Source organism: Salvelinus sp. IW2-2015, linkage group LG33 (genome assembly GCF_002910315.2).
Source record: "Salvelinus sp. IW2-2015 linkage group LG33, ASM291031v2, whole genome shotgun sequence".
Taxonomy (NCBI): domain Eukaryota; kingdom Metazoa; phylum Chordata; class Actinopteri; order Salmoniformes; family Salmonidae; genus Salvelinus; species Salvelinus sp. IW2-2015.
In genome coordinates this window covers 8,969,835-9,036,610 of record NC_036872.1, presented here as the reverse complement: position 1 = coordinate 9,036,610, position 66,776 = coordinate 8,969,835, and the positions used below count along the sequence as shown (strand labels likewise).

The window sequence follows — 66,776 nt, the reverse complement described above, 5'->3', positions numbered from 1 at the left end:
TTTATAGTTGATAACATAATGTGTCAGCATACCTTCAAAATTATTCGGCAGTCATATTTATTCGAAGAGCACAGTTTCCATCATCAGTAGCTACTGTGTGTTTCCATTAACTTGTCCAGTGTATTTTTGTAGACATTTAGAAAGTTCGCATAGAAAATAGATTGCCTACTACGGTGCACTTCCATTTAACTATCTTGTGTCGATAAAAACAGCTGGACATAATGATGTCACCCCCCCAGAAAAGAAACATTTTTAGAGTGGATTTTTTTTTATTTTGCTAGCAGTAGGCATTTAGAATGAAGTGTGGCGTGGAGCGTTATAGTTACGTGATAACATCACGTGCCCAGTTTACCTTCAAAATTATTCTGCAATCATCATTTATTAGAAAAACACCATTATTTGTTTCAATAAAGAAAGTTCGACAAAATAAAAATCCCCCCCTGTCGAACAGATAAAAATGTTGTTGATCTTTCATAAATGTATCATATATCTGCCGTTTGCATTACACATGTCGCAATCATTTTTGGGGGGTCATTGCTTTGTAGAACCTGGATCAATTGAATCCTATGACTGCATCTTGCCTACGTCACATTTAGCCTTTTGGCAGACATCCAGAGTGACTGAATAAAGTCAATAAGATAATCAATGTTTACATTTTTTTATTGAACCTTTATTTAACTCGGCAAGCCAGTTAAGAACAAATTACAAACCCGGACGACACTGGGCCAATTGTGCGCCGCCCTATGGGACTCCCAATCACGGTCGGATGTGATGCAGTCTGGATTCATTACGCTAAAATGCTGAACGCAGTTAGAAATAACATCAACCAACTAACAATGCTTTCTCGTACTGAAATCATTCTGCTGGCAGGAAGCACAATCTTGACTAACAGGACATTTTCACACAGATGAATGGGAGACCTGTGCCACAGTGAGCATTTGACCAGCCCACTGAGGTGCGCAGATGGATGCAAGCGTTGCGGCCCACATCAAGGTGTGTGTACCAGTTTTCGTAGTAGAATCCTACACGGTCGATCCACAGCCACCTGTCCTGGAGATAGAATCCACCGATCCACGCGCTGTGCCGGTTGGCCATTGTCGTTAACTGCTGCAGGAAGCGATACTGTCGGGGGTTCTGAACGGAGGCCAGGTTTGCATGCAGAGTGTTGCAGTGTTCCTCTGCGTTGTGCCACGACAAGTATGAGTTCACAAAGAGGAAACAGCGTGACTGATGTAGGTACCAACCATCAGGGCAGTGCAAAAACCTTATCTCTGGTGCTTGGACCAGCGCAAGAGAATGAGCCTCAGCTTCCCCTTCTTCAAGTAGAGCAAGCTCTACTTTGTTGTCTACCAGTTCTACTATGGTCTCCATTGGAGCGTCACCCAGCGGCTTCAGTGGCCCAGTCTCTTTAGCCTCCTCTAGAACTGGAACAATGCTCAGTTGTTCCACTGCCACAGCCTGCTGCTGCCCTGCTGCTTCCCTTAGAGTTAAGGCCACACAGAGTAATACAGAGATGCTCAGGACCTTCATGGTGATTTTGCTGGTTAACTGTAGCCGTAGGTAAGTCACAGGTAGTCTTTTCTCAGGTAGGCCAGTGATGGAGTGATGAGTGGAGTAGCGGTTGCTCCGCTCTTTATATACTGTCCCGTCCTGTATGCTCTCACCAAAGAACGTTACGTGACACAGAGCAATGATAAGTGGAATTTTTATGGTAGTTATGAACGAAGCTGTAAATTGTGATTGGCACTGGAAATTCATTTCCTGAAACCTTGGGTGTTTACGGTCTTTAGCCCGCCGTGTGCCAGTAAATTATGGTAATAAGGGTGTGTTACACTGAAAATAAACCCAGGTGACAGGAATCAGTTCCAGTAAAGACCTGTTCCAGTGCTAGCATACCTGATTCAGCTAGGTCTTGGTGAGCAGTTTAGGTCTATAAATACAATCTGGGGTGTAATCATTAGTCCAAACTGTATAGCAAACAGAAAACGTTTTGCAACAAAAAGAAGCGTTTCTATTGGGCAAATTCAGGTGGGTCGTACTGTTTGCTTCTGTTTGGTTCCAAGTGAATACACCCAGACAGGTGTGCTAATTTAAGGTTAGACTGAACCCACAGGAAAAGGGTTGCTGGGCAGCCCTGCAGTAAATGATAGTAAAACAATCTAGGCTAGGGGTTAGGGTTAAATTTAGGGTTAGGGGAATGGTTAGCTAAAAGGGTTAGGGGACGGGTTAGCTAACATGCTAAGTAACGTTAGTTACAAAGTAGCAAAACAAGTAGTTAAAGTTGCTAATTATCTAAAATGCTAAAGTTTTCTGTGATGAGTTTCGAACTCGCAACTTGGGTTAATATACATATGTGTTATAAACCCACCCTTGATTTACGTAATCAGCTGTTTTATGTAACCATACTAAATGTAATTTGAGTGTCCCGGATTTACATTTACGATGAGACCAGGCTGTTTAGTTGGCTTGTACCCAGTAAGCAAAATGGCTTTGAAAGTCTTTTAGACATTGAAAGTATTTTAGACGTCTTTTCCATTTTAGGAGCTGAATGAAAGGTGAAAATGCATATTTTCCGGACGTCAAAAAAATGTTTCTTCTTTATGTCATAAATACATCTTATATGGATGGATATTGAAAATATGTATTTTCCAGACGTTGAAAAGTCATATTTTACGGATGTTGAAAATACATATTTTCCAGACGTTAAAAATACGTATTTTCAGGACATTTAAAATCAGGTTTGTTTCGCTTCTGAACTAAAGTTGATAGGATGTATTTTCTGGATGTTGATATCAGTAAAAAAAAGAAAATCCGAATGAATGTTTAAAATACTTAATTTACAGACTTTAAAAAAAATTTGGTCATTGATTCTATGTTCAAATTTCAACTGCACCTACTGTACATTCTCAATTAAGTAATCATATCACAATATCAATTTCTCTGAAGATTGCAACACAGAATATTTAATGTTGCTCCCATCTGTCACATGCACTTATGCTAGCATTTTCAAACTGGCAGCTATGATTTAAGTAGCCCAACCTACAGTATAAACCTTCAGACCACAGTTTAGTTCAGTAGAGTACATTAGAGTAAAGTAGGCTACAATACAGTACACTATACTCTACTGTACTCTACTGAACTATACTTTTCTTTACTGTACTTTACCATAGTGTACTGTGCTCTACTGTACTGTGCAGTACTGTCCAAACTTGTGAACCATAGATGTCTATGATTGGTTCAGATTTGATCTGGTCTGGACCAAATTTGAACCAATCACAGACAGCTATGTTTCGGGTCAAATCTGAACCAATCATAGACGTCTATGTTTGGGCCAAATATAGGCCAGTCTGGACCGGACGTCTGTGGACGTTGAAATCAAAGCCAGTTCAGACCGGACCAAAGCAGAACTCAACTTAGACTAGCTAGCTACTTTTGAAGTGAAGCTAGCTAGCAGCTAAAAGAGTCTATAAGAAACATTTGTCTCTGGGTGCTCTGGAGCCAAAAGGTGTCCCCCAATGGACAGAAATATTGTCCAGAAAGTATCTAATTGGACAGAAAGCTACACATCTGAACTCCCTACACTCATTACCAGCAGTCAAGGCAAACCTGAGTCAAGGGATGCTTGACTTCAACGGCGATTGGCTGAAACGGACAAATCTCTGACCGTCAATTAACAGCTACACCATTTCACAGTCAGCAGCAGCTACCAAAACAGACTCGGTGTCGGAGAGCCAGGTAAGCATCAAGTAGGCTAACCAACTTAAAACTTTAAGTAGGAGCCCCTTGCTTCATACCCTGTCCTAATTCCTTGTGCGATCTCTGTCTGGAAAATGAATGACTACCTTTATCTCTCTACCCATCTCAGAAAGGTACATGTTGGACTATAGGAAGAAGATTCTAGCCATCCGCTCCAAGGAGAATACTGTAAGGTATCCTGAGAGTGTCTGACAGCTTAACAAAACCTCAATACCCTCCAACTGCGTGGTCTTCCATTGAGAGAGATAGACTTTCTCACTCTCACCAAGGTAGCAAGTTGCAGATGCACATTCACCTGAACCAACCTAAGGTGCCGCAGTGCACCCACTAACACTCCTTTGTTGTTACTCACCAGGGTTTAGCCAAAAGTGTCTCTTTGGAAAATATCTACTTGGCTCACTGTGTTAAGGCTACATCAACATGTTTACATGATCTGTTTGTGTTCTCTCTAATTTGTGTTTTCTAATGTTCAGCTATCTGCCAGAGCTCTGTTTCCCTCTAATGGTGATGGCGAGTATGACATACTCAGAGAAGATCTGTATTGAAGTCATTACACATTCAACAATTGCATGGGCAGAATCATGCATCCTTATTGTGTGGTATTTGGGGTTGTGTGTGTGAGCTCCCGTTGACTGACCTCTCCCCTGCACTGCAGCATCAAGCCATGCGTAGGCACAGTGCAGCCTAGGCCGCGTCTCGGAGGTACCGAAGGCCTGAATTTGAGGGCATGGGAGGCCTCCACTGGGTCACTCAACTGCAACACCCTGGTGGGAGACAAAGTGGCGGCCGGCCCTTGCACAGGAGCTTGCTGAGGACCTCTGGGTCAAAGGTTAGGGGACACATTCAGTCTCTCACTGACCCTCTTTCAAGTCAGTTATTCGGGATCTTTCCTTGAGCTTGAATCCAGGGTCTTGTTCATTAGGGCACACCGTATCAAAACTTATTTATTATTGGTGGTATTGACTAGTTTGGAATTGTTTTCCTAGACGTGGATCTGCAGAAGTGTGGGTTGTCCAACGAGAGGGCACTGTCTCTGCTGGAGGCTCTGAAGTCCAACTCCACTCTCTGTGTCCTTGACATCAGGTGGAACCGCTTAATGGGTAAGTTTCAACTTCCATTGCTCTGAGTGGAGGGGATTGTTTCACTCACGGCACCTGTCAAAACTTATCTTCTGGTAGTAGACATATCAGAATAATTATGTCTAATAGGCTTGCTGCAATGTTCTTTGATAGTTTGTATTAGGCCTAATATGAGGCCTTCTTCCCCATCTCCTCACACAGACAACGAGCTGGTGAAGATTGTGATCGAAAGAGTTCTCATAAACGCTAACGGTCAATCCTCTCAGGTAGGGGTGTGTCTGCTCCTGGCTATTAAAGGAAACATTGGGAACTGTGTCCATGATCAATTCAAAGTGGTATGACACGCATCGTATTGTGTGTGTGTGTGTAATTTCTCAGTCGTATATGCTCTGCGTTTTATTTTGTAGTACTCCTGGATCAAGCCCTCGGCCCTCAAAGACCAGAGTTCAGGTGTTTCTCAGCAGCCACGCCCCAGAGCCAGCAGGTGTATCCCGTTGCGCACTGCTAAACGCACTGGACGACAGAGGTGAGGGCAGTCGTCAAGGAGGAGCAGTAAAATGATCCCATTGAATTAATGGAAATCTCATGTCTTCCTACAGGACGAAACGTGTATCTTTATAACAATAATAAAGAATAAAGACTGAAGTCAACTTCCATTGTCCTCCATGAGTGCCTGAATATTCTCAAGTTTAATGTTTTATTAGAAGCATGTACAGGAGTCACATGGTATACACTGTCCAACAAAATGCTTACATGCAGTTTCCTTCTCAACAATGCAACAATAAGTTGCATAATAAAAGATAAGAATACAAGCATAAAGTAACCCTTAGTTCTCTTTAATGTCCTCCTGTCTTGACAGAGGGCTTCCTCCAGGCAATACAGTGGCAGAGCTTTGTGGTAAGCAATCCATTTCTCATATGATTAGAGACTAATTCTGACACAGTGCACATCCTTACAGTGTGGCGTTTTAAAACGTGACTACTTCAAACTGCAGTGCATCCCATGATTGGCTCATGTTTGTTTTTCCACAGAAAAAAAATGTATGCTCTCCAACAAATTAAAATAATACAAATGTTTGCATGTTATTTTGAAATTAATACGTGTCACATATCAGTTTGCAAAATGTTTTAAAAATAAATAAATAAATTTGTTAATAAAGCCGCATACAGTCTCTTTTTTTGATTTCTTGAGTAAGGCAGTTCCAAAATGCAGGTGTTTGAGTCTAGAACAGTGCTTTCTGTGGTGGTGGGGCAGCCAGCGGAAAATACGGAGTGTAGGGGTTGGTAACATTCTCTAGTTGTGCCGTGATTGGCTCAGTGTTCCGTCACTAATGGGGACACTACGTTACCGCAAAATCTACAGGGAGAGCATGAAAATTAAAGCCAAGGGGTACTGTCATAGATTTACATTAGAAGTGCCCATTTAAGAAGGCTGAAAGGTCATTGGCCACAGATAAAATGACGTCAAATCACGTTGGTTGAGAGAATGTCATCAAGGCAAAGGGTGGCCACTTTGAAGAATCTAAAAAATTAAATATTTTGATTTGTTTAACACTTTTTTGGGTTACTACATGATTCCATGTGTTATTTCATAGTTTTGATGTCTTCACTATTATTCTACGATGTAGAAAATAGTAAAAATAAAGAAAAACCCTTGGAGTATTGTGTCCAAACTTGACTGGTTACTATATATTACACACTACCGTTAAAAAGTTTGGGGTCACTTAGAAATGTCCTTGTTTTTGAATGAAATGCAATTTTTATTGTCCATTAAAATAACATAAAATTGATCAGAAATACAGTGTAGACATTGTTAATGTTGTATATGATTATTGTAGCTGGAAACAGCTGATTTTGTATGGAATATCGACATTTGAAGTCGGAAGTTTACATACACTTAGGTTGGAGTCATTAAAACTCGTTTTTCAACCACTCCACAAAATTCTTGTTAACAAACTATAGTTTGGCAAGTAAGTTAGCACATCTATTTGTGCATGACAAGTAATTTTCCAACAATTGCTTACAAACAGATATTTCACTTATAATTCACTGTATCACAATTCCAGTGGGTCAGAAGTTTACATACACTAAGTTGACTGTGCCTTTAAACAGCTTGAAAATTCCAGAAATTCATGCTTACTGATAAATGTATGAGTGTACGAATTCTGATAGCTAATTAGATCATAATTTTAGTCAATTGGAGGTGTACTTGTGGATGTATTTCAAGGTCTACCTTCAAACTCAGGCCTCTTTGCTTGACATCATGGGAAAATCACAAGAAATCAGCCAAGATTCTAAAAAAAAAAAAAATGTACCCCTCCACAAGTCTGGTTCATCCTTGGGAGCAATTTCCAAATGCCTGAAGGTACCACGTTCATCTGTACAACAATAGTACGCAAGTATAAAACACCATGGGACCACGCAGCCGTCATACCGCTCAGGAAGGAGACGCATTCTGTCTCCTAGAGATGAACGTGCTTTGGTGCGAAAAGTGAAAATCAATCCCAGAACAACAGCAAAGGACTTGTGAAGATGCTGAGGAAACAGGTACAAAAGTATCTATACCACAGTAAAACGAGTCCTATATCAACATAACCTGAAAGGACGCTCAGCAAGGAAGAAGCCACTGCTCCAAAACCGCCATAAAAAAGCCAGACTACTATTTGCAACTGCACATGGGACAAAGATCATACTTTTTGGAGAAATGTCTTCTGGTCTGATGAAACAAAAATAGAACTGCCATAATGACCATCGTTATGTTTGGAGGAAAAAGGGGGAAGCTTGCAAGCCGAAGAACACCATCCCAACCGTGAAGCACGGGGGTGGCAGCATCATGTTGTGGGGGTACTTTGCTGCAGGAGGGTCTGGTGCACTTCACAAAATAGATGTATCATGAGGAGGAACAATTATGTGGATATATTGAAGCAACATCTCAAGACATCAGTCAGGAAGTTAAAGCTTGGCGCAAATCGGTCTTCCAAATGGACAATGACCCCAAGCATACTTCCAAAGTTGTGGCAAAATGCCTTAAGCGACAGGACAACAAAGTCAAGGTATTGGAGTGGCCATCACAAAGCCCTGACCTCAATCCTATAGAAAGTTTGTGGGCAGAACTGAAAAAGAGTGTGCGAGTAAGGAGGCCTATAAACCTGACTCAGTTACACCAGCTCTGTCAGGGGGAATGGGCCAAAATTCACCCAACTTATTGTGGGAAGCTTGTGGAAGAATCCCTGAAACATTTAACCCAAGTTAAACAATTTAAAGGCAGTGCTACCAAATACTAATTGAGTGTATGTAAACTTCTGACCCACTGGGAATGTGATGAAAGAAATAAAAGCTGAAATAAATCATGCTCTCTATTATTCTGACATTTCAAATTCTTAAAATAAAGTGGTGATCCTAACTGACCCAAGGAAGGACATTTTTACCAGGATTAAATGTCAGGAATTGGGAAAAACTGAGTTTAAATGTATTTGGCTAAGGTGTATGTAAACTTACGACTTCAACTGTATATAGACGTACAGAGGCCCATTATCAGCAACCATCATTCCCATGTTCCAATGGCAAGTTGTGTTAGCTAATCCAAGTTGATCATTTTACAAGGCTAATTGATCATTAGAAAACCCTTTTGCAATTATGTTAGCAAAGCTGAAAAATGTTGTTCTGATTAAAAAAGCAATAAAACTGTCCTTCTTTAGACTAGTTGAGTATCTAGAGTATCAGCATTTGTGGGTTTGATTACAGGCTCAAAATGTCCAGAAACAAATAACTTTCTTCTGAAACTCGTCTGTCTATTCTTGTTCTGAGAAGGCTATTCTATGCGAGAAATTGCTAAGAAACTGAAGATCTCGTACAACGCTGTGTACTACTCCCTTTACAGAACAGTGCAAACTAGCTCTAACCAGAATAGAAAGAGGAATGGGAGACCCCGGTGCACAACTGAGCAAGAGGACAAATACATTCGAGTGTCTAGACCAAAAAAAGGATGTTATTACGATAATATTTTTTAAGTAAAACTTTTACTGTGGTCAAACAGCTTAAAACGGGGTGCCTGGACACTATATGATACAAATATAATTATAAATTATCCATTTTGTCTCCATAAAACCAGAGTCCAGTCTACTCACTAGAGTCCCTAGAAAACAAAAACAGGTGAGTTTGAACAAAAAGTTAGGTCATAGGAAGCTTTATGTTGACATTTGAACAGTGAGACACAGAACCATGGACAGTTAACCTTTTAGAATGTTATGTTGTCGGGCCTATATCCAAATATGTGGCCCAAAAGCATATTAATATGATGTTATATTTTAGTTATTGCAAGACCACACACTGGTAAAGAGAAAACATGACTTTCTGTCTTAAATAAACTGGGATGGAAAATAGTCAGTTGGGGTTCTATTAACCAAATATGTTCCGTTTTTTCAGGGGGGGCTGTGCTGGGCAGAGTAAAAGTCCAGCAACACTCCGTATTATTCACAGCCCCATGAAATGACACCATACATGGATTCTGCAGACCCTACTGAGTATTCCCTACAATACCTTTACTGCGGCACCTAGTATAGTTCTTGCTCTATAAGCCAATATGTATTCCATATACATTGCCTTGAGAAAGTACATTATACCCTTGACTTTTTCCACATTTTGTTGTGTTACAGCCTGAATATATTTATTTTATGCCACTTATCTACATACACACAATACCCCACAATGACAAAGTTGAACATTTATAAAAACTGTAACACTGAAATGTCTTGAGTCATTAAGTATTCAACCCCTTTGTTATGGCAAGCCTTAATACGTTCAGTTGTAAAAATGTGCTTCATAAGTCATAATAAGTTGCGTGGACTCACTATGTAAGGACTGTTCAATGCTGGTCTGACCAATCGGAATCCATGCTTCAAGAATGTTTTGATGATTTGGATGTTCTGGGATGCCTCTGCTCTGAGAATAACATTGACGTATACACTGACACAGTGACAGATTCCGCGTTCAAAACAACTGGGAACTCCCCCAAAAATATGAGGTCAAATCATGACGTCAGTGATCTTCAGGTAGGTAAAGCTCTAGAAAGAGTCCCGAGTTCCCGAGTTGGATGATCGTTCAAATAGATTTTGCCCATTCGGAGTGTATTTATTTTCCCCTGAGTTCCCAGTTGTTTTGAACGCACTGAAGTTGGAGATTTGAGTTTCCAGTTGTTTTGAACACGGCAAAAGTTCAATCAGGAGGTGTCTAGGGGACAATTAAAACCTATCCTAACCAAAAAACATTTGCGCAAAACTGAAAGTGCCAACCACCACATTTAACCACGGCAAGGTGACTAGGAATACGCTTGAGTACAAACAGTCCAGTTATGCCCTCCATAAGGAAATCAGACAGGCAAAAAGTCAACTGGAAAGTGGAGTCGGAATTCGCAATTCAACAGCTTCGATACGAGACGTATGTGGCAGGAACTCCAGACCATCACGGATTATAAAGGGGAAACCAGCCACGTCCTGGACACCAACATCTTGCTCCCGGACAAGCTAAACACATTCTTCAACCGCTTTGAGGGAAACACATTGCCCACAACGCGTGCCAGTGCCGCTCCCGAGGACTGTGAGCTCTCCTTCAATCTCCCTATCCCAGTCTGCTGTCCCCACTTGCTTCAAGGCGTCCACCATTGTTCCTGTAACATTTTTTTATTTATTTAACTGGCAAGTCAGTTAAGAACAAATTCTTATTTACAATGACGGCCTAGGAACAGTGCCTTGTTCAGGGGCAGAACGGGGATTCGATCYAGCAACCTTTTGGTTACTGGCCCAACGCACTAACCATTAGGCTACCTGCCGCCCTAAAGAAAGCAAAGGTAACTGAACTAAATGGCTATCACCCCGTAGCACTCACTTCTGTCATCATGAAGTGCTTTGAGAGGCTAGTTAAAGAGCATATCACCTCCACCTCCACCTTACCCAACACCCTAGAACCACTGCAATTTGCAAACTGCCCCAATAGATCCACGGGTGACGCAATCACACTGCACACTGCTCTATCCCATCTGGACAAGAGGAATACCTATGTAAGAATGCAGTTCATTGACTACATCTCAGCCGTCAACACCATAGTACCCTCCAAGCTCATCATTAAGCTCAGGGCCCTGGGTCTGAACCCGCCCTGTGCAACTGGGTCCTGGACTTTCTGACGGGCCGTCTCCAGGTGGTGAAGGTAGGAAACAACACCTCCACTACGGTGATCCTCAACACAAGGGCCCCACAAGGGTGCGTACTCAGCCCCATCCTGTATTCCCTGTTCACCCACGACTGCGTAGCCAACTCAATCAGATGACAACAGTGGTAGACCTGATTACCAACAACGACAAGACAGCCTACAAGGAGAAGGGGAGGGCCCTGGTGGAGTGGTACAAGGAAAATAACCACTCCCTCAACGTTAACATTACGAAGGAGCTGATCATGGGCTTTCAGGAGAAGCAGAAGGAGCACACCCCCATCCACAAAAGCTTCAAGTTCCTCGGTGTACACATCATTGACAATCTGAAATGGTCCAACCACACAGTGTGGTGATGAAGGCGCAACAGCGCCTCTTCAACGTCAGGAGGCTAAAGAAATTTGGCTTGGCCCCTAAGACCGTCATAAACTTTTACATGTGCACCATTGAGAGCATCCTGTCGGGCTGCATCACTGCCTGGTACTGCAACTGCACCGTCTGCAACCGCAGGACTCTCCAGAGAGGGTGGTGCGGTCTGCCCAACGCATTACTGGGGGCACATTGCCTACCCTCCAGGACACCTACAGCATCCGATGTCACAGGAAGGCCAAGAAGATCATCAAGGATCCCAGCAACCCGAGCCACGGCCTGTTTAACCTGTTACCATCCAGAAAGCGAGGTCAGTACGGGTGCATCAAAGCTGGGACCGAAAAAGAGCTTCCATCTCAAGGCCATCAGACTTACATTTTTGTCACCACTAGCAGGCCTCCGCCCAGTACCCTGCCCTGAACTTTAGTCACTGTCACTAGCCGGCTACCAGTCCAAGGCTGCTAGAGGCTGCTGCCCTGTACATAGACATGGAACACTAGCCACTTTAATAATGTTTACATACGGTTTTACCCACTTTATATGTATGTACTGTATTTCTTCATTCCATTCTTTAACTTTTTAGATTTGTGTGTATTGTTGTGTATTGTTAGATATTACTGCACCGTTAGTAACACAAGCATTTTGATACTCCCGCAATAACATCTGCTAAATATGTATACGCAACCAACATTTGATTTGATTTTGTGCGCAATTATAGTGGTTAACATTACTTTTTTAATGATTAACCCATCTCTGTACCCCACAGATACAATTATCTGTAAGGTCCCTCAGTCGAGTAGTGAATTTCAAGCACAGATTCAACCACGAAGACCAGGGAGGTTTTCCAATGCCTTGCAAAGAAGTACACCTATTGGTAGATGGTTAAAAAAGAAAGAAAAATAGTTTAATTTCATTCTGTACTCTGAAGTAACTCGCAATTTGGTAAATGGACTAAATGTAAACTAGAAAAATGTAATGAGGTTTTTGTTTTATCATTTGAAATGCTTGCAGGGATGATTCAAGCTTTGACCATGATGTGTCCTGCTCACAACATAACTATTTTGTAACTTATTGATATGGTTTCTTTTTCTGAATTATGATGATTAAAAAAGTCACCTCTGTGCATCCTTGGTGTACCTGGCAGACCCACTACTATAAATGTTTCAAATACAAACGTTTTGTATATTTTTTTTATATAGTTCAAATGGAAATTATGGTTGAACATATTTTGCTTGTGGATAGGTTTTTAATTTTGTACAATGGATTTTTGTTGCCGTTAGATTGTTACAATGGATTTGTTGCTTACTGAACAGTCAATGAACACATTTTCTGAACTGTTAAATAATAATAGGTTTTTATTGAGGAAGTGTATGACAGAGATTACAAAAAATAAATAATTGTAATACCATAGTCAAGTTTGTTTTGGGAATTGTGGAGGATGTAGTTCAGTCAGTCCTCTGCGACGTCTGGTATTTGTAGTCCTTTGTGGGTCAATGCCACAGAGGTAGAGGACTCTAGGGCCCAAAAGCCTGTTTTAGCAAGGGCAGTGCAACTGAGGACTTCCACCATTTTGAAGTAGTCAACTGGGTGAGACTTCATATGGGTTAAGGAAGGATCACATAATTCCATCCAGGTCATCAGGAGGGATCAGCCAATGAATTATACTAGTCAGAAAACATTCCATAACTGCAGGTGGCAGTAAATCTGGCTTTATACCCATTTAAACAACACACCATAGGTGGCAGTATGCAACCTTTAAGTTTGTTTACCAACTCATAGAAGGAGTAGAAGAAAATGGACTACTTCAAAATGGAGATGGCCATGATCTCAGGTGCCATAATGGGACATATATAACAATGTTGCTGTCTCTGTCCTACCAGAGTGACATAGAGTAACACAGATGGGAATATTGTTGAGTTGGTCTCTGTTTTGGGCTCACTTGGGTCAGGGAGGAGGGTACTGGGTTTGAGTTGTCATAGTAATGCAGGGCTTGGATTCAGATGATCCTGACCACAGGGAAGTACTTGTGAGCAGAGAAATCAAACTCTGGTAGTACCTAGAGATGGGGAGTACCATTTTTCTTATTACCAAACAACAATAATGACCCAGAAATGTTTAAATTCCCCAATTACTTTGTTTAAGTTTTGCTCATTGCATTATGATGTGTTGTTACCTTTGTCTCCTTGTGCCCCCCAGCAAGTAGCTTCATGACCACAATGTTGGGTTTGGCAACTTTTAGGATCCGATTCACCTGCAACAATCAGCAAATTAAAAGAGGCAATTCAGACCCACTAACAGGAGGCACAATCTATTTTACTACTGCTGGGTTTGCTGACCTCTGGGTCGGGGGTGGGGACGTTCTCCAGGATGAGTTTGGCTTGCTGGAAGTGTTTGCTGGCCGCCATGTAGAGGTCAGCTGACTTGGGAGGAGGACTGTACTTCTTCAGATCGGACATCTCCTACAGCCGATACACACGGAGAGAAACGGGTCACGTTACAGATTATATATATCTTTTTTTTTTTTTATATCTCCGCTATAACATGTAATTCCTGATATTCGTTGCAGCGTGTCTGCAATTATGTTGACCTGGAATGCACCACAGACACAGGAAAACGCAAGCGCACAATCCTAGCTAGCGACGGTTGGTGACCCACTACGTTACCTTGAACTGGATGTAATGGACTGGCGGCGGAGTGACCACGCTGTTGAAGGGGGCAAAGCGGTGCTCGTAGCGCACCTGCTCGCTGTCCAACTCAAACTGCGGCTTCCGCACCTTCCTGTCCATATCCAGGGCGATCATAGTCTGCACCAGAGACAGGAATTCAGTGTGTGTGTGTGTGTGTGTGTTTATGCTGTCTGGAATGAAAACGGCACTGCAACTGAGCCAGGGCAAAGGACCCATAACATGTGTAGGACAAGTTCGTGTGTGTGTGTGCACACTTACCTTGTACATGCCAGCACACATGTTTTGGTAGGCTTGGCTCATGGTGATTTCTCTGCTGAGGGGGCGAGCTGCAGGCGCAAACACATTCTTATTGAGGAACAAGTTATGGATGGGGGCGGGCGGTGTACTCCCAGATGTATTCAATGCAATGCAAATAATGTACGACTTGATCCTGACCCCCTTGGCCTTTCTTCTTCTTCTTGGTTTTCTTGCTGCTGCGCCCTTTCTGCTGCTCCTCCAGGAGGCGCTCCTCAGCCACCTGAGAGCTGTCCGCCCGACTCAGAGTGGACATGAGCCACGCGTACAGGAACTCTGACAGATACCTACACACAAACACACACCTCAGTCAAGTGTACACGTGGAACACGCACTTTGGAACACACGTGCGCGCGCACTCCTCACCAGTAGATGTAGTAGTACTCGTGCATGCTGTAGAGTTCCAGCTCGAAGCCGCTGAGCAGGTACTGGATCATGATGCGCAGGTTGTGGTAGAGGATCCAGGTGCCCAGGCAAGCCAGGTGCTGTCTCTGGGGCTCCAGCTTCATCAGCAGGCTGTGCAGCGCCGCGTCCACCTTCTCTGCCTGCAGGGGGTGCCGCCGCATCAGTCCCATAAGTCAACCGCAGGAGAACAGCGACATGCAGTCAAGCGCGCGCGCACTCACATACACATTTTAGATCACTTACGACACTAAACAGCAACGCGTACGCAAACACTGTCTCTCTCACACACACACACACACCTCATCCTGCAGTGTGGCAAACTCCTCCAGGATGTGGCCTAGTTTGTCTCTCTGCCGAGCGCGGTTGTGTCCGTGGATTTGGATGAGACTGCAAAAGGGCTGCAGAGAAAACGAACAAGGTCGTTTCAGTCCATTGTTTGGAGAGAAAAACAGTGTAAGCCTATAATAGCTTCAGAATATGTTTAAAACTATCACGTTGATAGTCAGAGCCACGGCTCCATCTATGAATTTTGAGTGGTTACATTTTCCCCTAGCTCCACCCCTCAACTTCATAGCTAACCAAGTGGCGGGGATGCCGTTCGGTCTGGGGGGAAAAACACACAAATGAAGGATTGTGGCATTAATATAGAGAAAATAGGTCTTGGAACGCAGCCAGGTGACTTACCCTTGAGCAGTGTGTGACAAAGGAGTCAATGTAGTCCTTGGCCTGGTGGTTATTATGCAGGCAGCACCTGCAGAGGCAACGCATGGATCAGTCAGTTCTAGAGATAGAGCTTGAACACAAACTCGTAGGCCCTGTTCGAATACCTCAGACATACATATCCTTCCTTCCTTTGTGGTGTTTTGATAGGTGAAAGCAACACTGCCACCATTTTAAACACCACTCCAACCAATTCAGATCTCTTATGACTTCAAGGACGGTAGGAAGGATGTATTTCTAAAGCATTTGAAGGTTGGGCCGTAGAAAGAAACACTCCAATCTTCAATGACTTACTTGGAGGAGAGCACCGGCGGGCTGACAAAGTACCTCAGAGCGTCTTTGATCAAGTCCTGCATTGGTTGGGTCCCAAACACTTTCTTATTATCTATCAGGAACGTTGTCTAGAGACAGGGAGGGGATTCATCAGAACAGGGCCAATCAGAGGAGAGAGTTGTCCAGACGCACCAATCACGAGGGAGAATGTTGCTTACCTGCAGCAGAGACCTGGAGAGGACGCAAGGGGACTGCTCACTGAACTCGCAGAAAAAGTCCTGAAAGCAGAACATTAAAACATTACTATAAACCTTTAGCAAATGCTCTAACAGGCAGACCATTACAGTATTGTCAGAATGTAGTATTCTAATTATTATTGTAGTATTTACAGACGTAGTACCAGAATTCCATGTAGGTTAGTTGTGTTGATGACCTCGCACACGGTCTTGATGCGGTCGATGAGCTTGCTGAAGTAGTTGACCATCTCCTCCCTCTTGAGGATCTTGGCATAGCGGGGGAAGGTGGGGGGCAGCAGTCTCTGGTTCACCAGCGGTTCAAACCCCATCATGATCGGTTGATCTGGAACGCGGGGGGGGGTCAGGGTTCAGAACTGTGAGTGGCTCAAATGCGGTCAGAGGTTCTCCAACGAGTGTAACATTGCCTCTTACGGTAGTGACGGACACATTGGGCCTAGGTGCCATAGTGTAGTGTGTGTGCGCGTGTTACCTCCTTTAGTAGTATCGTTCTGGTACTGAATGCCATGCTCAATGCTGGAGTGGAGGGCTGGGAGGAGATCTGCTGCCTGCTGCATGAGTTTCTGGGCTTCACTCACTGAGCTGGTCTGACAGAGCCAACATGACATTACGCATCAGTCAACCAATTACACGACCCAATCAAAAATCAAATCAGCATACCGGTATGCACATGATCCTCTTTCTTAGTGAAGCTAAGCTAAATGTGTGTGTTAGCTCTTTCTTAGTGAAGCTAAGCTAAATGTGTGTGTTACCTCTTTCTTAGTGAAGCTAAATGTGTGTGTTACCTCTTTCTTAGTGAAGCTAAGCTAAATGTGTGTGTTACCTATTTCTTAGTGAAGCTAAATGTGTGTGTTACCTCTTTCTTAGTGAAGCTAAATGTGTGTGTTACCTCTTTCTTAGTGAAGGCGATCAGCGCTGTCAGCAGAAGACGTGTAAACTTGATCCTACTGAAAAGTGCTATCCATTGCTGATGCTGAGAAAGGCATAGGAAAGGGTTAAGTCACACACGCACACACACAATCGCAAAAACACACAATATATCTTTGTAGACCCTAGGGACACACAGATTTAGCTCTGTCGTACAATGCTCATTCCTTTTATTTTGAGAAACGGCTGCAAATTCCAGACTTGTCTCACTGAAAGGCTGCCTCACTCTTAGCTCTGGTGGAGCATGGCAGAAGGCATGGGATATATGCCGAAGCCCAAATCGACCCCTAGAACGCTACACTACACCCTATGCACACTGAAATAATTTGATAGGTGTATAGATAAGGCTATAAGTGTTCCTCTGATAAGCAAGGTGGGATTTTGACCATATTGCTTAGACCTATCAAAGCCTCTTCGATCAGCAGTAGATAGGGCATGAGGGTTAGGGGTCGATTTAAGGCCATTAGATGGGAGAGACGATAAGGTGGACTGGTGGATATACCCATAGGGAGAGAGTGACAGTCTTACTTCCAACTCCACCTCTGGGTTCCGCTGCTCGCCCTGGCGACTGCGTGTGCTCTACCGGAGAGAAAAAGAGGGAATGAGAGGGAGAGGAAGAGGAGTTAACTTGTGATGGATGAGCTGTGCAGTTCTGTTGGTGGTACTGTACACACTTGCGGTCATTGAAAGTTAAGGATGAGCGATATTATTCAGTAATGCGTTTGGCCATTCTGCCAGAGTGTAGTCGTGTTGTTACTTCACGGGAAGAAAGTAGGGTGTAAGTACTGTACCTTAACTCTTCTCTGTAACTCTTCCTCCACATCCTTTAGCATACCTGTTGGTAGAAGGTTAATTTGGTACACACACACATTACTACATATATATTGTATACCGCCAATGCCATACATGAACCACAACACTGACTAAGCCCGTCACATGAACATCACCTGTAACCCGTAAATCTGTCACATTGTTGGCCATCTTGAAGCCATACGTCATGGCCTGGAAATCCTCCTGGAGACAGAACATAGAACAGGATCTTGAATATTACACCTAGAACCAAACAAAGCGTTGTTTCAGATCAAAAGATGTAGGAGGGTACAGCGGGTTGCAAAACTCAGGGAACTTCCAATAAATTCCCTTCTGATTCCGGGAAACCTCCAACCAGGACTTCTGGAAAACCAGGGAATTTATTGAAAGTTCCCGGGAATTTTGCAATCCTAACTGTGTCCCATAGACAGGATTATAGGAGATAGAGACAGTGTGCGTTATCCTGGTCCCAGATCTGTTGGTGCCGGTTTGCCAATTTTTATGGCCATTGGCGTGACTGTGTGTGTGCAAAAACCCAAAGGGATCAAGTGGCTTACCTCCTCGAACACCGCGGCTTTGTTGACTTTCTCACGGGCGATGTCACACACCTTGAGGATGCCCAGAGCGAAGGCCTTGAGGGCGGGGTCCTCGATGAGGTCGGGGTTGTGGACGTACAGACAGGTGAACACCGTCTGGGCTAGGGAGTGACCCTCCAGCCAGGTGATCTACACACACACACATTTGTTTTGATTGGTAATTAATTATGGATCGTTTGTTGATTCAGTTTGGTATTGATAAGGCAATAAAACTGACCAAGCAGCAGAAACAGGTGTCCATGATCCCAATCAGCTCAGGAAGACTGAGGTCGCTCACTCTGATGGAACCATCCTAGAGACAAGACAGGATGAGAGAGAGGATACGAAAGGGAGGGGGAAGAGTCTTTATGGACTATAATGCACCTCACTAAACATAACATAACACCATCGTTTTCATTTCACAGTCTGAAACTCTAGGAATCAGAGCCATACCTTGACTGCCTGTTCAAAGCTGAGTACTTTCCTGTTGACCTGGTTGCCAATCATCCCGGCGTCCATCTTGGGGTCCATCATCTCAATGGCGGACATAGCCTCAAACAGGCCAAACCTGCTGAAAAACGTGCCATTAGAAAGACCTAAAGTGTGTGTGTGTGTTGTCTAGTGATAGATACCCAGTATTCATTAATGAGACAGACTGCAAGCACTTAAGTATTTCACTAATGGTTGATTAGAACAGTGTGTGAAACAAACAAACACTCATACTCACAATTTGTCATGGAGTAACTCCCCAAGGTTGAGCTCTGTAAATACAGAGAGAACAAATGCAACTGTACTCAGTCATCCGTACTATACGGATGAAAGCCAGAGCAGTATTTGTGTTACAGTAGTACAGTGTAACACCAGCATGTACTGTATAAAGAGGTACACAGGAACTCATCATCAAATAGGAGTTAGACCACAAAGGGTGAATCCTAACTTCTACTTAATTGAATTTGTCATGCATTGATGTCAGTGGGGTCAGCAGGGCATCTTAACCTGTGCCATCCAGCTTGCATTTCAGACTGGTGGCACCAAATTCCCACAGAGCTGAAAACACTGGGTATACATTAGGAATTGCTGTACTGTACAGGCCTTTCTTTTACTGGTTGTGTGATTTACACCAATCTTTTGATGAGAAACCCAATTTACCAGGTATTTCGGAACTGTCTCACAAACAAACGAGAGGGGCAAGTATCAAAAGCCCCCAAGAACTGACATCACTAGCACATCCTGAAATACGGTGTTAAAGCATGTCTCACACACACACACACACACACACACACACACACACACACACACACACACACACACACACACACACACACACACACACACACACACACACCTTGTACCTTTGCATGCCTCTTTGAAGTCATGTGTAATGTCCACCCAGTTTGCATTGTTCCTCATCTTCTCTGGGACACCCAGTCCCCATCCCACATCATCATCCTCAACTGATGACTTCATCACCATGGTTAAAGCTGAAAGTAAACCCAGTAGAAGTACATGACACACTTCTCTTCTGACTTCAGTGTGGATGTTCAATAGGCCAGATAGCCAATTTCCTGGACCAGAGTGGAACTGTGTTCTAGTGACAGATACCCAGTAGAACTCTGGTCTAGCTGTATAAAATGTACTCACCTTGCAAGTTATTTGCCAGCCCGTGACTGTCCCCGTTTGGCGACACGTTTCCCACAAACAAAGGTATATCCGTAATTGGTAGACGATTGTGATTGAAAACTCATCGTTTGTGTCGCTGAGCAGTGCCCAATGAAGAATTACATCCATTTGTTAGATGCAACCACTCCCCACCCCCCAAATCAAAACACAAACTTGCACTACTGGCACCATGCTGTCGCAGACAGGAAGTAGAACGGCGCGTGTGCGTGCAAAACAATGACATCCATGTTTGGTTTTGATAGCATTTAACAATTAGATTGTATTATGTCCTGGGCACTGCTCAGCAATGCAAACAACGCATTTGTTATCAGAACCGTCCACAGGTCACAGATATACCCTCTGATGTGGGAAAAGCATTGTCAAACAGGCACAAACACAGGTAGGTAAATAAGTAGCACGGTCGGTTCTAGCTCTTGATCATGTCTCTCAGTTCCATTACATTACACATAAGTCACTGGATGAAGGAGTCTTCTGTAGGGAGGAGTTTTGTTAAGAGCCGCGACCCTCAGTCTGAACATTAACACATTGGTTTTGGAAGCATAAGGACTTTATCTTTCATAAAATGTTAAATTGATACACACCTTTTATAAGGTTAGGTTTCCCACACAGCCATATTTCCATATTACAACACTTGTTTACTGAAAAGACAGAGTGGACTACCTGTGCTAATTAGCTATCTAAATCTCCGAACACTTGTGTGTAAACGGAAGACCAACGACACAAACATGTTGTCACTAAAAAATCATGTCGGCTGCAACTGTGTTAAAACTGTGTGTATTTTCCATTTGTGAAATTATTTTGATGGGATATAAAAGTAGAGGGATTTATGTTTCTAGAACATGGCTTCCAGAGCCAATTCAGCCTTTAAACAAAACATGTAAGGTCCTTGGACTAAGGAATAACGTTAGGCTCCTTTAGTCCAATATTGGGCTAGGTTGGTTCGTGTTAGACGGATATACATACTGTACGATCTCTGTTTAGAAACTGGCCTATATGCCAGATAGCAAGGGAGTTATGACATACTGTAAATAGCGTAAGCATAGACCTTATACCTGTGTCAAAGCAAATCTGAAAGCAACTATTAATGTATGACAGAGCTATTTTGGGGATTGAGGCGGTCTGAAACTTCAACTAATGGGCCTCATTATTGAAGAGTAGGATGGTGTGTGAGAAATACAACACTTGTTAGGGTGTAATATCCACTTTACCAAACAGACAGGTCAAAGTAAGATCAGACTCCTTGAGGGATTAACATGCTGATGTGTAGAGTGACTAAGCAGCTTGAGTTAATGCCTAAAATGGCCTTAATTGTGGGCACTAGTGCAATGGAAACGTTCTGAAACAGTGATCCACGTGTCTGTCACTAGGGTCCAAGGCAAGGGGACTCAGCAGGCGATCCTTTTTCAAGTCTATGCTGACTGTCAGGTTAACCAGCAGATCCGACCTGCTTGCTTACAGCTGCACTAGGGTTGGACAGGCTTCCTGTGTAGAGTACGACACCATGGAGCTGGCGCGAGATATGGCTTGGACAACGTACCGCAGTCCAGGGATGAGAAATGCATTGTACTCTGAATTGTCCCATTATCCCAACTGTTACACAGATGATTGAAAGACTGCTAGTTTTTCTGGAAAACTGTCCTTTTCGTCTCATGCTAGGTAGCAGAAGCCACACAGCCATTTTGAAATGGCAGTGTCAGCCAATTAGCTCCTTTGTTGATCAATGCAACTTGCCATTAGCAGTCATTCAATCTTCTCGGTGTAACAGTAGGGATAATGGGACAATTCAGAGTACAACACATTTCTCATTCCTGGATTGAGGTACATTTTCCGAGCCATATCTCCTGCCTGCTCAGTTGCGTCATTATCTACGCACAGGAAGCCTGTCTGACCATAGTAACGCAGCTGTAAACAAGCGGGTTGGATCTCCTGGCTAACTATCAGGTCTGTGAAGGTTTCATTCAATAAGATAACTAGCTAATCGCAATTTGTAATGAAACACCGAGTTTGCTGTCTTTTCACTAGCTAGTCATTGTTAGAAGCTAATAGCTATGATAAATATATATAAACCCCGCCTATTTCTACAAATAGTATTCTTAATGTGATTTTCAACCTTAACCACACTGCTAACCTTGTGCCTAACCTTAAATTAAAACCAAAAAGCAAATTTTTGTTTTCATTAATTTTTACGATGAAGCTAATTTTGACTTTGTGGCTGTGGCAGCTAGTGGAAACCATAAACCAGACGAGCGGGCTAATAATGTCGTTGACGCTAACTAGCTAGCTTGGACTCTCTGTATCAACAAAAATGTTTAATCATGCATATCACACAATTAAAAGATAATATATATTACGCCATTGCATGAAACATGTTGCCAATTTTAGCAACATTTGGCGTGATCTTTGACCATACATACCGTGCTAACTGCTAGCGTTACTAGCTAGTTGTCCGAGGCTCGGGAAGAAGCACAAATATGACGTTAGCGTTATATTGCACGTTGGGACATGAAGTCCCACAACATAACTATGCAAATCCTTGGAGGGTCTCTCTGGGTCAGTGGGTGCTGGTTTCAGGTCAGGTTTTTTAATTTCCTGGTTCTAGGTCAGTATGGGGGTTTTGCCCTATATGTTATTGCTACAGTATGTCTGATCTTTGATCCGCGTTTACAGTATGCGTTCATTCTGAGATGCTTGGTCGCATATTTTCGCGTCACATCTAAAAACTAAATTTGCATTCTCGCGTTATTCATGGATCCTGGCAGATCTTCTTGACAGTTCTCCAACCCAGTAGGGGGGTTGTACATCGAGGCATCGTTTCAGGCAACACACTTACATCTAGGGATTGCCTCGTCCTAATGGGACAACACTAACTTTCCATATACCTAGGTTCGTAAAATGTTTATGTTTGAATATTTTTTCAGCATATTAGTGCATGTCTCTGACATTATTTACAAATGGCTAGCTAAGTTAGCAGGAACGCTAGCTAGCTACGCTAACGTTAGCTAGGACACTGAGCAGGTGCAGTGGGGGCTGTGATGTCCTTATTACCCGCCAGCCAGTTATTTCGTAAACCAGTCGGTCACTGCTAGTTAGCTAGCTAGCCATTGTGCTAACTATGGTGATGTTGTTGTGAATGAAGATCTGAATAAGTGCATTTTGCAACAACACATTTGGCAGATAGCCAGTCTGGCCAGATGACGTTTAACGTTAGCTACATCGATTAGGCCCTTCTACAGCAGTTGGGGCATTTAGCCATTCACACTTTGATGCTGGCAATAGGGATAGTTTTGTGGAAAACGTACGCTAGTTAGCTAACGTTAGCTAGGTGAAGATGCTTGCTGCAAAGGCAAATAACGGACAACAGGGCAGACTAGCCCAGGTCGACTGAGTGAAGAACAGGATTCTCTCGGTTTTTCATTTCAGTCCCCTTGGCTAACAACAACTGGCTGTACATGTAACGTTAGGTAAACTCGTTACATCCTTGTTGATTTTTAAATATTTTTAATTATGGCCTCCAATTTTATATCCAGGAATAGTGCTTACAGTATAGGCTACACACTGTTTTAAATCATCAATAACATAATGAATGGTAATAACTCATTAATGACCCAGGTCAAATGTCTACATACATGCTGCTTTTGTCTTCTCTCTTTACTAGTTTTTTTCTCCTATTGGCTTGCAATGCTTTTGGTCTGATTACCCTAGCTAAGTGGCTTAATTACATAGTCGCAGCTCTTTCGTTTCCTGACACTGGAGACCTTTAATTCTACTGGACACCCTTTTGTTTTGGTTAAACAAGTTGAGCTTGATAGATAGACAGCAAGACCGGCCCTATTTTGTTACATTGGATATATCGATACGGGTTGTTCATTTAGTGCCATCTCTCCATGTTGCTGATCTCATCTTGCCACAGGATATAATAGAAAGGATAGACTGGGATTTACAGGGGTGAACATTAAAGTCCAGAGGGAATGACAACTGTGTTGCATTGCTGATTCTTGCTTTTCTTTATTTGCAGTTGATGTGAAATGTTGACGTGTGTGAGAAAAAATGAATAAGCCCAAAATGACCACTGAGAAAGGGTGAGTAACCATTGTCTCGGACACACACACAGTTCTTTCTTTCTGCCAGATGATTGTCTCTCACACACTGCCCCTTGCCCTCATATTATACACTGTAGATTGCTCAATGTCTTGTGACACTGTAAGATCAGTCTAAGGACAGCACAACCACAGGTCATTAAACCAGCCAGGGCCAGTCATGATGCCATCTTGACCCTAGCTATTTTAGGTTCCTCTGTCAAATATTCACTGCTGGGGTCAATAACTGTTTGGGGCCTGTAATAACTAGCCTTTTGTTACTTTAGCATTAGTCTTGCATAGTGTTTGAATTATTTTTGAATTTTGAATCACACTCAGGGGTGTGAATACTTATGTAAATTTGATATTTCTGTATTTGATTATCAATAAATTAGCAAACATTTTTTTAAACATGTTTTCACTTTGCCATTATGGGTCGTTGTGTGTAGATGGGTGAGAAATAAATATATTGAATCAATTTTGAATTCAGGCTGTAACACAAAACAAATGTGGAATAAGGGAAGGGGTATGAATGCTTCCTGAAGGCATTGTACAGTATGTACATGAGATTTCAGTATTTCATTTTCAATAAATTAGCAAACATATTTTTAAAGCATTTTTTCACTTTGTCATTATGCTGTATTGTGTGTAGATGGGTGGGGGGGAAAGTAAATTGAATCAATTTAGAATTCAGGCTGTAACAACAAAATGTGGAATAAGTCTAGGCGTATGAATACTTTCTGAAGGCACTGTATGTGTGTGGAAAACATTTCATCACAAGTAAGACATTTAACTTTAGTTTAGTCCATGTGTAACTCCACTCACTACTTGTAGCTGTATAGTCCGTTGGTTTTCTTGGTCTTGTTTAGCTTAATTTTCCGGTCAGTACTATAGCTAGCTAGCACTCGTTCACCGCACGTGGCTGCTAGCACCGACATGAAAAGGGGCATGAGGGAAGCCCTACAATATTACGTCAATGTTTAAAGTAATCTTTAGACATGTTGTACTTTTCTTAAATGTAGTTTTATAATTGACTAAAGCAAGCAGACAACAAGAAAATTGCATTTGAAAAGGGTGAAGTTTTTGCTGTGAGCCAATGGGGTAAAAATTGTAGTGCATTTTTCCCAAAAATTTAACCATCATTTAGATAGGCAAGTCAGTTAAGAACAAATTCTTATTTACAATGACGGCCAAACCCGGACGATGATGGGCCGCCCTATGTGACTCTCAATCACGGCCGGATGTGATGCAGCCTCAGGTTGTTTTCCCCGCGACGTTCTATCTAATACGAACTGGGACTATTCAACTCAACTAACATGACAAAAAAATACATTCCATTGCATGAGCCACATCATTTAACATAATTTGAATGAACATTCTGCATCACCATGGAAATGATTGCGTCACAATAACAGGGTCGTTATCAATAAAACGTCACAATACGCGTTCGATTGGCAGCTGGGTGGCAAGGGATTGTTAAATACATGTTATAACTATTTGGTTTTAATAATCATCACCTCTTGAAGAGCATATGGCCAAAACTACAAATTTCCGATTATTCCACATTTAGCTCTATCGTCAGAGTTATACAGCAAGGAACTGCTTGCTTTTCATGATCACAAAAGGTGGGAAATTAACCTAACCACTCATACTGGTCAGGTATAGTTCACTTTTTATATCGCTCAAATATCCAATTCATGGTGGCCAATATTGAGAGATCTTGAGGCTACCCTACGTATCTGTAATGACAAAATTGATGTTTACTGATCATGAAAAGCATTCAGTTACTTGTTGTATAACTCTGACGATCGAGCTAAGTGTGCTCAATTGTTTTGCATGGAATAACCCGGAATGTGTAGTTCTGACTATGCTCTTCAAGAGGTGATATTACAACCAAAATAGTTAACATTTTACAGTCCCTTGAAAACGGCACGCAGCGTCAATGATTTTAGCGGAGCTGGGAGTCTCCTTGCCGCCTAGCAGGCAAATCGAACACTTAGCACCTTATTGTGACGTTTTATTGTATCTGAGTGTGTTGTTAGAGTCCAGTGTGTGTGCATTGAGTTAGTGCAAAAAAGGGTCAATACAGGGTCCTGTTGGATCCAGACTCAGACTTTTACCGCAGAAATGGACTCAACTGCACAAAGTCCGGCAGTCCCATCTTCAGTCCGCTGTTTCGCAACAGAAAGCGAAAATAATAATTTCTTATTGGACGAGTCCAGGTAGTCCCCACTTTCTGTCATTTTTCATCCATTTCTTCCTGATTCCTGGGTATATGGTAAATACATTTTTTTCAAACTGTTATGACTTTTATTTTATTTTCATGACATCCATAACTACACGGTTATGCAGTAATTGTGCCAGCCCCAGACCTAATATTTCAATGGCGTAGGCAGCTCAATTTATAGGCTAACTTTTGATAAACTCTGGGCTTGGTAGATTGTTTGACTCTCTTAGTGTGACTGTCTCTGCTGTTTAGTCTAGCTAATATGTCTGTGAGCGTGTAAGTGCATTTGTCTTTTTGTGTTGTTTGAGCAGTATCTCACTCAGTTGCTCTTAGTGTATTTTGGTCTGTTTGTCTCTTTTTTTCCTCTCTCCCTTGGTCTCTCACTGTCTATATAAGGGTATATAAAAGACATTTGGTCTATTTCTACGTTTAGATTCTCTCTCCCATGGCTGTGACCTTTGGCCTCACTGCCCAACATTAGCGTAATATAACCAGAGCATAGTTTTGTTCATTAGGGCGCACTATGGAAAATATTTTAAAATGTTTCACAACAGAAAGGGAAAATAAGCATTTCTTATTGGACGAGTCCAGGTAGTCGCTCCCTGTTTCTGTCCTTTTTTCCCCTCTGTGTGGTGCCTAATGATCACGACCCTGGAGACTATTTGCTTTATGAGAGCATGACCTGATGCCAAGGTATATGTTAAGTATTAAACCTCTTTGTCTCTCTCTCCCAGTGTTCCCAGTAACTCCAGGGTGCTGATGTTGTTGGGCCAGCTGGAGAGGCTGAACAGGGAGGCCATGCTGGCGGACGCTGAAATTGGCAGGCAGATCACTGCCAAAATCCTCCACCTCATCCAGACTCAGGGTGAGAAGAGTACTAGCATATACTGGGTTACACATTGACCATATATTTGCTTGAACCATCCTGGAAAGGCCAATGGGAAAAGAATAGCCTACAGTGCATTCGGAAATTATTCAGACCCCTTGACTTTTTCCACATTTTGTTATGTTACAGCCTTATTCTAAAATGGATTACATAGTTTTTTTTACTCATCAATCTACACACAATAACACATAATGACAAAGCAAAAAATGTTTTTTAGAAATGTTTCCAAATGTATTAAAAATGAACTGTAATATTACATTTACATAAGTATACAGACCCTTTACTCAGTACAATGTTGAAGCACCTTTGGCAGCGATTACAGCCTCAAGTCTTCTTGGGTATGACGCTACAAGCTTGGCACACCTATATTTGGGGAGTTTCTCCCATTCATCTCTACAGATCTTCGCAAGCTCTGTCAGGTTGGATGGGGAGTGTCGCTGCACAGCTATTTTCAGGTCTCTCCAGAGATGTTTGATCGGTGTTCAAGTCTGAGCTCTGGCTGGGCCACTCAAGGCCATTCAGACTTGTCCCGAAGCCACTCCTGCGTTGTCTTGGCTGTGTGCTTAGGGACGTTGTCCTGTTGGAAGGTGAACCTTCCCCCAAGTCTGAGGTCCTTTCTGTACTTTGCTCCGTTCATCTTTCCCTCGATCCTGACTAGTACCAGTCCCTGCCGCTGAAAAACATCCCCACAGCATGATGCTGCCCCCACCATTATTCACCATAGGGATGGTGCCAGGTTTCCTCCAGACGTGATGATTGAACTCTTTGGCCTGAATGCCAATCTTGGTTTCATCAGATCCGAGAATCTTGTTTCTCATGGTCTGAGAGTCCTTTAGGTGCCTTTTGGCAAACTTAAAGTGGGCTGTCATGTGCCTTTTACTGAGGAGTGGCTTCCGTCTGGCCACTCTACCATAAAGGCCTGATTGGTGGAGCGCTGCAGGAAAGTTCTCCCATCTCCACAGAGGAATTCTGGAGCTCTGTCAGAGTGACCATCGGGTTCTTGGTCACCTCCCTGACCAAGGCCCTTCTCCCCTGATTGCTCAGTTTGGCCGGGCGGCCAGCTCTAGGAAGGGTCTTGGTGGTTCCAAACTTCTTCCATTTAAGAATGATGGAGGCCACTGTGTTCTTGGGGACCTTCAATGCTGCAGAAATGTTTTGGTACCCTTCCTCAGATCTGTGCCCCGACACAATCCTGTCTCGGAGCTCTACGGACAATTTCTTGGACCTCATGGCTTGGTTTTTGCTCTGAGGTGCACTGTCAACCGTGGTACCTTTATATAGTCAGGTTTGTGCCTTTCCAAAGGGTCTTAATACTTATGTAAATAAGGTATTTCTGTTTTTTATATTTAATACATTTGCAAAAAATTCTAAAAACCTGTTTTCACTTTGTCATTATTGGATATTGTGTGTAGATGAGAAGAAAAAAATGTATTGTATAAAGTTTTTAGAATAAGGCTATAACGTAACAAAATGTTGAAAATTATACTTTCCCAATGCACTGTATATTATAGCCAGCGTACTGTACATTTTCCGTTAAACACTGAGAATCCAACAAGCGCCTGTGTCTTGTTATAGCTGGGTATAATTTAAGATTTTGGCAAATAAACGGCGGCCTCTAATAAACTCTGGGTCAAAAAAACTATAATAAGCTGCGCATATTTTGCCAGTCTGCTCCGGTGGAATTTCACAGCATCTTTCTTACGCTGAATAATTGCTGGCAATACAGTCTTATCATAGCTGCACCCTATCACATCTGTATCACAGACATCTTACGCATCTCTTTGTTGAGGCGCTTGTGTCTCTGCTCAACATCTCCAGGCTTCTCCTCAAAGAATGTAAGAGTGGAGCTGCGCCACCTTGTGGACTGGCTGCGCCACTCATTTAAGGCCAGGCATCACACCCTAATAGGGTATTTATTTTGCTCTAGATTGCAGGATATGGCCTCCACCCTTCCCGTACTCAGCAGCACCATCTTGTTTAAAAATCCTGGGGAGAACCCTGATCTCTACCCTCATATAGCATTACCTTCTTTGTGGCTGCATTAATATTTCACCTGCACCAAACCTCTACCTCACCTGTACCGCCAAGCTCCAACAACTGCCTATAACAACACTTCAACATTATGTCTATTCTGCTCCTGGCTGCACATCACCTCAAACCCGTTACAGTATTACTGTCATTACTTTCAGTATTATGCACACATGATTCACTCACTCACCCCTGTTATGCCAGCTGGTGCATATGGCAGCAGCGAAGACTGTCTTGGCCATCTTCTCCTCTGTTATGTACCCCAACTCTAAGGCTGATGTTGTTGGAGCTCCGTCTCTATGCTTTTCTGCCATGTTGTGTTGGGCCTTCCTTCTGGAGACCAGTGGACAGCTCTTCTCTTGGAATGGGGTCTATGTTCTTCCTTCCAATCCAGCTCAAGCGGCATCTTTTGAGTATTGTGTCCGTAGCGTCCTGCTTTGTTTGTCTGAGGAAGGGGTTGTTCGATAGTGTTCGGACAAAAGATGACATTCATGATTATTTGGCGCCAAGTTGTGTGGAGGATGGATGTTTTTTTTTCAGGTTTACTTCAGCAATTTTTCAGTACTCGTAACCATGTAGGCATAGAAGTGTTGTCAGTACACAGCTCTGGTAGGTTTTGAGTTCTCTTTGTGCTATATTTTCTTGACCTCCAGATTTGTTTGAACTTTGTGAAGGTTGTTCGGGCTTTCTTGATCCTAGTGCAGATGTCTATGCGTGTACCCCTACTGTAGGTATAATGCAATGGTGCTCCCTAGGTATGTAAAACTGTGTGTCAAATCCAAGTATTGTTACTTGATTTATTTTGACTGCCTTTGCTGCGTTAATGGGAAAGAGCTGTCTTGCAGTTGCTGCAGTTAACCAGTCCGACTTGCTTCTGTCTCTTTTTTCTTCTTGTACCCTTGTGTGTGTGTGTGTGTGTGTGTGTGTGTGTGTGTGTGTGTGTGTGTGTGTGTGTGTGTTAAAACCGCCAGATCATCGGCAAAGTCAAGGTCTTTTAGAGTTTAATACAAGGTCCATCGTATTTCGGGCCGGGAACCTCACAATACAATATTATCATGATACTTAGGTGTAATGCGATTCTATATGTATCACGATCAGTGGTGGAAAAGGGCCTGAATTGTCATAGTTGAGTAGAAGTAAAGACACGCTACCCAAATATAAAAAATGACTCCAGTAAAAGTGAGACCCAGTAAAATACTACTACTACTTGAGTGAAAGTTTTAAAGTATTTGGTTTTAAATGTACTTTGTACAGTGGTGGAAAAACAACTCAATTGTCATACTTGAGTAAAATGTAAAAGCAAATGCTATACATCAAATTCCTTATATTAAGCAGACACGACGGCACGATTTTCTTGTTTTTTAAATTTACGGACAGCCATGGGCACACTCCAACACTCAGACATAATTTAAAAACACAGTATTTGTGTTTAGTGAGTCCGCCAGACCAGAGGCAGTAGGGATGACAACATGTTCTATTGATGGTGCGTGAATTGGACCATAATGCTGTCCTGCCTGAGCATTCAAAATGTAACAAGTACTTTTGGGTGTCAGGGGAAATATATGGGAGTAAATGGTACATATTTTCTTTTGGAATGTAGTGGAGTAAAAGTAGTCAAAAATAGAAATAGTAAGTACAGATACCCCCCAAAAAAACGACCTAAAGGAAAGTTTCACCCATTTTGAATGTTATATTGTTTTTGTGCATCTCTGACTGATGTTCTATTGATTCTTGGGGTGTTTTCATGTGTATCTGAACTATTCACCGTTAAAGCAGGCAGAAATACAGCTTGTATGAGGACTTTTGCATCATACCGGTTCTGTTTCTGCCTGCTTGAACGGCAATAGCTCAGCTGCACATGAAATTACCCCCGGGAATCGATAGAACATCACTCAGAGATCTACAAAATAACATTCAAAATGGGTGAATCTTTCCTTTTAAGTAGAACTTCAAAGTATTTTTTTGTTATGTTACACTACTGATTTACAATTCTGTATGTATTGCGATTCTATACTGCGTTTTTATTGCGATTCGATGTTCCAAACATATTGCTCACTGTCTGCTGCAGAAACGAGAGGACATGAGAAAACGATTTTTGATCAGTCATGGAAATTAAAGTGCTGAAACATGTTTTCTCACCAAATGGAAACAAGTGAACTGGACATCAACATTGATTGACGAGCACGTCAAGATCAGCATTCAGACACAAACATATTGGTTTGTCACGCCAAGCTTCAGATTGCTGATCTGAGCTAGATAAGTAACTAACTTGGCTAGGTCGTTCTTCATTCTAAGCTCATAGCCTGTTAGCAAAACTTGTCTTTTAGCCCGTAGCTCAATTTTACTTTACACCAGGTTTTTTTCATTTATTTCATGGGCAGGACATACTTTCCAATGTCTGATATTGGCAGTAGAGGTCATTGATCTGCTCTTTTGGATTCATTAGAGATCATCACATTATACATTTATTTGGTTGTTGCTCAAATAGGTTTTCACCCACAAACACAGTATGTTTTTATAATGGAAATCCAGTCTTCTAGAGAGGAAATGCTGTCTCAAAGCAGTAGTGCGGGCTGAAATGTGAGCGAACTCACTCACGTCCCTCTTGCAGAGATATAATCTCTACGGTCCTCCTAAACCCTGCACTCACGGCACACTACAGCTGTAATCGTGCTCCGGCCACAGTCAGCCTCACTTGGGAGACGTCCACACAGTCATCATATACAGTCCCCGATAGGAGAGAGGGAGGAAGAGAATAATGACTGCTGCAGTATCAGACGCACGGACGCAACAGGGCAACTGCCTCCTCTGTCTTTCTCTCCGCGCCTGGGCCTCGTGCTTGCTGTCTGTATAGGAGGGCACCTGTCCGGAACACAGCCTGGTCTGCCCCGTCCGTCTGTCTGTCTGGGCTGCGTGAATGCTGAGTAGGTGGAGTGAAGAGGGGAGGCTGGGTAGGGTAGTAACCTTCTAGGACTGGTCACACGTCACAGTGCCTTAGAGTGCAGGGGGAGGTGCTACGAGCTGTGTCCTGGCCTGGTGGTTGGGCTTGGGGGCGATTAGCATCAGTGTACTCCAGGCTGTATGGGGGATCCTTGAAAAAGAAAAAGGAGAGCCGCCCTCTAGGAGCTCAGATGCAATAATTGAATAACCTAATAACCAGCGTTTCCACAGTCAAGCTGTCTTCATCAGGGTACAATGACAAACACTGCAGGTCACTAGTTTATATAGTTTCAAAGGACACACACAGGTGTCTGTAATCATGGCCGGGTGTGGCTTGATATCATTGGTTCATTTACAGATATAAATAGAACATATGAAAAAAATATGAATGAATAGTATACGATCATAGATACAATTTGTCTACATAGTCTCAAAGTCTACGTTGAGACTGAAGGGAGCTAGAGTCTTTAAATTAAAGATCCAGGCAGCCTCTCGTTTTAACAATAAATTGTCAAGGTCACCCCCTCTCCTAGGGAGGGTGACGTGTTCGATGCCGATATAACGTAGGGACGAAATAGTGGTTTGCTTCCAAAAAGTGGGCCTCAACTGGTTACGTCGAGTTTTTGCACCTAATTGTGCTACGATGCTCAGAGATTCGTACTTTTAGTTCACGCTTCGTTTTACCCACAATTTTTATAAATAAAATAAATAACTGCCTTAGTGGAGCGCGTGACAACACCTTTGATTGGGATCTGTTTACCTGTATGGGAGTGTTTGAAGGATCTACATTTGTAAGTGCCATTGCATTGAGCACATCCATTACACTTGTAGTTTCCGTCCAGTAGAGGTGTAAATAGACGGTGTGCGGGGGTATTTTGGGGTGGTAAATCAGAGTTTACCAATTGATCTCTGAGATTTCTGCAGCGAGAATACGACCAAAGGAGCTTCCGAAAACACATTACTGTCATCGGATCTTAGGATGTGCCAATGTTTGTGAACGATTCCCTTAATTTGTTCCGAGCACTTTGAATAGCGGGTAGTAAGAATGCAGGAATGCTTCTTTTTGCGAGACTGTCCTTGACTGTTGATTTTGACCCCCCCACACCAGATGCGATCTGTACTCGCAGATTGAAACTCTGAACCAATTATATTAATTTGTAGGACAGATTGAAAAGCATGAAATGTTTATGGCAATTTAGCTAGCTAGCTTGCTGTTGCTAGCTAATTTGTCCTGGGATATAAACATTGGGTTGTTCTTTTACCTGAAATGCACAAGGTACTCTACTCCAACAATTAATCCACAGATAAAACGGTCAACCGAGTTTTTCTATTAATCGCTCCTCCTTCAGGCTTCTTCTTCTTTGGACTTTATATAGCAGTTGGCAACAAACTGGACTGGAGTGTGAACCTCAGTTCATCTTTCAATCACTCACGTGGGTATATGCACCTAAAAACCAACGAGGAGATGGGAGAGGCAGGACTTGCAGTCCGTCGAGCTTCACAAATAGAACCAAGTTCTATTTTAGCGGCTGGCCATGCAGAGGCTTGCGAGCAGTGTGGGTGCAATGATTGAATAACATGTATGTCAGGTCAGCATGTTAGGGTCAGGTTGCAGAAGAAAATGGTCCATGGCTTCAATACCGCCCTCGTGAGGAACATTCGTGTATAACGACTCAACATCAAAAGTAACTAACAAAGTATTCTCAGGGAGAGGATCAAGAGATTCAGTATTAGAGACCATACTTCTGCTGTCCTTTACAAAGGACGGGAGCTGTTCTGCGAGTGATCTAATAAGAGTCAACGAAAGTCGATAAAGGGGCCGTTACTCCATCAATGCCCGCTACAATAGGGCACCCAGGAGGTTTTATAACATTCTTGTGTAATTTCGGCAAAGTATAGAAAGTGACAATTTTAGGGTGTTGAATAGCCCAAAAATATATATATTTTTTTTGGGGGGGGGGGGTGATTTGACCAGAACTTAAATACCCACCTAGGATAGTAAAGATAGTGTTCTGAAATTGGGAAGTGGGGTCACTTCTGAGTTTCTTTTTAGAAATGTTGTCAAGCAGTTGTCTGACACTCATTTACATACTGGGTGACGAGGAAGAGACTACTGTACTGCAGCGCCATGCAGCAACTGTAGTGCAGATCTACTACAGGTAGCTACTACTTTGAGCGGTTTGTGAAGTTACTGTCTAAAGCAGGGTGTCAGAGTCAAGGCCCGCGGCCACATCCGGCCCGCGAGAAGGTTTTTTACGGCCCCTGGGATGATCTTTATTTATTATTAGAACCGGCCCGCAGACCGCAGCAAGCCGGCAGCCCGCAATCTTTTACACGCACCAATACTACATTCCCACAATGCAACGGTGACGCACGAGCAGTAGGCTGCTTCATTTCAATATTTATTGGCACAGCAGTCGTCAGCATCACAGTAAAATTAACTTTCAGATACCCATCAAAAATGGCAAAACGGAAGGTGGACACTGGAGACCGGGGGTTTCAAACAAGGTGGGAGTCGGAGTATATGTTCACGGAGGTAGCTGGAAAACCTGTGTGTCTTCTGTGTGGAGAAAGTGTGGCGGTACTGAAAGAGTATAATCTGAGACGACATTATGAAACGAAACACGCGGACAAAAACAAGAATATGGACATGGAACAAAGGCTACAAAAGGCAGAGGAATTAAAACGAGGCCTCAAATCTCGACAGGCTCTGTTCAAAAAAGCCAAATCACAAGCCAGGCTGCTGTCAAGGCCAGTTTTATTTTGGCAGAAGAGATCGCTTAAATCAGCCCGGCCATTTACGGAGGGGGATTTCATCAAAAACTGCATGATTAAAGTTTGTGACGAAGTTTGCCCAGAAAAAAGGCAACTCTTTTTAAATGTGAGTCTGAGCAGAAACACCATTGCCGTAGGTTTTCAGTAGGTTCAATTAGGTTCACTAGACTATATGCGTCATTTAAAATTTTTTCAATGAACATTCGAACAGTCCGGCCCTCGGCTTGTAGCTAAATTTTTTATTTGGCCCTCCGTCCATTTGACTTTGACACCCCTGGTCTAAAGGAACAAAGGTTTCTCTGGACTCTGTATATCCCGTTCTGACAAAACTAAAACCGCTACTCTACAAATAAAATAAAGTTGCCAAAAGTTGAACTGGTTTCTGAAGACAGTGTTTACGGTTCACCTTGCCAGACAATAAAAGTAAATAAATAGTGTAAAGCCCACTTTAGAATACCTCAATAACAATAAAAATCCTTGTATTGGGTAGTGCTTGTGTAGATAACACAACATGGATACCATAATACTGGGTAGTTGTTGCCCTTAAACACAGGCCCGCGAGCAACTGCGGCCACTCATGAGTTCAGATTTTGAACATAACAGTATGCCAGTGGAAGGGAGAACAGTACTAGGTGACCCAACTGTGGTTTGTGACTACTATCATTTCCCATTGTAGCCAATTCAATTGCAATCATTCTGTTACAGATTTTTTTTTTTTTTTACATTCTGTTACGGAATGACACGTTTTAAAATACTTATCATAAACAAAATTGTTATCAGTAAAAACAATTACATAATTGGTAGGTCTACCTTGTTACTTCTGTGAACTTTCATTATCCTCCCTCATGAATGAGAGAAATGAGAAAATATCTTCAATATAAGTGTTTTTGTAACAGAATGGCAAGACAATATTTCTTAAACTTACAGAAGGCATATCATTTCTGCAACATTCAATATAAATGTTGATATTAGTTGGCAAGGATCTTAACTTCAACTTTATTGTGTTTTGATGCAATTGTAATACCTTTTTGAATACTTTTTCTGGTAGATGTTTTCTAAGACCCCTTTTCCATCTGTTTGACCAGAAATCAAAGCATTTTCTTATTCCAAATTTTAGGATGAAAATGGTTGAAAAATGTATATATGCCTTAATTTCTCAAACCATATAGACTCTTACCTTTCATTTGACAGGCTCCTATGAACTTCACATGCTGGTGCTCATGGGTCCTTTTACATGGAAATGACCAAACTTATGTTTTGGTTTTTTGAGGGTCAACGGTCAGCTATTGTTTTGTTCTCTAGGAGCTTTGAAAAGTCTGGTACGATAGAAATGTTTTTAGAGTTCACTTTTCGCACAGCCACTGAGAGTTGAGTTGAGCGTTTCAACTCGCTAGCTGTTCCAGTGCTGAAACCGGATTTTTGCAAAGTGTGTTTTATTTATGAGCCTATAAATGTTTCACACATTCCATTTCCATATTCCCATTCATCCTGGTGTTCATTAGGTCTGCTCAATCAAACACTCCATCAGACCTCTACTGGCCTGGGTGTTGTGGCTAGCTTCCACAACAGCAATATGTCTCTATTTCATGGGATATGAGCTGCCCTGAGTGCTGCTGACTGAGTTATATTTTGTTTGCTTTCCTGGACTTTGTGTTATTTCTGTTCGTTTCTACTAGGGCCCTCAAATCTCAACTCTGGCCCTCTAAGCCAGTTCCACTGCATGTTTTCGTTGTTCCCCTCTCATCAGGAACCGATTTAGATCTAGGACACCAGGTGGGTGCAATTAATGAAAAGTTAAAACAAAAAAACAGCAGGATCCGGACCTCGTTGAGTTGGTTGAGTTTTTAGTGCTCTTTTTGTGCGCGTGTGTAAGAGAGATTGATGTGTCAATTTTCTGTAATGGGCAAGTCTCCTTGGTGTTTTTATTAATTGCTGAGGAGCTGTCGCGGGAAGTTTGCGGGGGTTTTGTGTCCATCCATGTGGTAAGACTGTTTCAGAGAGAACCTGTGGCAGGCAGTGGCGTATTTTTTACTTCAACGTATCGTTGGGGAGGAACATTTTGCCTCTTTCTAATAATTGGGAAATATATCCGCCCTGTCCCTCCTGTAAATTACGCCCCTGAGGAAACGAGGGGTAGTAATGGGGGTTGGGGTCAGACTGAGAGAGGGGCAGAGCCCTCTTTCTCAAAGAGAGGAGTATGTTTCACTCTTCTACAGCAGCAGCAAATGGATTTCACAATTTCTGTAAATGGAGAGCTGCAGGGCTCATGTTTTGAAACGTTTAATGTACTGTACATGCTATTTATATTTGCTTATACAGTACTCACTTTCAAATCAGAATTCTGCTATTTGGTTAAGAAATAGCATGGTAAAAATGACAACAATATGATGACCTTATAACTAGGCTAGTCATTACTTGTGCTATAGTAGCCTATTAACACTAACATAGCGAAGGGAAACGTAATGTAACTTAAGTCCCTCTGTGTTTCAGAGAAGACACGGAAGGAGATCATGTCCAAGGGCTCCAGTGGCATGGAGGTCATCCTGGCGACCTTAGAGGTGAGTTCACATCCCGTTCCACTATGGTGTTAATATAGTCCCAGAAATCCAGCACACATGCCACTTGGGTTGCGTTTACACAGGCAGCCTAATTCTGAACTGTTGGTCTTTTGACCAATCAGATCAGCTCTTTTGCCAATAATTAGGCAAAACATCAGAATTGGGCTGCCTGTGTAAATGAAGCCTTAGGGCAATTTTTTTGTGCACTACTTTAACGCCACATTCCACTACTGCTACTGTACAATACCACGACATCATAAGCAGAGGGCGTAAGGAGACCAACACATTAATGAAAAGGAATATCGTTGAGTAGCCATTTCACATTATCTGTGCCGACCCAAACCAAACGGAGCTGGCTCTGATATTTTTAGCAGGGTTCCAGCAACTGTGGTGGATGTGTAACCAGGCTGGAACAGTACGGTACGCTCGGCTCTGCTCGGCTCAGTAGTGTGGAAATGGTACAACTCACTTATAACAAGGACTATCGACGTCATGGTGTCCTAAAAGTAACGGAAGTAATAGTCTTCCCCGAGATGCAGTTTACATGGCACACACTTGGTTTCGGCAATGGCTTTTACATCTCGCCATCTCGTTACTCTCCCCATGTACTTATAAACCATTTGATGACCGATCAATCGCTTGCCTCGAAGCGAATAGAAGGCATTTAGCTTGTCTGGTAGGCTCGTGTCACTGGGCAGCTCGTGGCTGGGTTTCCCCTTTGTATCCGTGATAGTTTGCAAGCCCTGCCAAAATCCGACGAGCTTCAGAGCCGGTGTAGTAGCATTCGATCTTAGTCCTGTATTGACGCTAGTTCCTGTTTGATTGTTCGTCCGAGGGCGTAGGGGGATTTCTTATAAGCGTCCGGGTTAGTGTCCCGCTCCTTGGAAGCTCTAGCCTTTAGCTCAATGCAGATGTTGTCTGTAATCCAGTGGTCACCAACCTTTTCTGAGTCAAGATCACTTTCTGAGTCAAAATGCAGACCGAGGGCTTAAAAAACGTAAGCCTATGCAACATTAACCAATTAAAAACACTTTTGTAGCAACGAGGTTTGTGCAGTAGGTTGTAAGCCCAATACATTATCACTACATATTGGCTATACTTGAATTGCCCAGCCAATGTTGTTCTTCTCAGACCATTTTGAAATTACATTTCTACATTTTAGGTATATGATCACACTGGTAATATATCATTTGTTGTATTACTTGTGAGAAACAGCTGAGTGAGCATTTCCTTTTTTTTTTTTTTCTGGACTGGTGGCCTGCATCTGATGTTCAGTCTGAGGGGAGTGAGGGAGCATCGGTGAGGCTGCCTCTTACCCAACTCACCGTCCCTCTTTCCCTCCCTCCGCTGAGAAAAGGGGACACAGTCTTCCAGCTGATGGCGAAACACTGCATTATTTCTACCTCGTTTCTGCCTCATGCACCAATTCATGTTGTTACTCCTATGACCAGAGAAAGTGAAATATTCCTCGATATTAAAAAGACACAAGCTGCTAATAATAACAATGCAAGCTTATCGAAACACTTTTCTATACTCATTCATTGCAGCTGCGGTGCTGGTTGTACCGTGAGTGGAGGGATAACACGCATGGCTTATAAAAAAGTGTTGACAGTGATGAATAACAACATGAACTTACTCATAAAAACAGCAGCTTTTTGCTGATTAGTTGAGTCTCTCTACTCATGATTTTAAAAGTTTTGCAATCTTATATTATCAACTTTCCTCTGTGTTTGAGGCTTCTTTTCACAGTCTATGGCGTGAGGAAACAGTGCAGACACGTTGATCTGAGCAATCTGATTGGCCAGCGGTAGGCCTATAAGTGTACTTGATTGGCTACCTGACAGGCCCAGAGAGCAAGAGTTCTACCTTCAAAATGGGAACACATTGCCTTCCTGGCGCCAAGGATGCTGAATCAAGTGCACCTACCACGAACAGCGCAAATCAATAAAAACAATTGGAATGCAAGGCTTTTTCGTTGTTTTTTTTGCAGAAATGTTTGGTGATCAACTAGGAATGCCTTGGAGATCAACCAGTCGATCGCGATTGACCGGTTGGTGTCCACAGCTGTAATCCATTGGTTCTGGTTGGGATATGTACGTACGGTCGCTGTGGGGACGTCGTCGTCGATGCATGCACTTATTAATGAAGCCGATGACTGTGGTAAACTCCTCAATGCCATCGGATGAATCCCGGAACGTTTTCCAGTCGTGCTAGCAAAACAGACCTGTAGCTTAGCATGCGCTTCATCGGTCCACTTCTGAAATGAGCGTGTCACTGATACTTCCTGTTTGATTTTTTGCTTGTAAGCAGAAATCAGGAAGATGGAGTTATGGTCAGATTTTCCTAATGGATGACGAGGGAGAGCTTTGTATGCATCTCTGTGTGTGGAGTAAAGGTGATCTGGATTCCTCCCCCTCTAGTTGCACAGGTAGCATGCTGGTAGAAATTTGGTCAAACGGATTTCAGTTTTCCTGCATTAAAATCAATGTGCATGAATGGCTGTTTGTTTGTCTTAGGGTTGCAAAAGAGGGAATATTACTGGTAACTTTCAAAGTTTACCAGTATACCAGAATTTTGGTAACTTTCAAGGATTTTATGGAATTTATCACATGACATATAGTGGCCTTTTTGGGTACTTCACATGATCATGTGTCTGTAATTCTCTGGCCCTCTGTATGGCCCTATCACATGTAAAATATAATGACAAAGCTGTAAAGCATAATCCTAAATATAACCCATCAACTTAGTGTTTATAATGAGGGTTTCGGCATGAAATACTCTTTCTATTTTTACACACTTTTAATTGTTTTATATGTCTTTGTTGTAAAAGAGGGTTTCCCAAAAACGCATCTTGGTTTTTGCCCTAGCACTACACAACTGATTCAAATAATCAACTAATATTCAAGCTTTGATCATTTGAATCAGCTGTGTAGTGTTAGGGCCAAAAAAAAACAGGACCGAGTTGGGGAAACACTGTTGTAAATGCTTTGCCACCAAACTGGTGGCAGTTATCAAAAAGAAGATTTGCGGAGTTAATAAAAAATAATGCCATTGTTGATTAGATGCTTTTTTATCATTAACAAGGTTATTTTCTTTAAAACCATATGGTCTATTCACTAGAAACTCAAGGACAATATGGACACAGATATAAAGAAAATATACTTTATATGAATACATTTTCTAAAAGTTAAAGTATAAATTACCAAAGTTACCATAGATTACCTGTGGTCCTCTGTAGCTCAATTGGGAGAGCATTGCGCTTGCAATGCCAGGATTGTGGATTCGATTCCTGGGACCACCCGTATGTAAAATGTATGCACGCACGACAGTATGTCGCTTTGGATAAAATCATCTGTTAAATGGCATATATTATTATTATAATTACCAAAGTTGCCGGTAGTTTAGCAGCCCTAGTCTGTCTATGTGTGTGCACACGTATAAATGTGTTTGTCATTGCTCACATGTTATTTTGTGTTGGTAATATCCATGCTCTCTGTTTTTGGTAGAACACACAGGATCTGCAAACTATCCTGAACATTCTGTACATTCTGAATGAGCTGTTAACTGTGGGTAAGTGGTATCCGCTCTGTACTTGGATAATGGGAACTAACGGTTTCCTGTTTGACAGTGTCTTGCTCTCTGATTTGATGAGTGTCAGATTGTCTTGGGTGGAAACAGTGCTTTGATTGGGTAGATGGTGTGACTGAAGTTGTGGTTTGTTAGGCTGTGTTTACACAGGCAGCCCAATTCTGATATTTTTCGACCAATCAGGTCTGCTCTGAAAAATACCTGATGTGAAAAGATCGAATGTGATTGGTCAGAAGACCAATTAGTGGAAGAAAATATCAGAATTGGGCTGCCAGTGTAAAACGATTGAATCGGTGAGTCGGGATTGACGATTGACTTGTGGAAACTGAGATGGTTATTTGTAAATTTGTGGAAGCTGTGTTAATGATAGGTGTGTGTGTGTGTGTGTTCCCAGGTGGGGGGCGCAGGGTTGGTGTGTTTGTGTCCAAGGGTGGCACAGGCATCCTGCTGCAGCTAGTCCTCAGTGGCAGTAAAGAGTCTCCCCCCAGCGAGGAACTCATGCTGCAGCTCCACTCACTCCTGGCCAAGGTTGGACCAAAAGGTACCACATACACACACACTGTGTGGGTACTCTACCGCTGTAACAAGAGACCTAACATAGTCATTTAAACTTCTACCATAAACCATAATCCCTACCACAAACAGACCAATTCTAACACGCACACTCCCTCCATCTCTCTTTCTTTCTTCAGACAGGAAGTTTGGTGTGAAAGCCCGTCTAAACGGAGCTCTGAACGTCACTGTGAACCTGCTCAAACAGAACCTGCAGAACCACAAGCTGCTGCTGCCCTGCCTGCAGGTCCTACGGGTCTACTCCTCCAACTGTAAGTCTGACCCACACTTACTGGACTGACCCTACATTACAGTAGGAACCAGCAGTCTGACTGACAGTTACTAACTTAAACTACTGTAGCCATAGGAAACAAATCTGACAGACAATTACTAACCTAGCCTGTTGCCATGGGCAGGGTTCTCCGCAAAGAATGTAAGAGAAGCACGTCATGTACTGGCTGCCCCACTAATATACTGAACAAAAATATGAACGCAACATGTGACAATTTCAAATATTTTACTGAGTTGCAGTTCATATTAGGAAATCAGTCAATTTAAATCAATTCATTAGGCTCTAATCTATTGATTTCACATGACTGGGAATACAGATATGCATCTGTTGGTCACAGATACAGTTGAAGTCAGAAGTTTACATACACCTTAGCCAAATACATTTAAACTCAGTTTTTCACAATTCCTGACATTAAATCCTAATAAAAATTCCCTGTCTTAAGTCAGTTAGGATCACCACTTTATTTTAAGAATGTGAAATGTCAAAATAATAGTAGAGAGAATGATTTATTTCAGCTTTTATTTCTTTCATCACATTCCCAGTGGGTCAGAAGTTTACCTAAACTCAATTAGTTTTTGGTAGCATTGCCTTTAAATTGTTTAACTTGGGTCAAACGTTTCGGGTAGACTTCCACAAGCTTCCCACAATAAGTTGGGTGAATTTTGGCCCGTTCCTCCTGATAGAGCTGGTGTAACTGAGTCAGGTTTGTAGGCCTCCTTGCTCGCACACGCTTTTTCAGTTCTGCCCACAAATTTTCTATAGGATTGAGGTCAGGGCTTTGTGCTGACCACTCCAATACCTTGACTTTGTTGTCCTTAAGCCATTTTGCCACAACTTTGGAAGAATGCTTGGGGTCATTGTCCATTTGGAAGACCGATTTGCGACCAAGCTTTAACTTCCTGACTGATGTCTTGAAATGTTGCTTCAATATATCCATATAATTGTTCTTCCTCTTGATGCCATCTATTTTGTGAAGTGCAACAGTCCCTCCTACAGCAAAGCACCCCCACAACATGATGCTGCCACCCACGTGCTTCACGGTTGGGATGGTGTTCTTCGGCTTGCAAGCCTCCCCCTTTTTCCTCCAAACATATCGATGGTCATTATGGCCAAACAGTTCTATTTTTGTTTCATCAGACCAGAGGACATTTCTCCAAAAAGTACGATCTTTGACCCCATGTGCAGTTGCAAACCATAGTCTGGCTTTTTTTATGGCCATTTTGGAGCAGTGGCCTCTTCCTTGCTGAGCGGCCTTTCAGGTAAATGTCGATATAGGACTCATTTTACTGTGGATATAGATACTTTTGTACCTCCAGCATCTTCACATGGTCCTTTGCTGTTGTTCTTGGATTGATTTACACTTTTCGTACCAAAGTACGTTCATCTCCAGGAGACAGAACGCGTCTCCTTCCTGAGCGGTATGACTGCTGCGTGATCCCATGGTGTTTATACTTGCGTACTATTGTTTGTACGTGGTACCTTCAGGTGTTTGGAAATTGCTCCCAGGGATGAACCAGGTCTTGGCTGATTTCTTGTGATTTTCCCATGATGTCAAGCAAAGAGGCACTGAGTTTGAAGGTATCCCTTGAAATACATCCACAGTTACACCACCAATTGACTCAAATGATGTCAATTAGCCTATCAGAAGCTTCTAAAGCCATGACATAATTTTCTGGAATTTTCCAAGCTGTTTAAAGGCACAGTCAACTTAGTGTATGTAAACTTCTGACCCACCGGAATTGTGATACAGTGAATTATAAGTGAAATAATCTGTTTGTAAGCAATTGTTGAAAAAATGACTTGTGTCATGCACAAAGTAGATGTCCTAACCAACTTGCCAAAACTATAGTTTGTTAACAAGAAATGTGTGGAGTGTTTGAAAAACGAGTTTTAATGACTCCAACCTAAGTGTATATAAACTTCCGACTTCAACTGTACCTTAAAGAAAAAGTTTGGGTGTGGATCAGAAAACCAGTCAGTATCTGGTGTGACCACCAATTGCCTCATGCAGCTCCGACACATCTCCTTCGCATAGAGTTGAGCAGGCTGTTGACTGTGGCCTGTGGAATGTTGTTTCACTCCTCTTCAATGGCTGTGCAAAGTTGCTGGATATTGGTGGGAGCTGTCGTACTCGTTGATCCAGAGCATCCCAAACATGCTCAATGAGTGGAAACGTCTAGGAGAAACAACGGCTCAGACGCAAAGTGGTAGGCCACACAAGCTCACAGAACGGGACAGCTGAGTGCTGAAGCGTGTAAAAATCGTCTCTCCTCATTTGTAACACTCGCTACCGAGTTCCAAACTGCCTCTGGAAGCAACGTCAGCACAATATCTGTTTGTCGGGAGCTTCATGAAGTGGTTTTCTATGGTCAAGCAGCTGCACACAAGATCTTGATTACTCAAGATCACCATGCACAATGCCAAGTGTCAGCTAGAGTGGCGTAAAGCTCACCACCGTTGGACTCTGGAGCAGTGGAAACGTGTTTCTCTGGCATGATGAATCACGGTTCACCATCTGGCTGTCCGACGGATGAATCTGGGATTGGCGGATGCCAAGAGAACGCTACCTGCCCCAATGCGTAGTGCCAACGGTAAAGTTTGGTGGAGGAGGAATATTGGTCTGGGGCTATTTATAATGGTTCGGACTAGGCCCCTTAGTTCCAGTAAAGGGAAATCTGAACGCTACAGCATACAATGACATTGTAGACGATTCTGTGCTTCCAACTTTGTGGCAACCGTTTCGGGGAAGGCCCTTTTCTTGTTTCAGCATGACAATACCCCCGTGCACAAAGCGAGGTCCATACAGAAATGGTTTGTCGAGATCGGTGTGGAAGAACTTGACTGGCTTGCACAGAGCCCTGACCTCAAACCCATCGGGCACCTTTGGGATGAATTGGAACGCCGACTGCGAGCAAGGCCTAATCGCCCAACATCTGTACCCAACCTTACAAATGTGCTTGTGACTGAATGGAAGCACGTCCCAGCAGCAATGTTCCAGCATCTAGTGGAAAGCCTTCACAGAGGCTGTTATAGCAGCAAAGGGGGGACCAACTCCATATTAATGCCCATGATTTTGGAATGAGATGTTTGACGAGCAAGTGTCCACATACTTTTGGTCATGTAGTGTGTGTGTGTGTATTTCCTTTTCATTTATATATGTCCTTTATATACACTGCTCAAAAAAATAAAGGGAACACTTAAACAACACAATGTAACTCCAAGTCAATCACACTTCTGTGAAATCAAACTGTCCACGTAGGAAGCAACACTGATTGACAATACATTTCACATGCTGTTGTGCAAATGGAATAGACAAAAGGTGGAAATTATAGGTAATTAGCCAGACACCCCCAATAAAGGAGTGATTCTGCAGGTGGTGACCACAGACCACTTCTCAGTTCCTATGCTTCCTGGCTGATGTTTTGGTCACTTTTGAATGCTGGCGGTGCTYTCACTCTAGTGGTAGCATGAGACRGAGTCTACAACCCACACAAGTGGCTCAGGTAGTGCAGCTCATCCAGGATGGCACATCAATGCGAGCTGTGGCAAGAARGTTTGCTGTGTCTGTCAGCGTAGTGTCCAGAGCATGGAGGCGCTACCAGGAGACAGGCCAGTACATCAGGAGACGTGGAGGAGGCCGTAGGAGGGCAACAACCCAGCAGCAGGACCGCTACCTCCGCCTTTGTGCAAGGAGGAGTAGGAGGAGCACTGCCAGAGCCCTGCAAAATGACCTCCAGCAGGCCACAAATGTGCATATATATATAAAAGAGGCAATCTTTGGCACTAGATTGCGGGAAATGTCAGTTACAGGTGTTAAAAAACGCAACAATCTCTAAATCCAAAGGGGGGCACTGCTTAGTGTTGCCATAGGAACCATAAATCTGACTGACAGTTACTAACCTACTGTAGCCAACTCCTATATGATGTTATTGTTGAGGGCACTGAGGTTCAGTTTGTTTGTCTTCAGCTGTGAATGCTGTGTCCCTGGGGAAGAATGGAGTGCTGGAGCTCATGTTCAAAATCATCGGACCCTACAGCAAAAAGAACACCAGTCTGCTGAAGTAAGTGTGTGTGTGTGTGTGTGTGTGTGTGTGTGTGTGTGTGTGTGTGTGTGTGTGTGTGTGTGTGTGGGTGGGCTGTTTTTGACCCCTTTCTCTGGATGTCTTTTACTTAACAGAGTATCCCTGGACACACTGGGGGCCTTGCTCAAATCCAGTAAGTACTTTTCTTTCCATGCTCTCTGTCTGCAGTGTCTAAGGACAATGTCATGGTTTTTCAGTAACAGTGCTATTGTCTGTGCCGATTTACCAACCAGTGTGTCCTTCCCTCCCTCCCCCGCTCGCTCGCTTGCTCACTCTATCCATCCCTTCATCCTTCCCTTCCTCTCTCCATCACCCTGCCAATCCCTCTTTCTCCCTCCTCGCCATCCATCCCGCCCTCCCTCTCTGTCCATCCATCCCTCCCTCCCTCAGAGACGAATGCCCGGCGGGCGGTGGACCGGGCCCATGTGCCCGTCCTGCTGTACATCTACCAGGACTGGCACCGCAACGACACGCGCCACCGCCACATGTTGATCCGCAAGGGCGTCCTGGGCTGCCTGAAGAACATCACCAACATCAAGCTGGGCCGCAAGGCCTTTATCGACGCAGACGGGATGAGGATCCTCTACAACACCTCCACTGTGAGTACGGTGACAAAACTCCCCAAAAGTTGTGCCGGAGTCTGGTGTAGCGGTCTGAGTTTGCGACTCTGGACCACATACTCCTGGCGACGGGGGTTCGAGCCCCCCCCCTCTGTCTATGCACCTAGCCTTAACCCCAACTCTCTCTTCACAACACCCTCACCTCGAGTCTCACCTTTTACATTTACACCAACACTGATGGTAAATAATGAATCTGATGACGGTGAGGATGACGATCAGTAGTAATGATGGTGATGTGTTGTTAGGAGTGCCTTCCGGTTAGGACTCTGGACCCTCTGATCAACACCTCCAGCCTTATCATGAGGAAGTGCTTCCCCAAGAACCGCCTCCCTCTGCCCACTATCAAGAGTGTCTTCCACCACCAGCTGCCCCACGTACCGGCAGGAGGGCCCGTCGCTCAGCTCTACAACCAGCCCCTGGGGGGTGAGGCTCACACGCATACTATACTCACAATGCTTGCGAGCCACTTAGATCACCCCAATGGTCATTGCACACAGTTTACTCACACGCTCCACCACAGATGTCCCTTTCAGGAAGACCCATATACCAGTTCTACACCAAAGCCCCCATAGGGTAAGACTTGTCACAATAAGTAGTAGCCTAACCGCTACTGAGTCACACTCCTCAGTCTAGTATCACACTACTAACAAAGTAGAATACCGTCTCTCTTACATTAAGGAACTCTTAACTCAAGAACTTTCACTCTACTGACTGTTGTTCATTGATGTCACCTCACTCTTTAAGCCATGTGCAGGCTGCCCAATCAAGATGCCAGATGTTCTCTCTCTCTCTCTCTATCTATCTCTCTCCTCATCTCATTTCTGTCTGCTTATTCTCACAGTTGCCTGTAGGGTCGTTCCACCTTAAAAAGCACAAGAAAGAGGATTTTGTCACCCTGTATACTGGCCTTTGTGGTGGGAGTGGTGTGTGAAGGATCCGTGGGTGACTTTTGACATTTTCTGAGGAGGATTCCTCATGTTTTACTCATTGGTCTGAGGAAGTTTGGTCCAAATAGTTTTTTAGGTTACTATATTTATTGAATAGTATGTGAATCCTGTAAATTTAAAAGGGCTAATTTGGGTGCAGTCAATTAGCTTAATTTCTCAGAGATCAAATTATATTAAAAAAAAATAATGTTGCAGGAATGCTTATCTTATATGTTGCTGTGGAAACCATTTCAGAACAATCTGAGATGGGTGGGTGGGGGGGCAAGGCTTGCTAAAATGACATGGAACGACCCTGCAATCACCTCTCCTCTCATCTAGTGCACAATCCAACCAACCAATCTTGGCTGAGTTTCGCTAAAATCAGATCATATTTACCATTGGGATCATTTACCATTGGATTTAAGATTATTTTAGTGTTAAAGATTACGTTTTTTGGAAACTCACCCTAGACCATGTAACCAGTCCGGTTACGCCTTGATCTTGTAAACTGAAATTATAATTCCAATTTCAATTGTCCTCAATGCTTCTCTGAGAAGAATGTCAGTTTACTTCCTGGATTCATTGAATAACAGATTCACTGAATACTGAATAGAACTGGAATTGAGCCCAATCTTGCCTGTGTCCCTGTGTGTGGCTGCCAGTGGATGATGTGGTGGACGAGAGCGACGATAACGACGACGTTGAGACCGAGAACGACACAGAGAACGAGGAGGAAGATAAGGACCACCACGCCATGGTACAGGAACCATGACCGCAGCCTTTTCATTTAAACCACACCTTGTTTGACTGACTGCAAAATGACCACAGGACAGGTGACACTGCAGTGACCAGACCAACAGTGTGACCGCAACTATTACTGACCACCACCACAGCTGCTCTCTGTCCACATTCTCTCTGAATACACTGTTTTTTCCCGTTGGGATCCAGCGCCTGCTTATTTAGGTGTCTGATCATGTGTTCTCCCCTTGCAGAATGATGACATAGAAACAGACATCAATAAACTGCGACCCAAAGAGACCCATAGCAGGCCGTTTGAGGAGCTGAAGATCTATGAGAGATTCTTTCTGGAGCTTTCCGAGGATTTCCAGGTAATGCAGGACACCCTTTTGTGTCTTTAGTTGAATCTTCAACATCAATACATCAGATCAATATTGTAACATTCCACCTTAAAACCAGTGATTCCCCTATATTCATTGCCGCCACTCCAAAATATATTATTTAAAATATATATATACAGTACCAATCAAAAGTTTGGACATCTACTCATTCCAGGTTTTTCTTTTTTTTTTTTTTTTTCTTCTACGTTGTAGAATAATAGTGAAGACATCGCTATGAAATAACACGTATGGAATCATGTTGTAATTAAAAAAGTGTTAAACAAATAATATATTTTAGAGTTTAGATTCTTCAAAGTAGCCACCCTTTGCCTTGATGACAGCTTTGCACATTCTTGGCATTCTCTCAGCCAGCTTCACCTGTAATGCTTTTCCAACAGTCTTGAAGGAGTTCCCACATGCTGAGCACTTGTTGACTGCTTTTTCTTCACTCTGCGGTCCAACTCATCCCAGCCATCTCAATTGGGTTGAGGTCGGGTGATTGTGGAGGCCAGGTCATCTGATGATGCACTCCGTCACTCTCCTTAGTCAAATAGCCCTTACACAGCCTGGAGGTGTGTTGTGTCATTGTCCTGTTGAAAAACAAATGATAATCCTACTACGAGCAAACCAGATGGGATCGTGTATCGCTGCAGAATGCTGTGGTAGCCTTGCTGGTTAAGTGTGCCTTGAATTCTAAATAAATCACAGACAGTGTCACACGCAAAGCACCATCACTCCTCCTCCTCCATGCTTCACGGTAGAAACTACATATGTGGAGATCATCCGTTCACCTACTCTGCGTCTCACAAAGACACGGCAGTTGGAACCAAAAATTGCACATTTGGACTCATCAGACCAAAAGACAGATTTCCACCGGTCTAATGTCCATTGCTCGTGTTTCTTGGTCCAAGCAAGTCTCATTTTCTTATTGGTGTCCTTTAGTAATGGTTTCTTTGCAGCAATTTGACCATGAAGGCCTGATTCACGCAGTCTCCCCTGAACAGTTGATGTTGAGTTGTGTCTGCTACTTGAACTCTGAAGCATTTATTTGGGCTGCAATTTCTGAGGCTGGTAACTCTAATGAACTAAGTCTGGGTCTTCTTTTCCTGTGGTGGTCCTTATGAGAGACAGTTTCATCATAGCTCTTGATGGTTTTTGCGACTGCACTTGAAGAAGTTCTTGAAATCTTCCATATTGACTGACCTTCATGTCTTAAAGTATTGATCGACTGTCGTTTCTCTTTGCTTATTTGAGCTGTTCTTGCCATAATATGGACTTGGTTTTTTACCAAATAAGGCTATCTTCTGTATACCACCCCTACCTTGTCGCAACACAACTGATTGGCTCAAACGCATTAAGAAGGAAATAAATTCCTCAAATTAACTTTTAACAAGGCACACCTGTTAATTGAAATGCATTCCAGGTTTTCATGAAGCTAGTTGAGAGAATGCCAAAAACGTGCAAAGCTGTCATCAAGGCAAAGGGTGGCAACTTTGAAGAATTAAACATATTTAGTTTTGTTTAACACTTTTTTTGGTTACTACATGATTCTATATGTGTTATTTTATAGTTTTGATGTCTTCACTATTATTCTACAAGGAAATAGTAAAAATAAAGAAAAACCCTTGAATGAGTAGGTGTGTCCAAACTTTTGACTGGTACTGTGTGTGTGTGATGGATAGATATTTCTATCTATATTTAAAAAAAATTAAAAACATTTTTAAATTAAAAATAAAATGTAATCCTTTTTGGGTTGGTAAAATGTTTTCATTTAAAACCAGAAATATAGTATGTAGAAAAGATAATGGAGCTCTATATTTTTCAATTAAGATCATCTTTGAGAACTAAAAATTCAAAAGAATGTATTGCATGGGGGCCCCCATTGATTTTGTTATAATGTTTGAGTCACTCAGGCATAATAACATGGCATAAGGTATAGAATTGCAGGAAATAATCTTTAAAACAGCAGAATGTTGTCTGCGGCCAAGACGATGCTCTCAAAAATGTTCACCATTGGCCATGCCCACTACCACGCCCCCCCACGCTAACTTTGCCCCCGCTGCTGAAAAGAATCCTAGGGGAAACACTGTAAAACATACAGATGTGTGTTTTTCATGAGGGGACCACACTGGTAAGTGATCAGAAAGCTGCCTGTCGTCCTAAAGTTCAATCTCCTTTGTGTGTCTGCAGAGATTTAACTTTGATAACCCAAAGAGCGGTGTGACGGCCACCGCGGCAGCTCCAAAGTCTCAACGCCTCATCATTGTTCCCACCGCCCAGGCCTTGCCCCCGAAATACCCAACTGCTGCCCCCCTCCAGGAGGAGTGCCACCTGGCCAAAGGTGTACAACCCCACCCTGAAGCATCTCCTTTGGCCCCAGCCCCCACCCCGGCCCCAGTCCATACCCTGGACACCATCAATATCACCAAGGACCACGATGGCTGCTGTGACCACAGCCAAGTCCGACCACAGCCAGGGCTAGAGCAGGAGCTTGTGCAGGGGATGGAGCGGGTGGCCCTGGAGGGGACTGGGCCTCAGGGCGGGGCAGGGGGTGGAGGAGGGGTCAACAGGCACTATAGACAACCTCCCCTGCTGGCTGGGGGTGTGGCTGCCCGGCAAGGGGGCGGGGCAGAAGAGACGTTAGCAGAGGAGTGGGCAGAGGAGGAGGGAGGCGAGGGGGCGGTGCTGGAGGTGCCGGACACAGCGTTGCTCCTGCCGCTCCACGACCCTGACCTGTACGTGGAGATGGTGAAGAGCACACGCTCTGTGCCACAGTACTCAGAGGTGGCCTACCCAGACTACTTTGGCCACGTTGCGCCCACCTTCCGAGAACACATCCTGGAGAGGGTCTATGGCGTGCAGAGGTGAGACCCCTAGACGCTGATCTAGGTACGAAAGCAATGTGTCTGTTTTGCACTCCCTCTCCCCCCTGTTGTTTGAGATTAAGAGAACTGGACCAGTAGCTGCAATCAGTCAAATCGCTCAATGTCTCCTTGTGTCACCTCTTTCCACTGAAAAGGACTTATTTCCGGTAGTCGGGTGGCTCAAAGTAGTGTGGAGTCAAAGTGAAGGGTGGGTGTGTTCTGTTAGTGCTCTCCCCTGCTGCCACTGTGTGATGATGATGTCACTCAGTCCTCTGCCCCCCTACAGGACTAAGATCTTCCAGGACATTGAGAGGCTGATCCACCCCAATGACATCCTTGATAAAGTGGTCTACGACTTGGACATACAGAGGTGAGCGTCATCATCTTCAGTCCAGGAAACTTGGTGTGGGTGTCTGTGTGTCTCACGGTGGTGGTGTCTGTTGTTTCAGTTGCCCGGTGATTGATGACGGTGAATCTCTGAAGTTCAACTCTCAATTTGAGTCTGGCAACCTGAGGAAAGCTATTCAAGTCAGAAAGTGAGTATTGTGTCCCATTGTTACGTAAACTGGGAACAACATCAACATAAATGCATTTTTCATTAAGTATTTGTTAAATTCAACTTTGTCTCCCGTGCCCACGTGTGTGGCCGTTTTGGTTTGCCTAAAGGTTGAGCTGATGTGATCTGTGTGTGTTCCAGGTTTGAGTATGACTTGGTCCTAAACTCCGACATCAACAGTAACCACTACCACCAGTGGTTCTACTTTGAGGTGAGCGGCATGCGCGTGGGAGCGCCCTATCGCTTCAACATCATCAACTGTGAAAAGTCCAACAGCCAGTTCAACTACGGTGAGTGACTGACTGCCTTGGTCATTTTTTGTTGCATTATTTAGCCTTTGATGTGTGGCAAAGCTGCTCTGTTTAGATAGATATGCTAATTCAGTGTGTGGTGTATGTATATAATTAACCTCTCCTTAGTAAATTGACTGCATGTACTGTTTTGCAGGTATGCAGGTGCTGATGTACTCTGTTCAGGAGGCCATTAGTGGCAGGCCCCGTTGGGTTCGCACCGGAACGGACATATGTTACTACAAGTAGGTGTGATTGTCCTACTTTACCCCGCGAGCAGAGTCAGTATGACACAGCCCACCGGACAAGTAGTGCACCTGTCAGGAGAAACGAGCCCCGTTCCAAAACTTCTAAAATGCATCCTTCCTTTTGGGCCTGTCCCTTGAAGTAACCACTGATCTAAATTGGTTGTAATAGGGAAGGTAACCTTGCTTTCTCTTATCCAATAACTTCCTGATCTGTGTTTACCCCAAGCAATCGAAGAAGGAAGGAAGGTATTTGAACAGGTCCATCAAATAGCTTACTTGTTGGTCACTTTGGTAGGTCCTGGTGTCATGAGTCGGACTTTGTTCGCTGGTTTCTGTTTGTTATTGTATCAAGCATTTGTGAGCTTTTCAACCTCCTTTTACCCAGAAACCACTTCTCCAGGAGCTCGATAGCGGCAGGCGGTCAGAAGGGGAAGTCCTACTACACAATGACGTTCAGTATGACCTTCAACCACAAAGACGATGTCTGCTACTTCGCTTACCATTACCCCTACACCTACTCTACTCTGAAGGTACTATACACTGAGTGTACAAAACATTAAGGAAACCTGCTATTTCCATGACATAGACTGACCAGGTGAATCCAGGTGAAAGCTATGATTTCTTATTGACGTCATTTGTTGAATCCATTTAAATGACTATCGATGAAGGGGAGAAGACGGGTTAAAGAAGGACTTTTAAGCCTTGAGACAATTGAGACATGGATTGTGTATGTGTGCCATTCAGAGGGTGAATAGGCAAGACAAAATATTTAAGTGCCTTTGAACGGGGGTATGGTAGTAGGTGCCAGGTGCACTGGTTTGTGTCAAGAACTGCAATGCTGCTGGATTTTTCACGCTCAACAGTTTCCTGTGTGTATCAAGAATGGTCCAGCACCTAAAGGACATCTAGCCAACTTGACACAATTGTGGGAAGCATTGGAGTCAACATGGGCCAGCATTCCTGTGGAACGCTTTCAACACCTTGTAGAGTCCATGCCTGTTCTGAGGGCAAAAGGGAGGGTGCAACTCAATATTAGGAAGATGTTCCTAATGTTTGTTATACTCAGTGGCCGTAGCTTGCTATATAAAGCAGGCAGACAGGCATTGATGCATTCAGTTACTGTTCGATTTAACGTTAGAATGGGCAAACCGAGTGACCTAAGCGACTTTGAGCGTGGTATGATTGTCTATGCCAGGCACGCCGGTTCCAGTATCTCAGAAATGGCCGGCCTCCTGGGCTTTTCTAGGTATTACCGGGAATGGTGCGAGAAACAAAAAACATCCAGTCAGGGGCAGGCCTGTGGGCGAAAACAGCTCGTTGATGAGAGGTCGAAGGAGAATGGCAAGAATCGTGCAAGCTAACAGGTGGGCCACAAACAGGTAAATAACAGCGCAGTACAACAGTGGTGTGCAGAATGGCATCTCGGAATGCACATGTCGTCGATCCTTGTCACGGATGGGCTATTGCAGCAGACGACCACACTGGGTTCCACTATCAGCTAAAAACAAGAAGTAGCGGCTCCAGTGAGCACACAATCACCGGACAATTGAGGAGTGGAAAAACATCGCCTGGTCCGACAAATCCCGGTTCCTGTTGCGTCATGCTGATGGCAGAATCAAGATTTGACGTTATCGGCATGAGTCCATGGATCCATCCTTCCTGGTGTACCACCAATCTGCAGCAACTGCGTGATGCTATCGCGTTAGCATGGATCAACATCCATGTGGAACGTTTCCAACTTGTAGAAACCATGCCCTGACAAATTCAGGCTGTTCAGGAGGCAAAGGGGGGTCCGACCCGGTACTAGATGGGTGTACCTAATAAACTGGCCGATGAGTTTATATCACTACCCCTATACCTACTCTAAAGGTAATATATTTCTACACCTACTCTACAGGTATAAAACATAAATAACCTCTGGAAAAACTGTTTCACAGTTTTGGAGATTGAACATGTTAATTAGTTGAGGTGCAGTGGCTTGTGAAAGTTTTCACCCCCTTGGCATTTTCTCTATTTTGTTGCCTTACAACCTGAAATTAAAATTGATTGTTGGGGGGGTTGTACATTTTGATTTACACAACATGCCTACCACTTTGAAGATGCGATTTTTGTGTGAAACAAACAAGACATAAGAACAGAACTTGAGAGTGCATAACTATTCACCCCTTCCCCAAAGTCAATACCCTCCCCAAAGTCAATACTTTGTAGAGCCACCTTTTGCAGCAATTACAGCTGCAAGTCTCTTGGGGCATGTCTCTAAAAGCTTGGCACATCTAGCCACTGGGATTTTTTACCATTCTTCAAGGCTAAACTGCTCCATCAAGTTGGATGGGTTCTGCTGGTGTGCAGCAATATTTAAGTCATACCACACATTCTCAATTGTATTGAGGTCTGGGCTTTGACTAGGCCATTCCAAGACATTTAAATGTTTCCCCTTAAACCACTAAAGTGTTGCTTTAGCAGTATGCTTAGGGTCATTGTCCTGCTGGAAGGTGAACCTCCATCCCAGTCTCAAATCTCTGGAAGACTGAAAGGTTTCCCTCAAAAATGTCGCTGTATTTAGCGCCATCCATTATTCCTTCAATTCTGACCAGTTTCCCCAGTCCCTGCCAATGAAAAACTGTGTTCTTGGGATGGTGTTCTCGGGGTGATGAGAGCGTTTTCCTTGATGGCCAAAAAGCTCAATTTTAGTCTCATCTGACCAAAGTACCTTCTTCCATATGTTTGGGGAGTCTCCCACATGCCTTTTGGCAAACACCAAACACAAATATTAATTTCCACAAAGTTTGCTGCTTCAGTGTGTTTAGATGTTTGTCAGATGTTACTTTGGAATACTGAAGTATAATTACAAGCATTTCATAAGTGTCAAAGGCTTTTATTGACAATTACACGAAGTTGATGCAAAAAGTAAATATTTGCAGTGTTGACCCTTCTTTTTCAAGACCTCTGCAATCTGCCCTGGCATGCTGTCAATTAACTTCTGGGCCACATCCTGACTGATGGCAGCCCATTCTTGCATAATCAATGCTTGGAGTTTGTCAGAATTTGTGGGTTTTTGTTTGTCCACCCGCCTCTTGAGGATTGACCACAAGTTCTCAATGGGATTAAGGTCTGGGGAGTTTCCTGGCCATGAACCCAAAATATCGATATTTTGTTCCCCGAGCCACTTAGTTATTACTTTTGCCTTATGGCAAGGTGCTCCATCATGCTGGAAAAGGCATTGTTTGTCACCAAACTGTTCCTGGATGGTTGGGAACAGTTGCTCTCGGAGGATGTGTTGGTACCATTCTTTATTCATGGCTGTGTTCTTAGGCAAAATTGTGAGTGAGCCCACTCCCTTGGCTGAGAAGCAACCCCACACATGAATGGTCTCAGGATGCTTTACTGTTGGCATGACACAGGACTGATGGTAGCGCTCACCAAGCTTTTTTCCGGATGCCCCAAACAATCGGAAAGGAGATTCATCAGAGAAAATTACTTTACCCCAGTCCTCAGCAGTCAATCCCTGTACCTTTTGCAGAATATCAGTCTGTCCCAAGTGTTTTTCCTGGAGAGAAGTGGCTTCTTTGCTGCCCGTCTTGACACCAGGCCATCCTCTAGAAGTCTTCGCCTCACTGTGTGTGCAGATGCACTTACACCTGCCTGCTGCCATTCCTGAGCAAGCTCTGTACTGGTGTGCCCCGATCCTGCAGCTGAATCAACTTTAGGAGACGGTCCTGGCGCTTGCTGGACTTTCTTGGGCGCCCTGAAGCCTTCACAACAATTGAACCGCTCTCCTTGAAGTTCTTGATGATCCGATAAATGGTTGATTTAGGTGCAATATCCTTGCCTGTGAAGCCCTTTTTGTTGCAAAGCAATGATGACGGCATGTGTTCCTTGCAGGTAACCATGGTTGACAGAGGAAGAACAATGATTCCAAGCACCACCCTCCTTTTGAAGCTTCCAGTCTGTTATTCGAACTCAATCAGCATGACAGAGTGATCTCCAGCCTTGTCCTCGTCAACACTCACACCTATGTTAAGAGAGAATCACTGACATGATGTCAGCTGGTCCTTTTGTGGCAGAGCTGAAATGCAGTGGAATGTTTTTTGGGATTCAGTTAATTTGCATGCAAAGAGGGACTTTGCAATTCATCGATCACTCTTCATAACATTCTGGAGTATATGTAAATTGCCATCATACAAACTGAGGCAGCAGACTTTGTGAAAATTCATATTTGTGTCATTCTCAAACCTTTTGGCCACAACTGTGTGTGTGTGTGTGTGTGTGTGTGTGTGTGTGTGTGTGTGTTATATATATATATATATATATGTTATATATATATATATATATATACTGCTCAAAAAAATAAAGGGAACACTTAAACAACACAATGTAACTCCAAGTCAATCACACTTCTGTGAAATCAAACTGTCCACTTAGGAAGCAACACTGATTGACAATAAATTTCACATGCTGTTGTGCAAAAAGAATAGACAAAAGGTGGAAATTATAGGCAATTAGCAAGACACCCCAAAAAAGGAGTGATTCTGCAGGTGGTGACCACAGACCACTTCTCAGTTCCTATGCTTCCTGGCTGATGTTTTGGTCACTTTTGAATGCTGGCGGTGCTCTCACTCTAGTGTAGCATGAGACGAGTCTACAACCCACACAAGTGGCTCAGGTAGTGCAGTCATCCAGGATGGCACATCAATGCGAGCTGTGGCAAAAAGGTTTGCTGTGGCTGTCAGCGTAGTGTCCAGAGCATGGAGGCGCTACCAGGAGACAGGCCACAGTACATCAGGAGACGTGGAGAGCGTAGGAGGGCAACAACCCAGCAGCAGGACCGCTACCTCCGCCTTTGTGCAAGGAGGTGCACTGCCAGAGCCCTGCAAAATGACCTCCAGCAGGCCACAAATGTGCACTAGCTTGCACACAGGTGGACTTTATTTAACTAATTATGTGACTTCTGAAGGTAATTGGTTGCACCAGATCTTATTTAGGGGCTTCATTGCAAAGGGGGTGAATACATATGCACACACCAATTATAATTTTTTTTGAATTAAACAAGTAATTTTTTTCATTTCACTTCACCAATTTGGACTATTTTGTGCATGTCCATTACACGAAATCCAAATAAAAATCTATTTAAATTACAGGTTGTAATGCAAGAAAATAGGAAAAACGCCAAGGGGGTGAATACTTTTGCAAGGCACTGTACTACTTTACTAGCCCAACGGAGGTCCACTGTTGTGTAAAGCCTCCTTATTGGCTGTGTTCCTGCCCAGATGCACCTTCAGAAGCTGGAGGCGCTGCGAACCCCTCAGATCTACATGCGCCAGGACGTCCTGTGTGAGACTCTTGGTGGTAACAGCTGCCCCCTCCTCACCATCACCGCCATGCCCGAGTCCACCAGCAACGACCAGATCTGCCAGTTCAGTGAGTACTGACTGACTACTGTGGTGGGGACTGACCTAGGATGACTTAAAGATATCACTGTCTCTCTGTCACATTACTGTCTCATCCTTCTTTGGGGGGGAGGGGGTGTTGCTGAGTGTATTTTTATGTGATGTATGTTTGTGTGTGTCCAGGGAACCGTCCTCTGGTGTTCCTGTCAGCGCGAGTGCATCCAGGGGAGACCAATGCCAGCTGGGTGATGAAGGGCACCCTGGAGTTCCTGATGGGCAGCAGCCCCCTGGCACACAGTCTCAGGGAGGCCTACATCTTCAAGATAGTCCCCATGCTCAACCCTGACGGAGTGGTCAACGGCAAGTAAGTGTACACACACACACAACTAGAATGTGCGTATGAACGTGTGCACATACTTGGCATTTACACACACAAACTGAATACTACAGTGCCTTCAAAAAGTATTCACACCTCTTGAGTTTTTCCACATTTTGTTTTTACAAAGTGGCGTTAAAATTGATTGAATTGTCATTTTTGGTCAACGATCTAAACAAAATAATCTTATGTCAAAGTGGAAGAAAAATTCTAATATGTGAGAAGAATAAAAAGAAAAATAGAACACTATCTTGATTAGATAAGTATTCAACCCCTTGAGACATGTTAGAATCACCTTTGGCAGAGATTACATCTGTGAGTCTTTCTGGGTAAGTCTCTACAACCTTTCCACATCTGGATTGTGCAACATTTGCCCATTATTATTTTCTAAATTCTTCACGTTCTGTTAAATTGGAAGTTGATCATTGCTAGATAACCATTTTCAGGTCTGGCCATAGATTTTCAAGCAGATTTAAGTCAAAACTGTAACTTGGCCACTCAGGAACATTCACTGTCTTCTTGGTAAGCAACTCCAGTTTAGATTTGGCATTGTGTTTTAGGTTATTATTCCTGCTGAAGGTGAATTCAGTTTTCTCCTATCACAGTCATTAAACTCTGTTACTGTCTTAAAGTCACCATTGGCCTCGTGGTAAAATCCCTGAGCGGTTTCCTTCCTCTCCGGCAACTGAGTTAGGAAGGATGCCTGTATCTTTGTAGTGACTGGGTGCATTGATACACCATCCAAAGTGTAATAAGTAACTTCACCATGCTCAAAGGGATATTCAATGTCATCTTTTTGTTTTTATTCTTATTTATGTGACTTGCACATTTTCTACTCCCAAACTTATTTAGGCTTGCCATAACAAAGCGGTTGAATACTTATTGACTCTAAACATTTCAGCTTTTAATTTGTAATTAACGTTGACATTATGGGGTATTGTGTGTAGGCCAGTGACACGAAATCTCAATTAAATCAATTTAAAATTCAGGCTTTAACACAACAAAATGTGGAAAAGGTCAAAGGGTGTGAATACTTTCTGAAGGCCCTGTATATAACAACAACTCTATTTCTTCAACCTGTTTCTCCCTCTACCACTCTCCCTCCAGTCACCGTTGTTCTCTGAGTGGGGAGGATCTGAACCGACAGTGGCAGAGCCCCAGCCCTGAGCTGCATCCTACCATTTACCACACCAAGAGCCTGCTGCAGTACCTCGCCGCCATCCAGAGGGCGCCACTGGTGAGCCCAACCACGCGTACATACCGTAACCACCATATGCGTGCCGTAGCCCACAATACCCTTACAGCGCTGGTTGCACGTGGCTAACTCGGTCATGCTAACCCTTAGCCATAACCTTGTCACTTTCCCTAACGGTCGTGGCGGGAGAGCCAGACTGACGTTCGACTGTCTTCATACATTCAGTCGTCCACTTCCCTGTTGGTGACTTGAGTCCTCTCCCTCCCTCTGGTGTGTAGGTGTTCTGTGACTACCACGGTCACTCCCGGAAGAAGAACGTGTTCATGTACGGTTGTAGTTTGAAGGAAACCGTATGGCAGACCAACATCAGCGCGACATCCTGTGAGCTACACGAGGACCTTGGCTACAGGGTGAGAGACACACATACAGTACACATACAGTACACTCACACATATACTGAACGCAACAGATTTTACGGAGTTACAGTTCGTATAAGGAAATCAGTCAATTGAAATACATTCATTAGGTCCTAATCTATGAATTTCACATGACTGGAAATACAGATGTGCATCTGTTGGTCACAGGCCCCTTAAAATAAAAAGGTAGGGGTGTAGATCAGAAAAACCAGTCAGTATCTTGTGTGACCACCATTTCCATTAGCTGCTGTGCATTATCATGCTGAAACATGAGGTGGGTGATGGCGTCGGATGAATGGCACGACAATGGACCTCAGGATCTCGTCATGGTATCTCTGTGCATTCAAATTGCCATCGATAAAATGCAATTGTGTTCATTGTCCGTAGCTTAAGCCTGCCCATACCATAGTCCCACCGCCACCATGGGGCACTCTGTTCACAACGTGGATATCAGCAAACCGCTCGACCACACAACGCCGTACATGTGGTCTGCTGTCGTGAGGACAGTTGGACGTACTGCCAAATTCTCTAAAATGACTTGAGGCGGCTTATGGTCGAGAAATTAACATTAAATTCTCTGTAAACAGCTCTGGTGGATATGCCTGCGGTCAATATGCCAATTGCACGTTTCCCAAAAATTTGAGACGTGGTATTGTGTTGAGTGACAAAACTGCACATTTTAGTGGCCTTTTATTGTCCCCGGCACAAGGTGCACCTGTGTAATGATCATGCTGTTTAATCAGCTTCTTGAAATGCCACACCTGTCAGGTGGATGGATAATCTTGGCAAAGGAGAAATGCTCACTAACAGGGATTTAAACAAATTTGTGCCCAAAATTTGAGAGAAATACGCTTTTTGTACTTACGGAACATTTCTGGTATCTTTTATTTCAGCTCATGGGGCCAACACTTTACATGTTGCGTTTTATATTTTTGTTCAGGGCACTTACACACACACACACACTGACTGTTTCTCTTTCAGATCATCTCCTATCCATCCATAGCGAATCCTCTCTCCGACACAAACGAGCCCGCACTGGCTGTTGTTTATAGGTGTTGCACTCCAACTCTTCTCCCCTTCTCCCTCCCTCAGACTCTGCCTAAGATCCTGTCCCAGACGGCGCCGGCCTTCAGCATGGCCAGCTGCAGCTTTGTGGTGGAGCGCTCCAAGGAGGCCACGGCCCGCGTGGTGGTGTGGAGGGAGATCGGAGTCCAGCGGAGCTACACCATGGAGAGCACACTCTGTGGCTGTGACCAGGGCAAATACAAGGTGGGGGTGTATCCCAGCAATGACAAATGCAAGGGGTGTGTGTGTGTGTGTGCTGTGGAGTGTGTCGATACAGCCTTGTGTGTGTGTGTGTGGACCAAGAACCAGCAGGGGGAGCCATAGTCCTGTAAATCATACTGTTAGTGACTCAAAGCTGTTTGTGTGTGTGTGTGTGTGTGTGTGTGCACGCTCCATGATGACTGAGTTCATGTTCGGTCTATGAGTGTCCAGTGAGTGCAGAAACCTCTGTCAGCTCCTCTCCCCCTCTCAGCACTGGGGTTGCCAATGTCAACATCTGCAGAGCCCAGGGGCAGGCTAGGGTTGCCTGTTTTGCATGGTCCCTCTCCTTCCATCCCTGCTGATTAAGTTATGCATGTGGAGGGGGAAAGTGTTTGGACAGATGTGCAGGGATCGTATTTTGTTGAGGTTCTATTTCCCATGGTCCCGCCAGGCCCGTGTCCTCTTTTTAGTTCTGCTCCGAGTCTTAACGCACTGCAACAGTCATGTTTCTGCTACAGGCGTTTTACTGGAAGCCCAGTAAAGGCTCTCCATTTCTGTCCCAGAGCTTGCACGTGGGACAGAAGTGTGTGTGATAATAATTAGGTAGGTGCTTATAGTTGTCCTGTTTCACACATGTACAGGTCTGTATCATAAGCATGTGTAAATTGGAAATGTGTTTTTTGCTTCTCCCAACTCTCCCGGAGAGTGGCGTCATGGCCAGGGTCAGCCATTATCAACGGAGACCTTGAATCAATTAGGGTTAAGTGCCTTGCTCAAGGGCACATTGACCGATTTTTCACCTTGTCGCTTTAACCACTAGGCTACCTGCTGTGTGTGCGTGTGCAGTGTTTGTAAGTGTTAATTATGTGTGCTTGTGTACACGCATGGGTATATACAATGTGTTTGTACAGTAAGTGTTAATAATGTGTGTGTCCAGGGGCTCCAAATAGGCACTAGGGAGCTGGAGGAGATGGGAGCCCAGTTCTGTGTGGCTCTGCTCAGGCTGAAGAGACTGACCTCGCCCCTGGAGCTGAGGAACCACGCCCACCTTCTGGACGTCGAGAGTGACCTGATCGAGACACGTTGCAAAGTCACCAGGTCAGACACATGCACACACCAAGGTTATTATAGTAAACAAAAACTGACATTGAAAATCTATACTGACACTTATCTTTGAATGCAAAACTAACTAATATAAAATAAAACTCATCATAAATTATGTTTTAGTTTTTTTCTTCTTGGGGTAAAAATCGAATGGGGTTTTCAATCTTCTGAATCTGGTGGTTAAATTCTGCCCGTAGATGCCGATGTTTCAAATAGGCTTAGCTGGTGCGTTACTATCAATAGTTATCACTAGCTAACAGGGAAGAAATCCGAGGGCGAGCACGGGGCGTGACTGGGCCAAGCTAGAGCAGCTTGTGAAGTTGCTGGAGCCGTTCGCAATCCACACCGACCATCTTCAAACTGACAGCCAGTCGCTGTCTGATGTGGTGCTCTGCCTTCTCAACCTTGAGGCACACTTGCAGTCAACTAGTGTTGCAAAACAGTTGGGACAGGTCCTCCTGAAGTCACTGTGTGAGCGCTTCGCATGCATACTGAATCCTCTGGCAGCCAACTTTCATCCAACCCCTGCAGCAGCTTGCCTGATGGACCCAAGTCTCTGGCACTTCGCTCAACAGAAATGGAGCCACTGATGAGGGAAGCAGTCTTTTGTACTTCAGCAAATAGGACAGTGCAGCCGTGGAGCAGCACAAACCCCCGAAACGATGCCAGCACGTTGAATCCAGCAAGCATCTCGACCACAGTTCTTCAGAAATATAGGTTCCTCACAGTGAAGATTGTGTCTGAGGTCACTGTGCAGCCGGAGCGTCAACCTGGCAGGGCATTAAGTGGCCTGTGTGAGCTGCAGAAATACCTGGAAGAGGTAAAGGGGGGCGTGTTTACAGAGTCACCTCTCCAGTTCTGCCAGGCAAGGATGGCTGTTTATCCAAAGCTGTGCCCTGTGGCACTGGATATGTTTTCTGCCCCTGCATCCCAAGCGTTAGAGGAGAGAATATTCAGCGTGTCATCAGGCTTGAGAAACCGAACGACAACCTCTCTGGAACGCAGAGTCTTCTTGAAGATGAACCAGAAATGATTGATCGGTTGAACAGAAACACATACACACACTGGCTGGCTGTGAACTGATAGATTTGCTTATGCTTTTTGCTGTCGTTGCAGTTATTTTTTATATCTTTTTGTTTATTTTTTTTACTCCAAAAACAAACTTATACGAACAACAACTTACAGAAACACTCATTTCTAGACTACATTTCATCTGCCCTGACCCTTATGGTCACACCAGCTGTTTTTATTTTCCCTATTTTCTTGCATCAGTCTAGGCGCTTATCCTTTTAAGTCACATTGGGATAGATGTATCATTTAAACCTAACCAAACCTACGTCCTAGCCATGGAGTTGTATGGAGTCCTCTAGTGGCCAAAAGCCTTTGTTAGCATGTGCAGCACCATTGAGGACTTTTGACATTTTGACTTAGTCAACTGGGAGGGACTTTCAACTTCATTGGCTGATCCCTCCCGATGACCCGATTGGCATGGCCTGATGGCCCGGTTGGAGTCGTGACAGCCGAGTCATCAGGAAGGATAAGCCAATGATTTGTACTCATGAAGAAGAAAATGTACTCTTTCAAGATGGAGATGGCCTCAATGGCGCTGCCCATGCTCTCACAGACGCCATCATGATACAGAGATGTTATGTCTACCCAAGTCTATGGTCCTGGCCCATCACCTTATGTATTACTGCCCCCCAGTGGCAAGGAGTGACATCCCCAAAAAACAAACTATGCAAATAACACGTAAATGGCTCCTAGCCTCCCACGAATAGGCTACATTTATCCCTAACTCTAAAACTGCAACTAAATAATATAAAAATGAAATGGAAGTATTTATCAAACTGAAACAAAATAAAAAATAGTAAATCAAGCCTAAAAATGAACTGAAACTAAACTGAATTTCAAATAAATCGAACAACTAGTATTAAATCACAAAACTGTAATAACCTTTGTACACACACACACACATACTCTCCAACTTTCTAACCATACATGATCCACTAGTTGAATTGCCAGTTGCAGTGTGGCCAGCACTCAGGACAGTAGTGTAGCTGCATTGTTCGTTATCATCATCTTTAGCATCCTCATGACCTGTCAATGTGGCTCCTTCTAACAAATCTCTCCTCATGTCTTGATTTATCCATGTATAATTGATGTATTTATTTATTGAAACCCATCAAGTAGCCAGGTTAGAGACCTCGGGGCTTGGCTATAGGATCATAACAGTTTTTACGATTTTATGCTTTTTATCATTTAATATTTAATCATCAGACCCATGATATCATAATAATAAGAAGATTGGAATTGTGTGTGTGTGTATGTGTGTAACCTGTGTGTGTGTGTAACCTGGCTGCTTGATGTGTGTGTGTGTGTGTATGCACATGCTGCGTGTGTCTGTGGCCTTTGTGTGCTGTGTGTGTGTGGCTGGTCCAGAGTGAGTGAGTGTGGCCCTTGCAATATTTCTCTAATGGACTGTAATGGCTCAAGCTCTCTCACTCTGGGATCTTAACACTCCTCTCTAGACAGCACTCTGTCCATCCAGCCCATTACACAATTACACCCCGTCACACCCTCCTCCTAATCCACTTTACCTCTCTCTGGGGCGGGGTGAGGGGGGAGCAGGGGTCAATATCTGAACCCCCTCATCCACTGTCTCCATGGGATCCTCTTTCAAAGCCCTCACACCATTAAAAACCATTAAAAACCACTAAAACCACTAAACCTCTGAGACGTTTAACCATTAAACCACTAAACTGACGCATAAAAAGAGAAAACGATTAGTGATTTAATGGGATTTTTGTTGTTGGGTTAGTGTACTTTTTATTACCTGTCACTAGTTTTATCTTTCTGAATTTCTTTCTGAAATCATTTATATTTAATTTCTGTCCAGGCCCAGGTTCAAATCATTTTTGTTTGCTTTCAAGTACTTAGATGTTTTTAAATTGAGCCTGCCTAGAATAATGGACTGACTGTTTGTTGTTGTCCAGCAGCAGCCCAAGTACGTACGTGCTGGAGGACGAAGAGCACTCCTTCATGGAGGAGGTGGACTACAGCGCAGAGAGTGGCGATGAACCCGACATCGACCCCGACACCGCAGACCCCCACGATAACCGCCTCTCCGACTCCGAGTCCAACAACCACAGAGACTCACTCACCTAGCTCAAACCCCCTGACCACTACTTAACCACTCTTCACCCTGTCCCTTTTGTGACCCGAGCTCGAGGAATTTCTCCTGACCATGTTGTGACCTACCTACGAAAAACTCAGGCCTAGGAGCCAGAGTTTTTTTCCCCTGGTCAGGACAAGTGTTCAGGAAAAACTCCTGTCTCTACAGCATAGTCCAAGCCACAAACTCGTGTTGCCTCCTAGATGAAACAGACCTTATTTTACTTCCCCTCCTACCCCCACCTCCCAGATATCCCCCATAATGCTCTGACCTCACTCCTCCCCCCCTGGCCTTGGTGCATTATGGATATCACATCCATACTTATCTGCCTTGCATAACTCAAACAGATATAGATAGATTGGTCAGAAGTGTTGTACAACGAATAGACACATTAGATAAATAACACACGTTAACACAATGGTTTTGGTGCAATGTCCCCATTTGTCATGAAAATGTCAAAAGTGTTACACACAGAGAATCTATAAATCTCTATTTACATAATGTATGTCTATGTAATTATATCGTTACACACAAGTTGAAATGGAATGTACACCTCGGTCGTATTTACATAAAGACTGCAGTATTACACAATGACCAACTAGTAGCAGTAACGCACAATTAGCATAAACAGGAAGTTAGCAAGCAAAGTAGAACCATTTGCACATGTAGCAAATCAACATACATACCGTACACATGAACCCCGAGGTACAGGAGAGAACAATCCTCACCTAAAAGGTCAGAAGCTCAGCCCAAAGCTGAAGTTGATGTTGTGGCTCTATTTTGCGGTACTGAGAAGTACATGTATTTCTCCAGTCTGTCTGTAAGCTTAGTTGGTTGCCCGTACACTGCAATGGTACTCAATTTTAGAAAGGTTGTTGCTTTTTGAGAGTAGCATAAGATATTTGTTTTAGTATTTTTTTCTTCTAGATGTAGGTGTTACGTTTCGGTTGCGTATGTACAGTCAGTGCATGGCTATTTAATGTTATTTTTGTAATTTATTTTGTTATTTTATTTGTGAGAAGAGGCCCTGTATGTATATGAGGAAGTATGTGTGTGTTTGGCGTGTGTATGTGTTTTTGCTAGATGGAAATGATAGTCTACCATAGTGCAGCCAAACGCTCAAGGTGTTTGTGGGAGTAAAAAAAGCAACCTGGGCGAAACCTTTTAATTTGATTGTAAACACACATAAGTTGAAGCTTGCTATG

The 66,776-nt window shown here is 43.5% G+C and overlaps 4 protein-coding genes across 10 annotated transcripts; 2 read left to right on the top strand and 2 right to left on the bottom strand.

Moving 5' to 3' along the window:
- Positions 1-642: 642 nt before the first annotated feature.
- On the bottom strand, positions 643-1,792 carry LOC111957444 (ladderlectin). Its single transcript, XM_023978268.2, has one exon. The coding sequence runs from the start codon at positions 1,756-1,758 to the stop codon at positions 886-888; it is 873 nt and encodes a 290-aa protein (XP_023834036.2). The 5' UTR covers positions 1,759-1,792; the 3' UTR covers positions 643-885.
- LOC111957449 (centrosomal protein of 78 kDa-like) lies at positions 1,792-5,978 on the top strand. Of its 2 annotated transcripts, XM_023978279.2 has the most exons (6): positions 1,792-3,735; positions 3,866-4,025; positions 4,412-4,585; positions 4,757-4,856; positions 5,037-5,101; positions 5,243-5,978. In XM_023978279.2, the coding sequence occupies exons 3-6, from the start codon at positions 4,484-4,486 to the stop codon at positions 5,363-5,365; spliced, it is 390 nt and encodes a 129-aa protein (XP_023834047.1). In that variant the 5' UTR covers positions 1,792-3,735; positions 3,866-4,025; positions 4,412-4,483; the 3' UTR covers positions 5,366-5,978. The 2 variants fall into 2 exon arrangements, with proteins under 2 accessions (XP_023834047.1, XP_070293055.1); XM_070436954.1 differs by having other exon boundaries at positions 3,866-4,585.
- Positions 5,979-12,741: 6,763 nt separating this feature from the next.
- On the bottom strand, positions 12,742-22,533 carry LOC111958040 (N-alpha-acetyltransferase 35, NatC auxiliary subunit). 2 transcript variants are annotated; one of them, XM_023979216.2, is made up of 23 exons: positions 22,444-22,533; positions 19,702-19,830; positions 19,077-19,110; positions 18,803-18,920; positions 18,588-18,662; positions 18,332-18,499; positions 17,912-17,978; positions 17,756-17,799; positions 17,493-17,543; positions 16,927-17,010; positions 16,510-16,624; positions 16,184-16,362; positions 16,002-16,061; positions 15,805-15,911; positions 15,475-15,541; positions 15,090-15,188; positions 14,752-14,930; positions 14,527-14,672; positions 14,350-14,417; positions 14,068-14,208; positions 13,741-13,863; positions 13,578-13,655; positions 12,742-13,460 (listed from the first exon to the last, which is right to left on the bottom strand). In XM_023979216.2, the coding sequence occupies exons 2-23, from the start codon at positions 19,820-19,822 to the stop codon at positions 13,401-13,403; spliced, it is 2,184 nt and encodes a 727-aa protein (XP_023834984.1). In that variant the 5' UTR covers positions 19,823-19,830; positions 22,444-22,533; the 3' UTR covers positions 12,742-13,400. The 2 variants fall into 2 exon arrangements, with proteins under 2 accessions (XP_023834984.1, XP_023834986.1); XM_023979218.2 differs by having other exon boundaries at positions 18,803-18,917.
- Positions 21,886-66,243, top strand: LOC111958038 (cytosolic carboxypeptidase 1). 5 transcript variants are annotated; one of them, XM_023979212.2, is made up of 26 exons: positions 21,886-21,970; positions 24,045-24,108; positions 27,067-27,197; positions 37,452-37,519; positions 41,026-41,089; positions 41,502-41,648; positions 41,800-41,931; positions 45,919-46,012; positions 46,129-46,166; positions 46,424-46,632; positions 46,899-47,076; positions 48,242-48,336; positions 48,572-48,688; positions 50,888-51,561; positions 51,830-51,931; positions 52,011-52,097; positions 52,259-52,407; positions 52,565-52,652; positions 53,041-53,185; positions 57,923-58,073; positions 58,226-58,406; positions 59,526-59,655; positions 59,892-60,023; positions 61,122-61,298; positions 62,233-62,393; positions 65,393-66,243. In XM_023979212.2, the coding sequence occupies exons 2-26, from the start codon at positions 24,077-24,079 to the stop codon at positions 65,562-65,564; spliced, it is 3,654 nt and encodes a 1,217-aa protein (XP_023834980.1). In that variant the 5' UTR covers positions 21,886-21,970; positions 24,045-24,076; the 3' UTR covers positions 65,565-66,243. The 5 variants fall into 5 exon arrangements, with proteins under 5 accessions (XP_023834980.1, XP_023834983.1, XP_023834982.1 ...); XM_023979215.2 differs by lacking the exon at positions 21,886-21,970 and adding an exon at positions 22,787-22,912 and having other exon boundaries at positions 51,848-51,931; XM_023979214.2 differs by lacking the exon at positions 21,886-21,970 and adding an exon at positions 22,787-22,912 and having other exon boundaries at positions 65,396-66,243.
- The last annotated feature ends 533 nt before the right edge of the window (positions 66,244-66,776 follow it).

Bases quoted from the DNA above. Each gene is read 5' to 3' on its own strand.
- LOC111957444 (XM_023978268.2), bottom strand. From the start codon at position 1,758: ATGAATTTCCAGTGCCAATCACAATTTACAGCTTCGTTCATAACTACC.
- LOC111957449 (XM_023978279.2), top strand. From the start codon at position 4,484: ATGGGAGGCCTCCACTGGGTCACTCAACTGCAACACCCTGGTGGGAGA. The intron at 4,586-4,756 runs GTTAGGGGACAC...GTGGATCTGCAG, and splicing joins TGAGGACCTCTGGGTCAAAG to AAGTGTGGGTTGTCCAACGA. The intron at 5,102-5,242 runs GTAGGGGTGTGT...TTTATTTTGTAG, and splicing joins CTAACGGTCAATCCTCTCAG to TACTCCTGGATCAAGCCCTC.
- LOC111958040 (XM_023979216.2), bottom strand. From the start codon at position 19,822: ATGGTGATGAAGTCATCAGTTGAGGATGATGATGTGGGATGGGGACTG. The intron at 16,363-16,509 runs GTAACACGCGCA...CCCGCGTTCCAG, and splicing joins GAACGATACTACTAAAGGAG to ATCAACCGATCATGATGGGG. The intron at 14,418-14,526 runs GTCAGGATCAAG...TTGCGCCTGCAG, and splicing joins GAAGAAGAAAGGCCAAGGGG to CTCGCCCCCTCAGCAGAGAA.
- LOC111958038 (XM_023979212.2), top strand. From the start codon at position 24,077: ATGAATAAGCCCAAAATGACCACTGAGAAAGG. The intron at 24,109-27,066 runs GTGAGTAACCAT...TCTCTCTCCCAG, and splicing joins AAAATGACCACTGAGAAAGG to TGTTCCCAGTAACTCCAGGG. The intron at 60,024-61,121 runs GTGAGAGACACA...TCCCTCCCTCAG, and splicing joins ACGAGGACCTTGGCTACAGG to ACTCTGCCTAAGATCCTGTC.